Source organism: Heteronotia binoei, chromosome 8 (assembly GCF_032191835.1).
Source record: "Heteronotia binoei isolate CCM8104 ecotype False Entrance Well chromosome 8, APGP_CSIRO_Hbin_v1, whole genome shotgun sequence".
NCBI lineage: Eukaryota > Metazoa > Chordata > Lepidosauria > Squamata > Gekkonidae > Heteronotia > Heteronotia binoei.
In genome coordinates, this window is record NC_083230.1 from 27,001,003 (window position 1) to 27,072,777 (window position 71,775).

The 71,775-nt window shown below is 43.1% G+C and overlaps 2 protein-coding genes and 1 non-coding gene across 3 annotated transcripts; 1 reads left to right on the forward strand and 2 right to left on the reverse strand.

Annotated features, from left to right (window-relative positions):
* Positions 1 to 6,446: 6,446 nt before the first annotated feature.
* On the forward strand, positions 6,447 to 32,371 carry FAM3C (FAM3 metabolism regulating signaling molecule C). The gene is made up of 9 exons (XM_060244833.1): positions 6,447 to 6,515; positions 12,367 to 12,471; positions 12,980 to 13,009; positions 14,276 to 14,399; positions 23,690 to 23,748; positions 24,913 to 24,963; positions 26,098 to 26,182; positions 29,407 to 29,533; positions 31,808 to 32,371. The coding sequence occupies exons 1-9, from the start codon at positions 6,503 to 6,505 to the stop codon at positions 31,895 to 31,897; spliced, it is 684 nt and encodes a 227-aa protein (XP_060100816.1). The 5' UTR covers positions 6,447 to 6,502; the 3' UTR covers positions 31,898 to 32,371.
* Positions 22,326 to 22,392, reverse strand: TRNAT-UGU (transfer RNA threonine (anticodon UGU)). Its single transcript has one exon. It is a non-coding gene; the product is annotated as a tRNA-Thr (tRNA).
* Positions 32,372 to 45,808: 13,437 nt separating the features above from the next.
* On the reverse strand, positions 45,809 to 60,078 carry WNT16 (Wnt family member 16). The gene is made up of 4 exons (XM_060244834.1): positions 59,741 to 60,078; positions 52,449 to 52,723; positions 49,482 to 49,768; positions 45,809 to 46,498 (listed from the first exon to the last, which is right to left on the reverse strand). The coding sequence occupies exons 1-4, from the start codon at positions 59,839 to 59,841 to the stop codon at positions 46,034 to 46,036; spliced, it is 1,128 nt and encodes a 375-aa protein (XP_060100817.1). The 5' UTR covers positions 59,842 to 60,078; the 3' UTR covers positions 45,809 to 46,033.
* Positions 60,079 to 71,775: the final 11,697 nt, after the last annotated feature.

Here is a 71,775-nt window from a genome sequence, read left to right on the forward strand (position 1 = left end):
TCTGACAGTAACCACTAGACTACATCATGCTGACTCTCAATTTAATCTAGTAATAAAATGGGATAAAAAGAAAAAAGAAAAATACTTTCCTCTAGTAAAGTGTTTCCCATTAGCAGGGTCGCGACCCAGTACCAGGCCACGGAAACCTCCATACTGGGTCACAAAAAAAGCCAAAGCTAGCCTCGCCCCCAGCAAAGCCTGAGCTCTGCTCTGCTTCCTTCCTTCCCCATCTCTCTGTTGTGCAAAGAAAACCTAGGCTTGAAGACTGACACAGGCTGCAAAGCCTGAGCTCCGTTTGGCTTCCTTCCTTCCCCCATCTCTCTGTGGTGCAGAGAAAAGCTAGGCTTGATTATTGACACAGGCTACAAAGCCTGAGCTCTGTTTGGCTTCCTTCCTTCCCCCGTTTCTGTGTTGTGCAGAGAAAAACTAGCCTTGAAGAGTGACACAAGCAAGCTCTCCAAGATCCCAGGCAGTAGTAGCAGGGCCCACTAAATGTGTCAGCATATTTTGAGGTAGAGGAGCTGCCAGGGCCCAGTGTGGGTGGTACACAGTGCTGGCATTCCTGATCGCAATGGCAACAGCACTCCTAATAGACTGGCCAGTACTGTTGAGGAAGGGGTGTGTAGGTGGTGCAATTGAACATGGGCATTAGGAGTGCTTGCAAGCTGGAGAAGAACACACAAACAGATAGGTGCATGCAGGTGTGGGGGTGGAAAGAGAGGACCCTGGGAATGTATGAAAAGGTTGCAGACCATCCACTTTCCACCTCCATTTTGGCTCAGCATGAGTTTCAGAGAAATTTTTCTGAAAATAAAGTTACTTCAGAAGAAGAGGCAGGTTTGGGGGAGTGCCCTGCAAGTGACCTCACAGGAAAAGGTGGAGTTTTGGTTCAGTGTGCCCGGAAGTGACATTACTTGGCCCGTGACCTGGAAGTGACACCACAGGAAATGACATAATTCCTGTCTCCTAACTCCACCCCCAAAGTCTTCTGGCTCCACCCCCGAATTTTAGTGGGTCACGAAGGGGAAGTGTAAAAATAACCAGGCCACAAGAAAGAAAAGTTTGGGAAACCCTGCTCTAGTACATTCTTCTTGAGTGTCAAGATATTTGAGATTGAGACTTTGTATTTTAACATCCAGTTTCCCAGTTCATGTTACAGTATGAGTAATATAATAAGCTCAATTCTTGGTCAGTTATTAAAAGATAAAATGACTGCTGAATTCATCAGAATTCAAAAGATGTGCCAACTTCTCCTGGGTGTTTTGCAGTAAACTGCGCTACAGTTTTTGTATTTGCTGATTATGAATAAAATTCACCAATGTATTGCAGTGAAACATAATTTTCTAGATAAGAACTTAAAAACTGGATACTCTTTGCCTATTCCATGGCTGTTTCCCAAGTTAGATGACAGTGTTATGCAGGGTTCACTGATATTGGGAGAGAGGCCATAGTTCAGTAGTAGAGATTGTGCTTCGGGTGCAGGCAGGGAGAGCACATACTTTACATGCACAAACCTTGTGGTTCACTTGGTCTCTGCCACTCAAACAAATTGCGAGTAGCACTAGAAAATGTCATGAGACTGCTGCAAGCCAAAGTACTGGGCTGGATGAGACAGTAGTAGTCTTAACTTAGCGGGGTGGATCGTGCTGTTGAGCAAGTTTGGAGCCTTCCTCCAACGTAATGGTTTTTTTTGTTGAAGCCACTTAAGATCAAAGGGTGCAGGAAGATGTTATACTTAATGAAGGGGTAGTGTTTCCTCCGGTGTAAGGCAGATTCATATGCTCATTAGTTTCTACTTAACCCTTGTGAAACTTTTTTGGGGGGAGAAAGAAGTACCACTTTGTTATTTGAAGCAAAGTGTGCTGTCAGTTGTTTGGGGAGAGGTGGCAGGAATAACATTAAATAAAAATGGGAATCTCTGTCACAAAAGGGCCCAGAAGCAGGGTGGCTTGGTTTGCAATGGTAGCGCAGAGAACTGAAAGATGAGTTAGTTGAAGAGAAAAAGGTCTCCCTGGGAAGGGAGTTCCGTTAGTGCCATGACTATGAAGATTGTTTCTTGGGTCGTCATCATGATGAGTGCAGTCCACACATTTGACTCCTGTAGTGATTATGGTATATTTTGAGGGAAAAGGGGTCTCCTTCTCTTTCCCTTGCATACTGCAGTACTCAAGTGGAACCAATTTGTTAGCAATACAGTAAGAATTCAAATGCTCATGATTAGTCTTAGGATTGTTATTGTGAGCTGTTTTAAGCTTTGTTATTGTTCAGTTGCAGTTGAGTCCGACTCCTTGCGACCCCATGGACAAAGTTATGCCAGGGCCTCCTGTCTTCTACCATCCTCCAAAGGCTGCTCAAATTCATGTTAGTTACATCAGTAACACTGTCCAGCCATCTCATCTTTTGGCGTCTCCTTCTTCTTTTGCCTTCTGTCTTTCCCAGCATCAGGGTCTTCTTCAGTGAGCACTCTTTTCTCATTTGGTGGCCGAAGTATTTGAGCTTCAGCTTCAGCATCTGACCTTCCAGGGAACAGTCAGGGTTGATTTCCCTTAGGACTGACTGATTTGATCTTCTTGTAGTCCAAGGGACTCTCAAGAGTCTTCTCCAGCACCACAGCTCAAAAGCATCTATTCTTCTGCGCTTGGCCTTCCTTATGGTCCAGCTGTCACAGCCATACATTACTACTGGGAATAACATCGCTTTGACTATACGGACTTTTGTTGGCAGGGTGATGTCTCTACTTTTTATTATACTTCCCAGGTTCGCCATAGCTGTCCTCCCAAGGAGCAAACATCGTTTAATTTCACCATCTGCAGTGATCTTGAATCCCAGAAATGTGAAGTCTGTTACGACTTCCATGTCTTCCCCTTCTATTTGCCAAGGTGTGATGGGGCCAGATGCCATGATCTTAGTTTTTTTGATGTTGAGTTTCAAGCCTGTTTTTGTGCTCTCCTCTTTCACCCTCAACAAGAGGTTCTTTAGGTCCTCCTCTCTTTCTGCCATTAGTGTTGTCATCTGCATATCTGAGGTTGTTGATGTTTTTCCCGGCAATCTTAATTCCGGCTTCTGCTTCATCCAGGCCAGCATTCTGCATGATGTACTCTGCATATAAATTAAATAAGCAGGGTGACAATATACATCCTTGTCAAACCCCCTTTCCTATTCTAAACCATTCAGTTGCTCCATATCCCGTTCTGACATGTGAGGTGGTCTGGTACTCCCATCTCTTTAAGGACTTACCACAGTTTGTTGTGATCTACACAATCAAAGGCTTTAGCGTAGTCAATGAAGCAGAAATAGACGAAATGTAGATGTTCAGTCTTGCCATCTCTTGTTTGACCACATCCAGCTTACCTTGATTCATAGATCTTGCATTACATTACCTGATGGTAAACCCCACTGAACATAGTGACTCTTACTCCTGAGTAGACATGCATAAGATTGCTCTGTATATTGTCTAGGTCGTTTGGAAAAATTAAAAAGTAATACAAGTGATGGCCAAAGTTTACAATCCCAATTGTGAAGAACTAGATTATGCTCATTTGAGTCACTGGGCAGATATGATGTTGTAAAATGTATGCATTACAAGAGGTGGATGGAAGGAGGAATCCCATATCGCTCCCCATCACTGAGGCTGGCGAGGTTCCCAGCCCCATCACCTACCACAGAGCTTGCAGCCACCACCAATGTCCTTTGCTGCCTCACCTGGGACCAGAGCAGCAGGTGGCATCCTTCTTTGCTGAGGTTAGGCCTGCAGTGGCTGTCAGCGATGGTGACCAGCAACTGTGGCAACTCCAGTCATGGCAGAGAAGGATGCTGGCTGCTGCTTCAGACCCAGAGTGGTGGCAGTGTCCTTCTCTTCTGTGGCTGGAGCTGCAGCAGCTGCCAGCTTCCTTCTTTTCTGCACCCAGGCCCAGAGCTGTTTCCAGCGTCTGATGCATTGGGCCTGTCAGCAACAATGGGGAGTTCTAGGGGAATCCCTCACGGTGTTGATCCGTGCAAGCACAGACGATGCAAGTCTATTTTGGAGGAATTTAACCTGCTTTTAATTTTTTCTTTGGTTTCAGATTTTTCTGCAGACTTGAGGAGTCCCCCCGTTTTGAAGAAAGATCTGTTTAGCCTCTTTGTGGCCCCAGTCTGCAGATTTAAGTATCTGCAGATGGCAGCCATTCACGGCTAATAGTATATAGATCAGCACATTTGTGGAATTGCTTAAATGTTTAAATTACAGTTAATGTTAAGCAAATGAATAAAATGGAGAAATGTGAAATAAACTGCCTTATATATATGTCTTTAAATTATACTGAAAACAAGAATGAAATAATTGTTTAGATTTTTAAGTATCTGTTTAGGGACCCCTGGCAGTCCAGGGCTGTTGAATGCTTATGACAATGTCTTTTCTGTCACTGTGTAATCTAGAATTTCAGGTGTTCAAAATGAAGTTTGTGTGCTGTAGAGAGAAAAAAATACCACTTGTCAAGAAAACGTTTTTTCTCAATCTAGGCTGCAGGCAGCAGAGCCCGTTGAACCAGCTTTCTATCTTGGAAAACATCTGTATGCACCAGCCTCTTTCACATTTGAATTGCAGTCCCAGGGAGGAGGGCGTGCTCCTTTGCTATGCTCTAGCTTGGAATGGTGTAGAGCTGCTGTTTGCCTTTGGAGCACACTTGATTTCCTGTTAGTCCGTGTAAGTGGTTCTTCCTAGGGAGAAAAAAGGATTTTGGCAATGGTTTTTTAAAAAATCTTATGAAATCTTAGTTTTGTCAGAAGTACTGAATAAAAGGTGAAGGAGTGAGGTATTAAACAAGTTGAATCCTGTTAGTACTTTTAACCTTGCGTATTGGTGTTTAGGGAACATTCACCAGTCCTGTACAAAGTGTACATAAGATCAGCTCATTTGACAGAGGTTAGTGTGTCTTAATCAAGTAACTATCCCAAGGAGTTGTGTGAGAGAATACAGACATGATTTATTATTTTGTAACCCGGAGGGTGAGGGGATAAAACACAAATTCATACGATAATCCAAATAAAATTCACTTGATTTGATTGTTCAGGTCCTCTCTAAACCAATGCTAAAGTTCTCATTGACATACCTCCTGTCACATGGTGGAAATAACATTATAATCACCTCTCTGATATGGAACTAGTGCAAGTGATGAGGTGTCCCAGTGACATCTGTTGATGAGTCAGATAATGTTGAAATTGATAGACACATCCCTATCCTTGGTGCTTCATTGTTCTTTGCATGCATTAATATTAGTGTGTCACAAGTTTTCGGTGACTACAGAAGAAAGTTGGAGTCCTGTAGCACCTTTAAGACCATGAAGTTTTATTGAGAATGTAAGTTCATGCGAACTTCATCAGTGTTAATGCACACTTCGTCAGACGATGAAATGGGGTACAGTGAGCAGTGCTACATATAGATGGTGTGGTGGGTAGTGGTAAAGCATGCAAAATAGCACAGTTAGAATCCAATGGCAAAATAGTGAATTGGGTTCTAACTGTACTATTTTGCATGCTTAACCACTACCCACAAAGCTATATGTAGCACTGTCACTGTACCCCATTTCATCGTCTGATGAAGTGTGCGTGCACATGAAAGTTTACATTCTAAATAAAACTTGGTTGGTCTTAAAGGTGCTACTGGACTCCAACTTTGTTCTGTTCCTTCAGACCAACATGGCTGCTCACCCGGATCTATTTCAGTGATGTTTTATAAAATTAATATTTCAGTAAAATCATTTTCACATAGAGGTTTGAATTTGTTTGAATGTGACTCTTTTTTATTGCTTTTTAATTGTTAATCAGATACCGTATTTCAGTTCAAGAGCTTGGGATATAAAATTAACATGGGCAGCTTTTAAAATGCATTTATGAACTATAAATTAACAATTACCATTCTCAAACAAATCACACTCTATAAGGTAATTTTCTGGAAGGTTTTCAGATTTCTAATTTTTCTGGAAAACCCCCACCGCTGGCTTTGTTTCAGTCTTTTAGCTGATGTGCCTTCCATCTGTCAATCTCAAACAGATGACCCCATGGTTGTATTTTCTCAGCTTCTTTGTGTTTGGGGAAAATGACTTTATTCAGTTAAAATAAACATTGTATTCATTGGACAATGAATCTTGTCTGCCTTTAAAAAAAATAGTAATCACCTTTTCATATAACAAAAGACATGCCGTGTACAAGTAAAATGGAATTATGCCTGAGGGTGCTGTTATACTTGAGAAAATCAAACACAGACCTCACAGTCTGATTATTCTGTCCATGAACTGCCCTAAACTTTTCAGGCATTTTTAAATTTCAGCCTTGGTTGCATTTGTATCTTTCACTGGGATCTTTTGGTTGTATAACCACTGTTAACTTGGAGAGTCTTGACCTTTGTAATGGATTTGCCAACACAGACCTTGTTTCCTTATTCTCTTGTAACTCTGTGTTGCTTTTTCCCTCCCCCAGGTAGTTGGTTAAATGCAATCGTGTCAGTAACGAAGGAGGGGTAACCATGAGAATAGCAGGTAAGAGTAACAGGTGGCCCCTTTTTCATCATGTGGTGGAACATGGGACTTTTCTAGTAGATGATGTTGGTTTTGAAATGGCAGACTGTGCCGCACAAAGAGATTTCACCTTCTGCTCTTGTCCAAGGCATTCCACAGCCTTGTTTAGCTGGGGTTCTTAGGTATTTATTTGGGAGAAGTATATACCAATCAACTCCCATTTGATGTAGTGAGACTCTTTTCTGCTGTGATATTTTATGTCTTCCTTTTATACTATTAAGATTGTTTTCTGCTTGTGATTTTGTTGGCTTTTAGTTTTATTCAGACGGATGATTTTACCACTGCAGGCTTACTTTAATTACATTTTTTTACAGTTTTAATTTGTGGTTTATTGTTTTATTCTTTTTGTTAGCTGCCTTGTACATGAATCTGGCAAGGCTGCATACAAATATTTTAAATCAGTTAACAATAAATGCTCTTATTTTCATAACCTAAGCTTAAACTTTGTGTGGTTTGAGATGTAGCTCCCTTTTAACATCTTTGTGTAATCTAGGATCAGAAATAGATTGTTTTAAGATCTGGTAAGAAATGAGATAATTTAGCCATCATTTAATTTAGAGTTGTTTGTTTTTTCAAAGCATGAGAATTTTTCTGTTCCTGTTATGGAGCTGGCTTTTCTAAAGTTGGGATGGAGAGGGGAAGCTTTACTAGTACAAGGCATTTTAAAAGGCAAAATGACAGCCGGTTCTCTCCCCCCCCACCAAACAGATTAAATCTATATGTCCATTAAATATATCTTACGTACAGAACTTCTTATGTCCAGAAAGGGAAAGATCTCTGTATTCTCATTGGGATCTTATTACAAGTTACAAGCCTTTATTGGCATATATAAACATATACAATAAAAGGTCAGCCAAATTACAAATTAGAAAAGTATGTAATCCATACAGAGTAAGATTTAAAAAATACAAGATTAAAAAAACCAGTAATTGCATAATAAAACCTAATACATAGTATTTGGTGTAGTGGTTAAGTGTCCGGACTCTTATCTGGGAGGACCAGGTTTGATTCCCCACTCCTCCACTTAAAGCTGCTGGAGTGGCCTTGGGTTAGCCATGGCTCTCACAGAGTTGTCCTTGAAAGGGCAGCTGCTGTGAGAGCCCTCTCAGCCCCACCCACCTCACAGGGTGTCTGTGGTGGGGGGAGAAGATATAGGAGATTGTAAGCCACTCTGAGTCTCTGATTCAGAGAGAAGGGCGGGGGGTATAAATCTGCAGTCTTCTTCTTCTGCTTATCAGAATGTGTAGTCAGAACAGTATAAAGAAACTTTGCTACTATTTCAGTTATTTCAACATCTGGATTATCAAGCAAAAAGTGAACCTGAAACTCATCAGAGGTCTCTAAACGTTGAGCTGATATGGGATATAAAAGATCCCGATGAGACTCAGATAGGACACTGGAGAAGAACATAGGAGACAGTTTTGACACAGTTTTTCGTACAAGAACAGCAACTGTTAGAATAGGAGATCCCTTGGAATCTACCAGATAAAATAGCTGAGGGAAGAACATTGAATCTGGCCAGGGAAAAGGTGTATGCAAGTTTGGAGCTAGGAGTTGATAGAAATATACAGCTGGAGAGCTTGGATTCGGAACAGTCCCTAAATTTAAGGGAGAGCCGGTTCAGTTGGCAAGGCTGTAGAGAGTTTGTAACTCTGAACCCAATAGACTAGATTTTATTTTTTAAAAAGGACTCCAAAAGCAGAAATAAGGATTCTAAGGATAAATTCAAGAAATTTATTTTGCCTTCAATGTAAGATAACCAGCTAGAATGGACAGATTCAGATAGCTGATACATATAACTAAAAGGGTCAAAGTGAATTCATAGTCAAAATTTAATAGTGTGAATCCAAGCCTTAGTGACCAGCAAATTCTGACCACACTCTAAACATAAGGCGGCATATGGAACACACATAGGTATCCTCATGATCTTTCACAAAAAGGTAGAATGGGCATGTTCAGCTGAGTTGCATTGATCCTGAGAGGTACCCCATACAATAAATGAGCTCCAGTTTTAGCAATGAAGGCTTTAAGTGCAGCTGGCACATACTGGTTTCCTTGAACAGAGAAATAAAAGCGGGACATTGCTTCAGCATAACATTAGCTGTATTGATAGCCATTCTACGATGATAGGTCCAAGTAGCATTAGAATGAAAACAGACACCCAAATATTTTAAGTACTTAACCTTTAATAGTTCACTTACATGATTTCTGGGAGTTGGAAAAGACCAGTATCTTTGATTTTTCATAATTCAGTTCCAGTCTGTTGGTCAAACAATATTCATAGCAATGGTTCAATAAAGCGGTTTAATCCCAACATGGGAAGTGGGCAAAAGTACCATGTCATCTGCATATAACGGCAAAGGAATAAGAGACAGCCAAGTCTAGGACTATGGCTATCAACTAATAACAAAAAAGGGGCAAAATCATTTTTTTTTAAGGTTAAACAAATAGGAGGCTAAAATGCACCCCTGCTAAACCCCTTTCTTAATAGAGATCTTGGAGGTAAGTTTTCCAGATGGAGAACACCGAACCTGACAAGACATAGAGGTGTGAAGTCTTTTAATAAGAAATAATAACCTCTTATCTAGAAACATCCCCTCAAGCTTTACCCAGAGAAGTTCCCTTGAAACCGAGTCAAAAGCCCCTTAAAGGTTCAGAAAGGCAATATACAATTTAGACCTTTTCCTTCTCGTGTACTTAGTATTAGGGTCTTATTGTTGGTTGGTTGATTGATTCATTCATTCATTAAGCTTATATCCCTCCATCCCCGTCGAAGCAGGCTCACCTGTATGTTTATTATATTAGAAGGAGTATATTGGAAGCCCAGTAGATTAAATGAAAGCATTAAGAAAGTGAGCTGGATTGATTTTGCTATGTAGTAGCTACTCCGTTTTTCACTCTGATTGTTAAGATGTCATTTCATTGTGGACAAAAAAAGAAAAGCATGACTGAACTAATTAATGCATCTTAAAGACTATTATGTGGGACGGTGAAATGCAAAACATTTTACATTTTCATTTCTTTATATTCTAATTGTAAATGGTTTTATAAATAGAGAGTGATAAATATAATTGTAAAAATTGATTCCAGTATTTTTGTGTTTGTCTTGAATGTCAAGTAGAGAGTATGTCTAAGCATTAGTGATGAAAGCTATAGCATTTATTAGGCAAACAGTCAAGGCATTTACAGAGCCATCCTCTTCGAAGTGACTCTGTTTGCAATCATTTGGCTCAGACTGGAATAATTTATCATGGAATTGCTCTGTGAATGTTGGAAATGCAAAATAATATTATATCCAAATGGGCTTCCGTGTTGGTCTGAAGTAGTTGAACAAAGCAGGAGTCAAGTGGCACCTTTAAGACCAACCAAGTTTTATTTTGAATGTAAGCTTTCGTGTGCTCTCTAAGCACACTTCATCAGATGAGGGGATCAGGTATTGTGGGCTGAAATACAAGCAGTTTGTTGATTTGAGTATGTAGACAGATCACATGGTAAACCAGTGTGGCTTGACCACTTGGTCTGGATAGCCATAAAAGGTAATAAAGTCCTCTGCCAATTGGTGTTTCTGTAAATCTAGGTGAATCACAACAGGATGTGTATTTCCTAGTTGTAGTCCACCTAATTTACCTATTAACATCAGTCTATACATTATAAACATCATTCTAGACTGCCATTAGAAAACATACAAGAATACATAAAATGAAAATGGGTTAAGTATATGTAATGAGATAAATAGCCAACATCCCTTATTTGAGGATGTCAATATAAAACATTATTCTGATACACTATTATAAACACCTCCTGGGGAGGTGTTTGTTCCAAGTTTCATAATAATTTGTAATTCAGCAATTTCTCTCTCCATTCTGTTCTTGAAGTTCCTTTGCAGTAAAACAGCTACCTTGAGGTCACCCATTGAATGCTTTGGGACCTTCTGCTTTACTGCAAAGGAACTTCAAGAACAGAATGGAGAGAGAAATTGCTGAATTATAAATTATTATGAAACTTGGAACAAACACGTCCCCAGGACTGAACAGGGATATTGGTTTTTTATCTCATTACATATGCTAAACCCACTCTCAGTGAGTATAGCTATACATCCACAGTATTCCAATGTATTTCTCTTTTATAATAATATATCAGAATAATGTTTTATATTGACATACTCAAATAAGGGATATTGGCTGTTTATTTCATTACATATACTTAACCCATTTTCATTTTATGTATTCTTGTGTGTTTTCTAATGGCAGACTAGAATGATGTTTATAATGTATAGAATGATGTTGATAAGTAAATTAGGTGGATTACAACTAGGGAATACACGTCTTTTTGTGATTCACCTAGATTTACAGAAACACCAATTGGCAGAGGACTTTATTACCTTTTATGGCTATCCAAACCAAGTGGCCAAGCCACACTGGTTTACCATGTGATCAGTCTGCATACTTAATCAACAAACTGCTTGTATTTCAGCCCACAATACCTGATCCCCTCATCTGATGAAGTGTGCTTAGAGAGCACATGAAAGCAAAATAATATTGTTTGTACTAGTTTCAAGTATGTTACAGCTCATATTGGTAGAATGTACTTGGCATGTAAAGAAATGTGTCAGAGACTTGGTGAAGCTTGTTTTCTTGCATAGTGTGGCTGTGTGGGATAAGAAACACCCCTTCCCTGATTCAGTTTGGGCCCCCACTGCTGCTTAGAATTAAAACAAAACCAACCAAACAACTTCCTGGCATGAATTTCTAAGAGTCTTATCTTGTTTGGCTCAGGGCATCTATTTTTTTCTTAAATACTGCCACATCTATTGTGATGTGATGTGTTTGATGAATTGGGTGCCTTGCTTATAGAACCTCTCACCACAATACATATGTTAGACTTTAAGGAACCAGAGGATTCTTTAGGTAGTTTTGCTGCAGGTATTCCATATTCTATCCCTCTGTTTTGTGGCAATTAAGTTAGTGGTAACCTTTGACTGCCTATTGGATAAATAAGGAGGAAGAAGAAAGCAGACATTGCATTATCCATGCTCTTCATGTTGGTCAAGTAACAATAGTGTAGTTTTTATGACACAAGTCAGTATTTACAGAAACTATCTAGATTAGTAGGAGTGGGATATAAAAGTGTGCCGGACAGTAACCACTAGAAGAAAAAACAAGTAGACTTGAATTCAGAATAATTACCCTCATTTCCTACCATTTAAAACAAAAAATTAGGAGTCTCTCATTTATTCTGCTTGTGAAAATATCTGTGAGGCCTTGCAGGCATGAAATGAAGTAGGAGGAACAGATTCTGCAGCATGGAAAAGGTTTTCTATCAGGTGAAGACTGCTTGAAAGGCCATCAGTAGTTCTTGAATGCATAATTTCCTGCCATGTTGGTTTGAGAACAACCACCTCACAGTATAGCAAAATACTCCCTGGGGCCTTGAACAATTAACAAAATATATCAGAATGCCTGTGAAGTTAGCCCTCCTAGCTCTCAAGGATGTGGAGTTTATAGCCCAGTTGCTGCATGTTGCTCATGAAACCCTTCTGACCTATAAAACCATTACTGAAAATGTTTAAAAGAATACAGTTCTAGCCCTTATGGCACATTTACAAATACAAGAGAGGGGGGGAAATTGCGAAGAATAAACAACGCTGTAATATACTCTGTGCTTGTGACTTCTTAAAACCACACTTTAGTGCATCACAGAGTGTAATTAATATTTTTTTTTTTACCCTTTAAGTGAATAGTTTTAGAATACCAATGTTGCAAAGCAATTGCTCTGAGAAATGAGATATGCTTGTGTTCGGCTTTTGAACTAGGAGCTGCGAAACTGGTGGTAGCGGTCGCGGTGTTTCTGCTGACATTTTATGTCATATCTCAAGTCTTTGAAATAAAAATGGATGCCAACCTAGGAAGTCTGTTTGGTAAGTGACTGTCTTCAGTTGTGTTGTTCCTAATTGCAGCCAGGTTTATGATTTTTAGTTGATTTACATATGTTATATTTCGAATGTGGGATTACTTGTTTGCGGACCCCTGTTTTTGTATACACATTGTCAAAACAAGTGTGGTCAGTTCAGTTTATTGATAACCTTCAAAACAGTGCAGTTTTATTTCATTTGCAGCTAATCTTTGATTGTTTTGTATTTAATTTTAAATAAGTATTTAGTTATGTCCAATAAAACCTATACTGAAATATTTATAGGGCAGAAGTGAGTCATTTCTTAATGGACAGAAAATGTCTCATAATGCCATATCCGACACTAAGCCACAAAACTGTGGCTTCCATAGAAATCCCATTCTAAAGCTTCAGTGAAATCAATAGTTATGCATTTTATTTGAGGTATAGACTAATATGTTGCATAAGCCTATAAACTTGGTTTAGGGGGTGTCATGATTATTTTAAACTTTTTAAAAAAATGTTCTCTCTCTTAGCAAGATCACCACTGGACCCACCTATACACTGTAAGTATGGGATTGGTATTACTTATGTATTTAATTTTGTAAATTAAACATGGGCCACCCACTAAATCTCCCTGTGCTCCAAAGGGGGGGGGAACCTATTTTGGTCACTTAAAGGTGGCCTTTAGATGGGAACTGCAGTGGTGGCTTATTTTCAGAGCTCCCTCCCAGGGACACTCATTTGTCACAGAACACATGCTTTTAGGTGCCAAATGAAAATGTTTCTCTTTGGGGGGGGGGGTTCTTTTGTGTGGGGGAATTTGGTTGATATGTTTTTCTCCATTTTGTATGACTGTTTGCTGAGTGTTGATTAGCTCTGTGGCTCTGCTGAAGTTTACTTATTTATTAATTAATTAAAATATTTGTATGATATAAGAGATCTATCAGAAAGGGCATTCCATAAAGCTAGAGTCTCCACCTAAAACGAGGAGGCCCAAGCCCCAGCAAGCCGCACAACCACTTCTTGAGTTAGGTGTGAGATGAGATCTATTGGCCTGCGGCTTTCAATATGGGGCCTTGTCAATTGAGGAGCGCCAAGAGCTGCGTTGTTTGGAGAAGCAGCAGGAGCCATCCTGACAAAAGACAACTGCCAGAGCTATATATATTCTTGTGGAAGAAAAAGGGTAAGGGTGCACTAATCCATCTGCAAGCTACTATGGAGTGCAGAATGCTAATCTGTACTGGCTCCCAGTTTGCTTCAGCTACCAATTCAAGGTACATTATTGACCTTTTAACGCCCTGTATGGTGCTCAGGACCATTCTAGTCCCATATGAGCCTACCCAACCACTAGGGTAATTTTCAGACACCCTGTTTCGGATGCACTTCCAGCACAGATGCTAGAAGTGTGGCAATCTGAGAAAAGGGCCATCTTGGTTGTGGCACCAAGACAATGTTATACTCTCCCCAGAGAGATACATTTGTCCCCTTCTTCATTGTCTTCAGCCAGCAGGTGAAGACTTCTGTTTTGTCTGGTGTTCCTTCACTGATTCGCATTGACTTTCCATGGTGTTCATCTGTTTGTGTTTTAATTGTTTTTAATTGTCTATATTTATTTATATGAATTTTTAAACAATTTTTTTTATTGTTCACTGCTTTAGTGACACTAAGTTGGGTGAACAGATGGCTTTAAAACATTTTAAATAATTAGTAAATAAAAAAGGCCTGCATTCTTTCCTTTAACTTTTATTTTGTAAAATAAAGAGAACATTTAGGCTTTTTATATATATGCATATTTTAAAAATGAAACTTTATTTCTCCCCCGCCCAAAGCCACAAAACCACCAAGATATAAATGTGGAACTACAAAAGCTTGTCCAGAGAAACACTTTGCTTTCAAAATGGCAAGTGGAGCAGCCAACGTCGTCGGACCTAAAATTTGTGTAGAAGATAATGTGTATGTATGAACAGTTTCCATTCTATTAATAGTGATATGAACATAGTGAGAGAAAAATTGTGTCCTTTCTTATATCATCTAGGAAGGTGGTAAAATGAACCAGAAATTTACCTTGCACTGAATTCGACATAAAAATAAAAACCAACAATGGTTTTTTGTTGCTAGTTATGATAAATAAGGTTTCAAATAGTGCGTGGTGTTAAAAATAGAATGCATGGTTCTTCAGCATGTGTGACCTTTATTCTTTTTCCAAGTATTATCACACATTTATTGCCTTATGAATTACGCACTGTAGTTAACATTTCATCTTTTTCTAAAAGCCCAGTCTCAAGCTACGGGCTTATTTGTATGTTATAATGTAGTCTCAAGCTAAGGGCTTATTTGTATGTTGCAAATGCAATGTTGTGTTGGGAGTCCTCTGCTCATGTGATCAAAGATACATGGAACCCAAGGAAAAGGAGCAAACAGCTGTTTCTGCTTGGAAAAACAGTATGGAGGGGAACACTGAAGCCCCCCCACTTGCAGTGCTTAAAGCCATCCTGAGTGACATCGCTTTGTAAAGGCAAATGTCTGTTGTAATGTATAAATTAGCCCTGAAGCATTTCCCAGGCCTCCAACACCATGACTGGATTAAAATTGCTATTTTGTACATGCAAAATATGTGCTGTGGTGCTTTCCATTATCTGATCCAGCCCTAAGCAGTTATAAACTCAAAAGTGTCTGGCACCGAAGTGTAGGGGAAAAATCTGCAAGCTGTTATATAGTCCCTGGGGCTTAAGGTGATGTGGGTTTGGGGTTTTTGTTTTCCAGTGAATTACCTTCATTTTTGTGGCAGCACAAAAGTTTTGGTGTGTTTTTTCAATGTTATCATTTCCTCTTATCATGAGACTATATACCCTACGGTTACATTCAGTATTGTCTCCTAGCACCTTAGCTGAAAGACAATAGATAAGCCATTACTTAGAGAACATTATAAGCATGCCATACTGGCACATATAACTGCGCAGCAGATATCAAATAATGGATTAGATTCTATTGCTGAGTACTGTAATTAAAGTTATTTTGTAAGATTAGAAGCATTTGTAGTTAAAGGAGAGTAGTTTGCTCATTACAGCTTCCCCTTTTCAGGGTTAATAGCACAGGTACATTCCTACCTATACATGTAAAAAGCAAAGGGGGTGTCTATAAAATCAGTAAAATGGCACTTTAGGTTCTTTGATGGCTCCAGTCATAGTTCGAAAGTGACTCTCTTTTGGCCCACTGACTTAATATGTTGGTGTAAAAATAAATTAATTCAATTTAAGATTATATTAGTAAAGTAATGGCAATCCGAAGCAGAGTTTTGAAGTCCACTAAAGTCAATTCTGTGTCAGTTTTAAGGAGAGTATGTACGGTTTGCTTTGCAAATTTTTGAACACAGGTTTCAAAAAGATGTAAGGCTGGATTTGTTACAGAGACGAAAAATACCGCCTGCTGCTTGTGTGGGCTTCTGTGGTGTTGTGCAAGACGTGATTGTCTTGCAGATTTATATTCTCCTCCGTTCTCAAGGTGATGACATGCTGTTATAAAAAACACAATAAACCCAGTTAATAAATACAATAATGAAGATAGAAACCGGCACATTAAAATGTCATCAGTGGATATCAGCAGCAAAACAAAAGGAAAGGCAAAAAGAATCGAGGCAGACAAATTATAAATAATAGTAATAGTAATTCCAAACCCTACACTTGGTTATTCAAGGGTTTGGGAAAACAATAGCATGTAATGTACTTTTGAGGGCTGAGTCATACATAGTAGTCACTTGTTCACTTGCATGTGTGCAAGAGAGCAGTTTCTAATTGGGTATAAGGGTTTTTTTTATATATATTGTTATCATTCTTGTTGGACCCTTCGGTTTTTGTCCTTTGTTTCCCCTCCCATCACTCTCATTGCATGCAGTTAAACATTCTGTCAGGGGACCCTCATACAGCTCAAGGAGGTGGAATTGGGTAACATGAATGTTTTTATATTTCTCCTTAAGCAAGCAGAGCACATTAGTCACTCACAACTCACAGTTCCCTTTCTCTTGTGGAGTGGAGACCAAGTGACTTAGTATTACTGGAATGACCCTCAGAAAGGCCCCTTCTGATGATCTAGGAAGCAGTCAAGCTGCTTCTTCCCTGGAATATTTTGTAGATTTGTAATGTGTGGAATGTAGGGAATTTTGATAAGATTCTTAATTTTTTATACCCTAGATAGTCCTTGATGAGGTAAAGTTTCTCTGCTTGATCTTTCATTGCTGTTATCCATTTTCAGATTTTTAAGGGTGGGGGCAGTTCACACATTTTTAATGTTCCCTCATTTCGTTTAGGTGCCAGGCCAAAATATTCCTTTTTACCTAGGCTTTTAAATAAGGGGTTTTAGCTGTTAAATGTTTTATTATATGCTTCTGGCCTGAATATAATATTATCTTCCTTATTTTAGGCTAATCAGTGTGTATTTTATGGCATAATGCCTTAGTTGTTTTAATGACATCATGTCTTTGTACTTCCTTCTTTTTTTAAAAAAAAAAATAAGAACATAAGAGAAGCCATGTTGGATCAGGCCAATGGCCCATCTAGTCCAACACTCTGTGTCACACAGTGGCCAAATAAACCAGGTGCCATCAGGGGGTTGACCAGTGAGGCCAGGACACTAGAAGCCCTCCCACTGTTGCCCCCTCCAGCACCAATAATACAGAGTATCACTCCCCGAAACAGAAAGTTCCATCAATACTCTGTGACGAATAGCCACTGATGGACTGATCAGTGATGGACCTCTTCTTCATATGTTTATCCAATCCCCTCTTGAAGCTGTGTTTCATCACCTTTTCTCTTTCCCCTGCCTTCCTTAGAAAGACCCAACTGTTATCCCTGCCTCCACAACGAGGGTAGCACCAGGGCACAAACCAGGATTAAACCATGATGCCATCAAATATTTTATCATGAACTATTCATGGAACCAATATTTAGCACAAATACATCCAGTTCACAAATTACCATATTTTTGGACCATAAGACGCACTTCCCCCCCCCCCAAAAAGTGGGGGGGAAGGTGTGTGCGTCTTATGGAGCAAAGGGACAATAGGACGTACTTTTCTCCGGGGGGGGGCACGATCCGCTGCCTCAGCCTCCGATCCCGGTGCTTCCCCCGCGCCTGCCTGCCTCGCTCCAGCTCTGCTTCCAGCAAGTGCTGGAATCGCTCCACGCTGCCCCCACTGCAAACCCAGCGCTTCGCGAGCACCGGCTGCGGAGGGGGCGGCGTGCTTCCTCCGTGCCTGTCTGCCTGGCTCCAGCTCTTACACTTACAGCAAGCGCCAGGATCGCTCCCTCCGCCCTCCGATCCCGGCGCTTGCTTTAAGCATCAGAGCTGGAGCCAGGCAGACAGGCACGGAGGAAGCACACCGCCCCCTCCACAGCCGGCGCTCGCGAAGCGCTGGGTTTGCAGTGGGGGCAGCGTGGAGCGATTCCAGCACTTGCTGGAAGCAGAGCTGGAGCGAAAAGATATACATAAATATTTACAAAATGTGAGGGGGTGTACTCACTTCCGTGACATACTGTATATATTGAAACAAGGTAACAACAGTGTGTCTCATCACCGGTCCCACCACAACTTTTACCCATTTTATCAAACCCCTGCATTAGATGTTTGTTTCTTTATTCCCCAGGACCTCCAAGGATCCTTTACTTGAGGACTCCACATATTAACTATTATACCCCTTCTTTTCTTGTGAGCCTCTGCCATTTTCCTTGTCCTTGCTGCAGCTTACAGCTTGAGGGAGGGGACCAAATAACGTAAAAAATCCATGCTGTGCCCCTACTGCATGCTCAAAATAGTAGTTTTTCTTCAACAGTTACTTCTGTTGAAAATTATAGAAACCAAAACTTCGTCACCTTGATCTATCAGAATGACCTTTGCATTTACTTGCCAGGTAAACAGTGAGTTCAGAGGTTTCAGGTTCTTGCATGCTTTGCAGTTCACAAGATTAGATTACATCAGCATAGCTTTCAAAGGCAGAGCTGTGCTTCAGCAGCTCAGGTGTGTACAATGGGTATTGATATCAAAAATATTCTTTACTTTTATACTAGTTTGTCAAATTGGATGCAATACTCAGCAAATAGAATGCCCGCCGGGTTGATGCGGGCATCTTTAGAAATCCTGCCAGACCTAAAAAAGCAAGAGAGGGAAACATTGGGGTCTAAGTTCAAGAGAGCCAAGAGGTCCCGGTCGTCCTTACCAATTCTAGCATTAAAATCTCCAAGCAAAATAATATCTGTCATAGGGAAAAGGTGCTCAAGTTGTTCGAGATATGTGGTCATACGATCCCAAAGGGAGCGTAGCGAAGCTTTGTCAGGAGAGGGGGGAAGGTAGACATTAACAACAGTAAACACAAAGCTATGACAGCTAAGACGAAAAGCCTGGGCAAGGGGGTTGCAAGCAGGTAGTTCCAGCACTTTAAATTTAGATTGCTGAGAGACTAGTAAAGACAAGCCTGCTTGGAGACGACCACGTGAATTACTTTTAAACCCAGGTAAGGAGTATGCTAGAAAACCCTCAAGGCAAATCAAAGAGTCTGTCCAGGTTTCCTGGAGAAAGATGATCTCGAATTGTTTGAGGTAGGAACAAAAATCAGAGTCCTCTTTCTTGTTTCCCCAGCCAGCTATATTCCAGGATAACAGTTTCACTGGTGAGGGCTGGGGCATTGTTAGACATCAGTCAGTTTCAATCAGCTGATCAAGCGAGTTGTTCAAATCGAAGTTGATGCAGCCATAGTTGAAACTGGAGCCAGGAGGTGCTTCAGGAGCAGGGTGCATAAGATTGACCACACTGGGCTGGCCATCCCAGAGTCCAGGAGAGGGTGAATCTCTGCTTCCACCTCGATCAGGCGCTTAGAAGGTCCGGCTGAACTTTGGGTAGACTTGGAACATTTAGGCATAGTAGTAGAGTCTTGCAGGAGGGGAGGAGTCAAACACAACTCATTCTTATTTTGGTAGGACAATAAGCAGGATTTCAGTTCTAATCTGGCTGTAATTAGTTGTTGCTCAGCAGTAGACAGGTTTTTGTAAGCAACCAGGAGGTCACCCTCCAAGTCAGGCTGGCCCACGGGGTTCTCACCCAGGAGGCGAGGAGACTCAACAGGTTCCGTCCAATTAACTGATCCTCACCAAAGATGAGCATTCATGCTGGCCAGATTTAATGCACTACCATCGGCCATCCTCTCCGGAAGATACCACAGAATCCCCCGCAATCTTAGACGATGCCCTTGTAGCCAAGGAGTCATCGAAACAGTCTCTCATGTTCTTCTGGACTGCCCTTTCTATAGCAGTCCACGAGCAAGATACCTAGATGCTCTGCTCTTTGACCATCAAGGCCTCTCTGTCAATGCCAAGGTTCGCTTTTTACTCCACGGGAAACACAATTTTGTCATTACTCATTGCTTGCTTTTTACAGGTTGCGATCCAAATCAGAGAGGCTTTTACTCATGCATAGCCCACAGCTATTTTATGTCATTTAACTTTTGCTGGTTTTTTTTCTTTTTCTTAAGGTTTTATTATATTCTATAGTGTTATTGTTGGTTTTAAAGTATACTGTACCCTTATATCAATGCCGATAAAGGTCTATGGTATGGAGTTCCCTTTACTTTATATGTGAAAATCAGGTTTAGTATTATGGGTTTCAGGATCTTGTGTGACAACATCCTCAAATACAAAATCTACTCCCCTTTTTTTGTTAGTGTTCATTTTATGTCATTTTGATTGCATCCTGGGACATGATAAAGTATTGTTTTAACAATTAAAGAGAAATTTTTGTTCATTTAATTGAATATGGGGGGGGGAGTTAGAAAAGAAGCAATTGCTTATTAACTCTGGCCCTGTAATTACAATAACTGGTGCTAATGCTATTTCTAGACCAAGTTCAGATGAAAATTTCAGTGCATCAGTAATATGTTCATCTTAAAGACTTGGTCTCACGTCTCCCAGGATGTAATGTTACTCCACTCATGATAAGGAGGGTCTTCCTCTATTACCATTGCTCAAAATTTGGACAAGATTCCCAAACTGGTGTGCTGCTGTCCTCTAGTGGCCAGCGAGCTGCATTACCTTAGCAGTAACCTTCAAACATAACAAAATAATATTTCTCCTTCAAAATTGCCCTTTTGCAACCACTCTGATAGTGTCATGAGGCAGACACTGTTGACGAAAGCTGCAATATGCTAATGAACTTGTTGAGAAAGCTGTCATGTCCTTGAAGCAATCTTTCTAGAATGCAAAATCTACTACCCTTTTTGTTACTGTTCATTTTATGTTGATTTTGACTTCATCCTGGAAATATGATAGATTACTGTTTTAACAATTAAAGTAAAATTCTTCTTAAATTCATTGAACGGAGTGGGGGGCACTTACAAAAGAAGCAGCCCTTTTGTTTCCCAAAGCCAGCCTCAAGAGGCATCACTCAGTAGCAAGCCGAGAAGCCAGGCAGGTGGGCAAGGACTTGTACAGACTCTCTCAAGTTAAACAAGGCTTTATTTCTACAAGGCAAAAACTCAGTATTGCAAAGTACAGGATCTAATCGCATTAAGGAAAATAAACAAAATGGCACGTGCTAACTAAAGCACTTATCATCCAGGATTCATTTGATTTGGGTAGATATAGGATTCCCCCCCCCCCCCCACACACACACACACTACGGGTGCATCTGCAGCTCTCTTTAGCATCATTCTCCCCATCATCCTTCATTGCAAAACACCAACTCTCAAGAGTTCCCAGCAAGGAGTCCTCCCTAGAGCTTGAACAAAGAAGGAGCCCCAAGCTCCATTTCTCAGATCCCACCTCATGTGTGTTGGGGTTTTCAACCAGTCTGGGTGCTGCTAAGCCCTGGAGATCCAACCCACCAGATCTGTACCGTCCAATCAAGCGGTGTTAACACATCATGGGGTTGGCATGTTATCCCTCTCAAGTTTCCTGAGTTTCTGTTCTGTTTCATATTCAAATTAGTCATTGCTTGATTTCTGCTCCAAGTTATTCTAGCATGTGTTTAAAGACGAGCTTTAGACTTTAAAAGACACGCCACCAGTTGGAGACGTGAGCGACAGACTACATTTATCCCTTTATCGTCCAAAGGAAAATTGGCATGGAGGACATGCGCAGCATTCAGTTGTGAAGCTGGCTTGTTCATCTCCCACCCCCCACTGCCCCATGAGCATCCATTCAGATTTTGCAAAGAGCAGCTGTCAGCCATAGAAACAGATCACTCTTGCTACTTTCTGTAATGCCTGGGGGGGGATCAATAGTGTCATTCTGATTATTTATTTATCCTATTCCCCATGAAGTAAGGCTCTAGGCAATTTACAACCAGTAAAAACCAGTTAAAAACAAAAACCCAAATGGACAGCTACTTTATTTCAGATGGCATCAAATACTTCCTTGCTACCCTGCTCTGGATTGCGCCGTGAACTTGCAGGCAGGCGAGGAGTGGGCTGAAGCAAAGATGGAGAGGAAAAGAAGAAAGGAGGAGGGTTTCTGTTTGTGTATCGAGGAGATTTTGTTAAGAGTTAAAATGCCCTTTTTGAGTAAGGCTGTCTTAAAGTTGTAGCCCAAATAGTCCAGCTTGCACCAAGCTCCTCAGAGCTTGGAAGCTAAGCAGGCCAGAATTTGTATTTGGATGGGAGACCTGCAAGGAAGACAAGCGATGCGACAAGGAAGGAGGAAGGCATTAGGCAATGGCAGCCCCTGTTCATCTCTTGTGCTGTGGACGAGGTTGCCATGTGCCGGTTGAACATATGAATCTGCCTTATACTGAATCGGACCCTGAGTCCATCAAAGTCAGTATTTCTACTCAGACTGGCAGCAGCTCTCCAGGGTCTCAAGCTGAGGTTTTTCGCACCTATTTGCCTGGACCCTTTTGAGTTGGAGATGCCAGGGATTGAACCTGGGACCTTCTGCTTACAAAGCAGATGCTCTACCACTGAGCCACCGTCCCTCACGATTGTGACTCAGTGGGCATTCTTCTCTTAGAACAGCTATTTGGGGAAAAGACATTTTGAAAATTAAAGTCTCTTTCAAAGCCCAACTATTGAGAGTATTTAGGAACTTGTTAAACAGCAGAAGATTCAGGAGCAGTCTTCAAGTGCAATCCTGAGAAAAGCTGTACCCTTCTAAGTCTTTTGAAATCAAGGGACTTAGAAGGGTGCTATTCTTATTTATTTATTTATATTTGTATCTCGCCCTCCCTGCGAACAGGCTCAGGGCGGCTAACAGCATATTAACATCACAAAGTGCAACAATCTATTATAAACAATATTAATATAAAACATTAAGCAGTTGTTAAAACCATAATATATAAGATTAACTTCTTTGGTGCTATATCTGCTGATATGTAATGTATAAGATAAATAGATAGATGGACGGCATCCCATAGTTCTTCATGGTTTCTCATGGTTTCTAGATATGCTGAGGGCCTAGGTCGATGTCTCACAAAAGTGCAATGATCGTAATATAAATATACCCGGCTTCTGCTTAGAATTGTACTGTGAGGCTGTTACAACCAAAACAAGTAAGCATCTTGTGGTACCTTGTAAACTGATTTAATTGGTGGGGGTGGAGTCTGCATAAAATTTCAGCAACCACAGCCCGCTTTGCCAGATACATGAGGTGATAGGGTTTGCGTAACGTATCTACAAAGAAAGGAGAGGCAGAGAAGAAGAAAATGTTGCAAAATAAAGCCCTTAAGGCAACAATCAGGAGTTAGGAATGTGACATTACTATGCAAAGAACATATGCAAACGAGATGTAATCGAACAAGTGGTAATATCCAGAAGAGATGTTTTTAGGCAGGCGTGTTGCTGAGCTGAAATCTGTTGACAAACTGCAGTATCTTTAATGACAGTGAATAAGCTTTTCTGTTGCTCCAGGAATAAGGCCTAGACTTGTTTAATTAACCTGATGGATGCTTGTGGGAGACCTAAAACTCTGTACCATGAGAACAACTGCAGCATGTGCATTGCTGCTTGGCATTCCTTGTAGAGAACATACTGGGTGGGATGGGCGCTCAGTTTTGCATTTGGCCACCAAGTCAGAGTCCACATCTGAGTGATGGAAACTAAGTGGAAATGGAACAGGGGTGTTGTTGAGGAGAGTTAGTGTCTTCAGTAACTGCTGCATGTACTTAGCAAAATAAGGAGAGCTAAGAGAGATGCAAGAGAATTTTGTGGGTCAGGAGACTCTCATCGGTTTAAAAAACTTGCTGTAATTCTTTGCGTTGTCTTATTTCAGGTTGATGAGTGGAGTTAAAAACAATGTTGGGAGAGGCATCAACATAGCTTTGGTAAACGGTACGTGATTTTGAATTCTAGAAGTAATGACATTGTAAGTACATATTAACATTCTCTAGACATGCGGAAATCAAAATTGAATGTTGATGAGGAGTTATGGGAAAAGATGAGCTCATGTTTGGATTAACTGTACCTAGTACAAAGGAGGCCCGTCTGAAATCCACCAGGGACAGGGCCTTTTCGGTAACGGCTCCTTACTGGTGGAACCAGCTGCCGGAAGAGGTGAGGGCCCTGTGGGACCTTGGCCAGTTCCGCAGGGCCTGTAAGACAGCCCTCTTCCGGCTGGCCTATAACTAACTGGCATTGGAAACTTTATAGAAGGTTGTAGTGTAGTATTCTGACAGATCAATGTTTTATTTGCTTTATTATTTTACTGTTTTAATTGTTGTAAATCGATGTATTTTTTAAAACCAAAATGTTAGATCTTATGCTGTGAGCCGCCCTGAGCCGCTTCGGTGGGAAGGGTGGGATATAAATTGAAATAAACTGAAATTGTACCTAGTACACTTGTTGAATAAAATAAAATTAAAAGACCAACATTTTCCAGGGATATAAGCTTTCATGAGTCAAAGCTCACTTCATCAGATACCAATAGATCTCTTAGCCCTTATATCCAGGTCAGAAGGTTTGAGGGACTACATATCTTAAATTTGTAGAGTTGTAAATTGCAGTCCCCCCCCCCCCCGAAAAAAATCACCATGTTGTCCTTGTTTATCAAACTGAATATTTCACCTATATTCAATTTGATGAACAAGGATAGCATGGTCATTTTGTGTGCCTCTGGTTACAGAAAATTCCCTTTATATACCGTACACAGTTGCATAATCTTTGGGTAAGATTGTGGGAATAGCAGTGATGCCTCTATATAATCAAATACCAGTCACATTCTAAAGAGCTTGCATTTATATGCCTCATATTGTGTGGTCGATTGCAGAAGACACGGAACAGCAGGAAAGATCCATTGTCTGTTTGTCGTTTTGAATCCAACCCAGTCATGGGCCTTTACCTGGTGTTTAGAGGAAGTGAGCACAGCCCTAGGAAAAAACCTGAAGTGTGTGATAATGTTGCTGAAGAGGAAAGCATACCCTGTTCACCATGTGTGGTGTAATTTTTAAGCGCATTATTGAGCTAAACTACTTCAGTCATGGATTTCCTCTTTTCTAGGCAAAACAGGTGAAGGAATGGACACAAAGTTTTTTGACATGTGGGGAGGAGGTAAGTGCACAAGTACATAAGAACATAAGAGAAACAATGTTGGATCAGGCCAGTGTCCCATCCAGTCCAACACTCTGTGTCACACAGTGGCTAAAAAAACCCAAGTGCCATCAGGAGGTCCACCAGTGGAGCCGGGACACTAGAAGCCCTCCCACTGTGCCTCCCCACCAAGCACTAAGAATACAGAGCTTCACTGCCCCAGACAGAGAGTTCCAATGATAAGCTGTTGCAAATATCCACTGATGGACCTCTGCTCCATATGCTTATCCAGTCCCTTCTTGAAGCTGTCTATGCTTGTAGCTGCCACCTCCTGTGGCAGTGAATTCCATGTGTCCCTTTGGATGAAGAAGTACTTCCTTTTATCAGTTCTAACTCGACTGCTCAGTACATTATTCCTATTTAAAAGTCATCAGTATACAATAAGAACTGACCTGTTCTTGTTCTGTTTTCATTATTTGGGCGGTACATAATGTCCATCAGTGATTGACACGTTTGATCTGAACTGAATACTTGGAATTCACCAGTTATCCCATCTTGTCATTTGCCTTTTGAATTCAAAACTTTGAATGAGAAATTAAGATTTGCATTTTGAGTAGGAAAACTTGGCTATTGAATTTGAATGCTTTAGAGTGTGTTTGGCATCTCTTTGTTTGCAGGCTGAAAGCTCATCAACATTTCAGCGTTATCCATAAATTTCTCTGTTGTCACATAAAAACACTTCAACAACACAGAGAGACAAGGAATGCTGATTGTATATTGAGCATATATTTAATTTACAGTGGGCAGTATTAAGGCCCAATAGTGCATTAAATGAGTTTGAAACCTCATCCTCCAGTATCCTCTACAAAGGGCAGGAGTTTCATAGGCTTGAAACTTCTTGAGAGACTGGATGATGTGGACATTTCCTTAAAGTACAAATGTAGGCTAGGGGTCAGATCCACTCTAATATTTGGAATTTTGAGAAGTTTTGGAAATGAAATCATTTTAGGTCAGATCCTTTACACATTGTATAAAGTACTTTTAGAATGTTTCTTGTTGTGATAGCCAAAAAAGCCATGCACAAAGCCATACTGTAGTATGTTAGAAAGAGAAGGATTGTTGTGCTATAATAACACATGCTTCCATATTGTTTAGATGTAGCCCCACTTATTGAATTCATAAAGACTATTCCAGATGGAACTATTGTCTTAATGGCAACCTATGATGACGGCGCCACTAAGTAAGTCTGTAGAAAACACTAGTCTTTTTGCTCCATAAAGCTTTCATAATCCTTGTTTGCATAAAAAAATGTTTCTGGGTGCTTCAGGAGATCAGAGGAGAATCCGCAATGGAAGATCCTATGTAGGGCCATGTTTTCCAAAATGGAAGGAGCAAATAAGTACAAGCCTTCCTAAGTCTAGTTCTCCAGCTCTTCTTCAGGCAGGGCTATAATATATCCCCTTGATCTGGTGCTACAGTAGCCCTGAACAAAGGTTATAGCGAATGCATACATCCGGTACATACATTCTGCCTCTACATGTAAACATCTGTTTGTAAAAAAGAGCCAATGCACATTTATTTGACAAATGAAATTGAGAACCGGTACCTGAATAAATGTGCAGTTTCAATGACATGTTGAGCTGTGCATACATTGAATGTAATGTGAGAATTATTCAATACACATATGAAGAAAATTCAGATTATACTGCACATAATTTGCATATGCATTCACTGTTGCATACCAAGAATGCTGTTCTGAAGGCAGCAAGATTCTTTCTTTGAAGAACACTGTTTTATACCTGGAACTGATATACTTTGGACTTTTGTGATTGGCAAGGAAGAGCCACCCTTCAAGAAAGGAAAAACATGCTTGCTAACTCAGAGAAGAGCCAGTGGCTGATTTCATTTCAGTTAGCAATAAAGACTATAAGATCTTATTCAAGAAAGGTGTAGGTTGAACATTTGGAATCTGAGAGTTGTTTGCTGTCTCCCTTAGTATTGTCCCAATTTAGGGATAAAAGGGAAGGGGTTTAAAGGGGAAGACATGCAGGCCTGTAGCCAGAAAAATTTATGGTGGCGGGGAGTAAGTCCAGTGGTGATCAGCCAATCATTATTTATTTACTTTATTATTTATTTACTAGTTTTCTACTTGAGGCTCAAGGTGGATTACATGGTATAGAACAATGGCATTGAATAGCATGAGAGTTCTAATAAGTAATACAATAACAGGATTAAGATTACATAAATTAGAAAAGTGCAAAAAAAAAGGTATCAGACATGCTATGCAAATCAGTGCAAAAAAATGGAATTACAAAAAATGAAAATAATGGTACAAGAGCATGATAGAACATCCAATAGATCAATAATATATGGTGTATGCTGTGGAATAGACTACAGTCCTGTTCTGTATTAGCTGTATGAAAAGCCCTCCCAAACAGCTGTTTGCAGACAAAGATTTGTGGGAGCCTTTCTTCCAGTTACTGAAAGCTGAAAATGTAAATACAACCTTCTCTCTATAAATCACTAGGTCAAGGCTTCTAATATTGCCACCCAACAGATGGGAAAAATCAGTACCTGCCCATACAGATGCATTTTCTGTTCTGGAATGACCTTTTTGAGGAAGTCAGGAAAGCTCCCACACTTTTGGTCTGTAAACTGTGTAAAAACAGAAAGCGGGCATTTTTATAAAGCTACTGGGCTATATCATAATGGAATAGTTCAGGAAGGAGCTTTTATAACAGGAACAAGATGATGGACTATAGTATACTATGTATTATCTGTTTACTTTATGTATTATCATACTCCTATGGCATTGCTTTCTACCTTTGTAATACAATTTTCTGCATTGTTTGACATATCATGTGTAATGATTTCTCTCTGTTTCAAAGTGCTGTAATCCTAGTCTTATTGTATTGTTTATTGGATGTCCCATCTTATTGATTGCATTAACTTTCCCTGTGTAATTCATTTTGAGATTCCACAGAAAAGGCAGATTATAAAGTAAATATTAGGGTATGTAGAATCTTTCGGGCTCAAGTGCCGTGTTCTACTGGAGAAAGTTTTTCTTCCAGACTTTCTCCAGTAGAACACGGCACTTGAGCCCGAAAGATTCTACAAACCCTAATGTTGATGCCAGCCGTGAAAACCTGAAATCTATAAAGTAAATAAACAAAATGTATGGAATTAGGCTGTGAGTAAGATTCTTTTCTAAGTGGACAAACATAGGGTCAAGCAATAGTGGCATAATCCCTGAGCTTCTCATAAGTAAGGGAGCCTTTCCCAGCAGCTTTCCATCTTCAGAGCAAACACCAGACCTCTCTACTGTGAGTACGATTCCTGTGGGTAACATGTGTTAGCAAAAGAAGACTGTGGCTAAATCTCTTATTATTTTTCTCCTGACAAAAATAATTTTCTCAGCAATAAGAGGTCTAAGGGACTACTGTAGAACACTTTCCTGTGTGCTCTGTCTTTGCTTTCTTCTGAGTGTTCCACAACATCCTTTTTACCCCTTCATTTTTTAATTTCTCTTTCTCTCTCTCTCTCTGCTTTACTCCAAGATTATTTTACTCCCCCCTCTCCAGCAGACTTTTAAAATCAGGGCTTTTCAGGCATTCTAACTATTGCATAGAGAATTCACCCTTGGAAGAGTTATGACAGGCTGCACACATTCTTATCTCAACTCCTTTTTTTTGTACATAGAGAATTTACATTCAAAAGACTTGTGACAGATTTCACACCAACCCTAGTTCTGATTGGAGGGGCATGACAAATGACTGATGTGGCACTGCCCCCTTTTTCACCACTGTTACTGGGGGGGAGGGGAGGGTTGAACTAAACTAAACAAATGAACAAAGCAGTAGACAAGTGCACCTTTAAGACCAACTAAGTTTTATTCAGAATGTAAGCTTTCATATGCTTTAAGCAGACTTCATCAGATCAAACTCCCACTAAACAAACTTTTCTAGTTTCACAAAGGGTCAATATTAGCGTCATAATTTAGCACTTATTAATAGATATGTTTGTATTTTTTTTCTGTTATAATGTTGAATAGCAGCTGCGTCACATATGCTCTGGTTTAGTGAGACTTTGAGCTTGTTTATCTAGGTTAGTTGTTTCTTCAGACAAGTTAAGTGAACTCTAGGGGAGCTCTGTTTCCCCTAGTTTATCTGAATGTATACTGAATAACCATTACTTCAAAAAGAGCTCTGAGCTTTGGCCAGCACTGGAGGAGACAAAAAGCGGAGCAGGAAACAAAGAGACAAGGATAACAGGGTGAATATGATAAAAATCAGTTCCTTCTTTTTGTTTCTTCAAGTTCATGTGTTCTTCTAAAGAACTGACATGAGACATACTGATTTTGCAGCCTATACTGTTTACCCAAATAGGATGGGAACTTGAAAGGTATTTGAAAAAGAATGTGTATTTGAATATTCTGTACAGTAAACTGACTGAATTTTGTTCAAGGCTTAATGAAGAGGCACGGAAACTAATCGCTGAATTGGGAAGCACATCCATCACGAGCCTTGGCTTTAGAGACAATTGGGTCTTCTGTGGTGGGAAAGGAATCAAGACAAAAAGTCCATTTGAACAGGTTTGTTTTCAGGATAATGCTTAAGGCAAGGTTCATACCTGAGTTAATAGCACCCTACACCTGGCCCCATAACCCAGGAGAGCATAAGCATTTTGATTTCCCTTGCTCAGCGTAGAAAAGAAATTGATTTGGGGACAGGTAATGGAACACTCCCATTGCCTGCTCTATTTTCATTTGCTGAGTTGGAGCCATATTGTTTAACAAGTTCAGAAAATTAAGCCCTAATTATTTTCCTTCTTTTAAAGTGTACTGCCATGCTGCACCAATATAAATAGATTACTTTACAGTACTGCTGTAAAAATCTGTGCTGACTGAAATTGTATCTTAATTTCTTTTTCATGTGGAGTACACGCATAAAGCAAGTAACTTGAGTTTTTTAATACCATCCCTCAAACCAACTTCCCAAAGATTCCACCATCATACCTCCGTCACATCAGTCCGTTAGAGTGTGAATGGTCGGTTCTTAAAAGTTTTTAAATATAAATACATGACTTTGTGTTGATACATGGGGAAAAAAGGCAAAATTTGTAAGTTTTTAAAATAAAATAAATGTGCTTTTCAGACAGCCTTGATATCTGCACTAATGACTCAATGCCAAACTGTAATGACTCAATGCCAAAATGGTAATACAGGAGCTATGATATTTTAGAAATGTATTAGTTCCTTCTGAATTTTTTGAAAAGCTGTGTAGAAGAACCGAACGTACTTCTTTGTACTATACAACCTTTTTGTATTTAGTCCCCCACCTCCTTAGAACTGATTCATAGGGCTGGCTCTCATGCTTTTGGGTATGGGAAAGTGACCCCCAGTGGTGATTCTTTAGCACAATTTTCGTGTGGCTAACCTGAATCATTGGAATAGGCTCTCACGTGTTAATCAGTATATCTCATTCTTAAATATGGGCCGCATCTGTATACATTTGAATCCAGAGCCTGGGGCCATGAACAGATCAGACATATTTCTACAAAGGTGAGAAAAGCCCCAAGTTTGCAGAAAAATCTGAAATCTTAAAAAAAAAAATCTTCTAAATAAAAAAGTAGTGCTGTTAAGAAGCAAGCACCTCATTAACTATCTTCTCAGTTGTGTTTGGACTGTGCTGCCTGAATGGGTGAGAGAAGAAGAATTGGGTTTATACCCTGCCCTTCGCTAATTGAAGGAGTCTTGGAGTGGCTTATCCACTCCTTCCCTTCCTCTTCCACACCTAACACCTAGTGAGGTAGGTAGGGCTGAGAGATCTATGAGTCACCCAAGGTCCCCTAGCTGGCTTTATGTGGAGGAGTGGAGAATCAAACCCAGTTCTATTTTATTTATTTATTTATTATGTTCGACTTATATCCCGCCCTCTCCGCAAGCGGACTCCATACTGGAGTCTGCTGCTCTTAACCCCAACACCAAGCTGGATTTCATAAGCATTCAAGCAAAACTTTACTGTTTCTTTGAGCTTTTAGTGGAAATTTGTCTGATACGACAGAACTGTTTTTGTATATTCTTTGTGTATGTTTAGTATGTGAAGCATGTGTTTTTTTAAATAAGGTGTTCTAAGAGATGCACTTTGTTGATACTATTGATACTTATTAAACAACTTTTGAACGCTGGAAAAGTGACACTATCATAAATGTATTTCATTTTGGTTTTAGTCCACTAGTCCACCTTTCTTTCCACTGGGGAACCAAAGTGACAATTTCTCTCCTTTCCTCCATTTCACCCTTACATTGCATGTCAGAGAGGAGATTCGAACCTGGGTCTCTGAGATCCTACTTTGACATTCTGCCACTTCTACACTGAACTGGCTCTCCATGAATAAACAATGCAATGAAAACAGTGAGGGAATTCACCATTATAGTGGCTTAATCTCTTAAAGTGAGTTCAAGCCCCTGAACTTTAGGACAGAAATGCCACAATTTATTTCCTGGTATAAACTTTAGGAAGCCTACCCAGGGACTATGGCTTAAGGATTTGCCTGACCGGGTGGACGTCTTGTTGAATTTGTGCAGGTGTCAGTTACTTTTGTTTCCTCTTGTTTTGGAAAAGAACACTTTGGTACATTTCCTATGCATTGATGTGAACACTAGAACCAGGGGTGTTTTAAGGGGCCGTGGAAGCCACCCCTGTGGTGACTCTTTGGAACTATTCTCATGTGACAGGCATGTGCGCTCCCCAACTGAAACAGAAATGCTGCTACATTATTTTATAAACTTATAGACTTCTCATCAAGGATGACTGTTTTTGCATTGGGGCAAACAGCTTCATTTTAACTGTAAAATTTGTTTACAGCATATTAAAAACAACAAAGATACAAACAAGTATGAAGGATGGCCAGAGGTCGTGGAGATGGAAGGGTGCATCCCACAGAAGCAAGACTGACGGAATTGTAAAAACGACACGTGCAGAACAGAACGTTGGGAGGAAAACGCACTCTCTTCTGCTGTTGGGTTTTGGAGAGAGTACTGTCCATGGGCAGGATCCTTCCAGGATGGTACCTTGCACAAGCGCTGTAGAAATGAACAGGACTTGCACAAGAAAATGGTGAAGGACTCCCGTTCATCGAAAGGGGACTTCTGCAGGAAAAGGTCCCAGCGGATTGTGCCCTGTGTAAATATTTTCCAAGCATGTTTCCACCTTAGAGTGTGCATGAGCATTGAGTTTTGAATATCTGGCTTATTTATTGTTAAAAGAGAACTTTGGGTTTTTGTAAATAGGCCCCAAACAAATTAAACAATTGTTTCTAATGCCATTCCGCTAAAAGCACAATGATGAGATTACTTTATGGTATGTATCTTTTAGAACTTCTGGTGTAGGTAGTCAATGTATCTAATAAATAACTGAACTGATACTGAACTATGCTGTACTTTGCTCAAACAGGGACATTGCTATGATTGGATATCTTCAGTGGGATACGCAGAATTTTTTTTAACAGAAAGTGTGTATTTTATTCTCTCACTCTTGGAGAGCAAGCATTCCCCTGTAGAAGCGATTCAAACAGCCTTCTGCAATTTCCCTTCAGACCTACAAATGAGTGAAGATTGAGTGTTGGATACAGAAATGTAGGTTTGCTGTAAGAAGCACAATTAAATAATTTATATTAAAAACTTTGTACCCGTGGCTGTTGCTAGACCATCTCTTTTGTCTGGTTAGCAATGCAGACTTATAGTTGGGCAGCATCATATGGTTATTTATTGTGTATGTCAGCTACATTTGTTTAAAGCTCTGTGATTTGCCAACCGTTGACGTTGGTTTAGATATTATTGGAGGGAGAGCAGAAGCCAGTTTTGGTGGTGGCTGTGTTATCCAGGAAGGAAATAATAGCATGTTAACGAATAAGCCAATTAAGCAAGCATGCACCATTCAGTTTCAACAGCTTCACTACTACCTGTTGTACTGCTATAAAGTGAAGAATAGAGTTTAATATTGGAGGGAAATCACATGCTGTATAACATTCACTCTTACATAATGGGGAACATGTTGCTAAAACAATGTGTTTTAACAATAGCCTTTTAGGGGGCATATTTGTACACCATATTTGATGTCTATAGGGTCCACATTCACCTGTACTCAGTAGTCATTTCAAACATGTCCTACAAATGGCTTTTGTGAGCATGGTCTGCTTTAGCCCCACTAGGGTGTACCTAGGGAAGATTCCATGTGCAAATGAGGCCTTCCCACATTATCAGAACCAACAGCATGTTTCATGTTACCCACATTGTCACGTGGAGATGCAGGAAGTGACGTTTCTTCCACTCCCCATCTTCAGAAAGCAGACAGCGGTTCCTGAAAATTCTTGTAAAATTGTGACAGCTCCAATGCTGAATGCTGCTGAAGTTGAAGGGAAATCCAGGGTCTTTATTCTCCACCACCACCCGCGCCCCCTGGTACTAAACCATATATTTGTTGTTTCCAGGGCTTTTTTTGAGCAGGAATGCACAGAAACACAGTTCCGGCTAGCTGGGTGTCAGGGGGTGTATGGCCTAATATGCAAATTAGTTCATGTTGGGCTTTTTCTACAAAAAAACCAAGTGAAACTATGATGATGTCAGGGTTGTGGCCTAATATTCAAATGAGTTCCTGCTAGGCTTTTTCTACCAAAAAAGCCCCGGTGGTTTAGCACTGAAGTGTTGAACTGGAAACCTACACATACATCTGAAACCTACACATACATCTGAAACCTACACATACATCTGCCGATAGATCCAAGCAGGCGGCTGTGTTGGTCTGAAGCAACAGAACAAAGTAGGTCTAGTAGCATCTTTAAAACCAACAGTTTTCTTCAGAATGTAAGCTTTCGTGTGTGTGCGTTCTTCATCAGACAGTCAGTGCTCACTGTACCCCTTTCCATTGTCTGATGAAGACGGTATGCATACAAAAGCTTACATTCTGTGTGAAACTTCGTTGGTCTTAAAAGGTGCTTCTAGACTTCTAATTTGTTCTAATGCATCTGCACAGATGCTCTTAAAGGGGCATGTTCATGCTCATAAGAATCAGTAGTGAATGATTTTTTGTGGAAATGTAATGATGTATTGGTTTTAAATACCGGATATTTTGTAACTTTTTTTTTAATAGAGCAAAGAGTGAGATGGTTTGGTATGTCTGCTGTAGGGAATCAAGTTATAATTCTGCCCACAGCATCCAGACAGCATTGCATTGGGTGGCATGGATAGCCAATCTTTCCTCCTCCCTCCCCCAAGCTTGTATTAGTAATGGGAATTGACAATTGCTTTTGGATGAATTAGAAAATTGTTTGCACTAAAGATGCTAAAGCAATACTGGGAAGATGTAAAATAAAAAAAAAAAAATCTACAACCCTATGGCAAGAGTTGCTGACTGGAATCTGAGCTGCTTTACTATGTTAACTCCTTCGTGTTATCCCCCCTCCCCCAGCTATTGTAGAACAGCAATAAATACATATTATACAGTCCATCAGTTGTTTGTAAAATATACCATGCAGATTCTTCATTCTTGCTGAGAAGAAATCAAATCACATTGCCATGTATATATTTTTCATCAAATAAAGGGTTTTTTTAAAAAATCTCAAAATGTTTTACTTTATGAATTGTGAAGTTCTCACAATAGTCAGGGAGCCATGACTGGCTTCAGTTACCTGGATCAACAGCAACTGTGATTATACTAAGCAAGTTTTCCAAGGAGAGTTGCCTCAAAGCACAGCAAAATTAAATTTGAGGGACCATGTGATTTTAAGTAATCTTTACCCACGTAGCAGATGATATGACATTCTTTTAAATTGTTCTGCTATTCATAACAAGGGTCTGAACAATTTGTTAGAAGAAGGATTTATTTGAACAGTCTTATCAGCATGCTTCATTCCTTACAAACACTTTGTTTTTAGTTCACAAATGAAAAGTAGGTGTTGTTTTCGGAGGTAACCTAGTTGCTGCTTTAGACAGAGGGCCAAACATTGAAAGTGGATCCACATATATTTACATGTCTATCTAGATAGTCATGTGACAGACACAGGTGGGAGGAATCTTTTTTTTTAATTGAAAATGGGGAGTAGGCCTGAGAGGAGTTAAACCCTGCTGACAGAGAACTGCTTAAACCTGTGGACCATAAGGTGTGAAGGGAGCAGGGTTACGGGCAGTGTTCCCTCTAAGCTGAGTTAGCATGAGCTAGTTCACACATTTTTGTCTTAGCTCAGGAAGGAGGACCCCAGAGCACAATAATTTATGCAATAGTTCACAACTTTAATGCCAGTAGCTCACCAAGTAGAATTTTTGCTCACGAGACTCTGCAGCTTACTTTATGAATTGTGCTGGAGGGAACATTGGTTACGGGTATACCTTGTTACGGGAAATACTGGGGGTCTCCTCTTTTATGGGGGAAATTAGCAAGGAGGAGACTTAAGTAGAAGAAGAAGAAGAAGAATTGCAGATTTATATCCCGCCCTTCTCCCTGAATCAGAGACTCAGAGCGGCTTACAATCTCCTATGTCTTCTCCCCTCACAACAGACACCCTGTGAGGTGGGTGGGGCTGGAGAGGGCTCTCACAGCAGCTGCCCTTTCAAGGACAACCTCTGCCAGAGCTATAGCTGACCCAAGGCCATTCCAGCAGGTGCAAGTGGAGGAGTGGGGAATCAAACCCGGTTCTCCCAGATAAGAGTCCGCGCACTTAACCACTACACCAAACTGGCTCTCCAATTAGAGCCAATTAGAGCAGAGATCTTTTCCACCAATGATAGAGGTTCGATTTCAGAAAGAAGACTCCAGAATAAATGCATTTTAAAATGTTTACTATAAAAATACACAAGAAATACAAAACACAATCAAGAGCTAGGAAGAATAGAGAGGATCAATAGGGATTCTTAGAGATTGTTGAGGGCAATATTACCTGTTCCAGATGTGCAGACATCCTGGTAGCAAGAAAAATAGGAGAAAAACACACCCAAAATGACCTTAATGGGCACAAACTGTATACAGCGCCTAGAATGCACAAGGTAGTGGACTGTGGACTTTATTTATATAAGGTTTTGGAAGGGTGGAGACCCTCCTAGAGCTATGATGGCTCTTTAATGGGCAATAATGTGTCTTTCCTGGGTGCCTGAATAGATTCCCAGTTCAAGACAATAAGCGAAGATGACTCTTAACGTTTGCCAGGATGGGTTTTTGTTTGTAATCAATTTAGTCTAGAAGATACTGAGTCAACATAGAACACAAAGGATTTGTGCAACATGGCAGACATTAGCATAGGAGTAAACAAAAGAAGTGAAGTGGTGGCAGGAAGGCAGGGAGATGGGCTGTTAGCAGGTAGCTTGGGATTAAGAGATGAGTAATATGTTACCTGTGAATCCTTTTGTTTATGCACTCCTTTGGGAGGGGGCCAGACCAGGAAGACACCTATTTGTAATCAGAACAAGCCCAGATGTATTTCTTTGCGCTTTTGCAGAGAGTGGCTTCACTTGGCCTCTTTCTGACCAGCATCCATTTTGATGCCATGCTGGGGATCCCACTGCTCTTTGTCAGATCAGATTGTGAGCTGGAGTCCAGAAAGGATTTAAGAAGCCGAGCGCTAGCTAAAGATGAGTTATTCTTTTTATGGGACGATTTTCCCATAGTCTGATAAGAAATAGGATATAAAAACCTGCGTCGATGAGGGAGGGTGAGGAGATCGGGTCGGGAGCTAAAGCCTCATGCGTCTGTCGCCATTCACGCCGACGCCACGCCCCCCACTGCTCTTTGTATGGTTCTCCCATGGAAGCAGGCAGAGCCTCCTGGCCACAAGCTGATCTGTTTTCTGAAAAAGCCCTCTTGCTTCACCTGTGATTGGCAGATTATATACATGGTGAATGAACAGACCATGGGTGAGGTCAGACGTTCATAAAATCCCGCTACGAGCCTGAGTGGAGTCTGGAAGCATGTCGGATTTTAAGCGGTTGTCCAAACGTCAGCATCTGCGAATGGTGGTTAGCTCCTTCGAGTCCCGCGTTGAGACGACTGGGGCGCGGACTAATTTGATACTGCTTTAAATCAGGAACAAAATCCTCCTGACGGTTCCTGAGCGGAGTTTCTCTCTTTGAACGCTCCATCGTTGGCGACTCGTCGGAAGCGCACCACCGCTTCCCTCCCAAAGCCCCTGCAAGTGATATCACTGCACCAGTGAATGAGCGAGCGAATGTTGGCTCGATAAATCGTTTACCCGCCCTTATGTCTGGAAACAAAAATCACTTTTGAAAGATGTGAACTGATTTGAATTCCTGGGTTCTTTTCTGCACGCGTAGTGCTCGTACTGGGAAAGTAATACCAACGGACTAGCAAAACTTTAGTGATCTGACCCATTTAAAAGCGACGCGCTGCAGATAGCGGGCATCACTGTGCCTGCGCTAATGCAGATTGACGTCTCATGAAACGAAGTCCAGTAGAGCAATCTGATCGACCAGCGACGGGACCCACATGGGATAGAACGGGAGCCTGGCTGTTGTCTGATCGGAAAATTGGTTGTGCGGATTATAATACAGGCGCGTTATAGATGGATTTAATGGCGAGTGTGACCGCACCCCATGGCATCTTAGTTTGGCCCCTCATCTACATGTGACTTGGAAATGTGCCTCTTCTCACACACAGTATATTCCTATTATTCTTGGATGAAGAAGAACTCTACATCCTCATGGCAGTCTGTTTTTATTCGTCAAAAAACAATTGATCTTTTTACTGATGTGGCATTTGGAGATTACGGATTGGACAGAATGAACATGAAATGGATGGATTCTGTCCTGGGCTCCGCAAAAGCTGTTCTGTAAATGAAGGGGGCAGAAGACCTTTGGGAATAGAGTAGGATACAATGTGTTAGGGCCTATGGCTGGAGAAATTTATAAAAGTCATCCTTTCTCCATAGAAGGGCAGCATTCCCACCCCAGGACTGTTCCCAGAACCTTTCAGGGGAAGGAGGAGAGATCTGTTCTTGTGAACTTATTTTGGTTTATTGGATCCACTTCCAAAACTGCGTATGTTCTCTTTATATTGTGGAGAGACACCAAGAAGATTAAAAGTAGCCAAAACAGTAGCAAAGAAACATTAAATCACACTTAATGGACTGCAGGCAAGATATCAGCTCATTCTAGGCCAGCAAAGTCAAAAAGCTACCATATTCCTCTACTGTGAAGTAGCTACAGAATACCAGTTTTCCATATGCAAAGAACACTAATTCTCTATTCCTCTTAGTAAATTATTCTGATTTTGTATTTCAACTTTGATTGTAGACATTTATGCAAATACAACAATAAATAATTTTTATTAACAAAAGACATGAATAAATATGGAAATTTAATACATTTAAATAGGAGAAACCACAATGCAGCTCCCTTTAGCATTGTTTTATGGCAATCTTAGTAAATTGCAGATGGCCCAAGCTGGTAATTAAGACTCTGCTGAAATAAAAATGTTTGGTTGGTTTGCTTTGGTGCAAATCTAAAGAAAACACAAGGCTCCTATACAGTGGGACGTTGTCAAGTGGTCATCTAGTGGAAGTTTTAAAGGGACAGCTGTAGACTCAGTTGACATATATTCTTAGCAGAGATGACTCTACTCTCTGTTGTGTGCAAACAAAGCTGAATATGGGCTCCCATCCATGGATTTGGGGGGACCAAGAACCCCATCTTGTCTTTTCATAGAACATCCCCCAAGCTTCTTTGATTCATATGTCTTTCAAATATGTAGTAAAAGATGAGTTCAACAGACACTCATCAAGACTGGTGACAATGCAATCTGGTGATCATTTTACTGTGTTTTAGAAATATAAACTTACCTAGACATTTGCAAGACTGGTGAATTATCAAGCTGCTTGGAGGTAAGGAACCCTACAGCACACTGCAAAACAATCCCATGATGAATTTTCCCATATTCAGCCCATGTTCCCTTTAAGCGGAAGCTTTTTAGCTCATGGAAAAAGCCTTTCAGGCTAGGCAACTAGTAAATCTGAGAATAGTTAGAGGGGGGAGTTGTATCCTATATTATTACACATGTAAGTGCTATTTATTTTATTTTGTTTTATTAGATTTATATCCCCCCCCTCCCCTGATGGACTTAGGGCGGCTAACAACAACAAATTAAACCACATAAAACATTAAAAACAAATTATACAATAAAATCAATCATACAGTTTACAGTCATTAAAACCAAGATGTGTGTTTCTAATTACTCTGATGTTCTTGATTCAGTTATAATGATTCAGTGGGATTATCGGTGCCGCGGTCCCTTCAGCCGCTAAAAGCGAGTTTAAATAATTCGGTTTTACAGGTCCTGTGGAACTGTGGCAGGTCCTGCAAGGCTCTTATGTTTTCAGGGAGGGTCCACAAAGCAAGGGCTATTACTGAAAACACTCTGGCTCTGGTGATGGACAGTCGAGCCTCTTTCAGTCTCGGGATCTTAAGAAGATTTTGAGATCCTGAACGTAGTGCTCTCTGGGGTACGTATGGGAAAAGGCGGTCCCGAAGGTAGGCAGGTCCCAGGCCATATAGGGCTTTAAATGTTATTACCAGCACCTTGAAGTGAATCCAGAACGCCACAGGCAACTAGTGCAGTGTTTCCAGCACAGGTTGAATGTGTACACATACAGGTAGCTCTATTAACAACCTGGCTGTTGTGTTTTGCACCAGTTGCAGCCTCTGAATTTGAGTCAAGGGCTGCCCTATGTAGAAGGTGTTACAGTAGTCGATTCTTGAGGTGACCATCGCATGGATCACTGTTGCCAAGTTGTTGCACTTTAGGTATGGGGCCAACTGCCTTACCCGTCTAAGATGATAAAATGCGGATTTGGCAGTGGCTGCTACCTGGGCCTCCATTACCAGCAATGGCTCCAGGAGCACCCCTAAGCTCTTGACCTTCCAAGCTGGCACCAACAGTATCCCATCAAAGGCCAGCAGAGGGATCTCTCTACCCAGGCTGCCACAATTTAGACACAGGACCTCTGTCTTCACTGGATTCAGCTTCAGTCTGCTCTGCCTGAGCCATTTCACTATGGCTTGTAAAGCCAGATCCAGATCTCCCAGGGTGCAGCTGGACTGGCCCCCCGTCAATAGATAGAGCCGCGTGCCATCCACATATTGGTGGCAACTCAGCTCATATCTCTGGACTACCTGGGCAAGGGGGTGCATGTGGAATTGGCTGTCCAGCTTTCCCATTGGCTGTGGTATGCACTGCATCAGTGGTTGGCCTGTGAACTGCCAGTCAATTCCTGTTCTGTCCCATTCGCTGGCTACACTCCCTTCCCCAGCCCACTGCTCTGCCTGGGACAAAAAGCCTGCCAGTATTCCTGTCATATCTCAAGATAATTCTCCTGGTGCGGCTCCTCCTACTACATGGCTCCCTGTGTGCTGCAACAAGTGGCGCTCCTCCGAGACCCTGGCTTGCATGCACTTGATGGCTTCCACTGCCACTCCTCCTAGAGGCCTGCCTGCTCTGGTACAATCTTCTCCCACCCGCCCTTTTCTCCCCTTCATGCCTACACCATTTGTCTAACTCTCTTGCTGGGGGGAAAGTGTAAAAGACTGGGGAAGGCAAGGGCAAACCACCCTGTAAAAAAGTCTGCCGTGAAAACGTTGTGAAAGCAACGTCATCCCAGAGTCGGAAATGACTGGTGCTTGCACAGGGGACCTTTCCTGTCCTTCTCTCCCTCCCTCCCTCGCTATATCCTTCCCAGTTCAATAGCCACTGATCTCAGAGTCTGCCTCTCTTGCCTCAGGCCACCAGCATGCCCTCCCAAGCAGCCCAGGAGCCTTCCAGGACATTGCCTCTCTCCCAAGGCCTGCTGAAATGCCCAGGAGAAGGTGCTGATGCAGGAGCCCTCTTCCAGCATCCCAAAGCTGCCAACAACGCCACGGATGCCAAGCCACGCCCGCAATCTTCCTGTGGCCTCCAAAGTCCCAACAGGGCATGGTCTCCCACAGCCTCACAAGGCCGCCAAAACACCCCAGAGGCCACCCCTCTCCTCGGGCATCCCAAATGGCATGGGAGCTTTCCAGGACATTGCCTCTCTCCCATGCTTTCCAGACAGCTCCAAGAGGCCCTGGAAGCCACTGCTGGCCCCAGTGCTCTCCCTCCCTGAACACAGACCTATGAAAGGGCATGTGAGATGCTGCTGCCCATTTCCTGTGGCATTTCAGAGATGATGCCAACATAGGGGCCCTCTCCTGGCCAACAAAAATTCCCAGCAGCCACCTCCACGATGCCCTCTAACAGGTCCCAGGAGATATCACCAATGCTGCCACTCTACCATGATCACAAAATCCATCCAAAAGGGCCTGGAAGCCACCAGCAACCGCAACGCTCTGCTGCACCCTACTGATCCTTCAAAAGAATGTTGCCAGTCCCACCACTCTCCTACGCCTTCCAGAGTCTTATGACAGGGGGGCGACAGCAGGCCCTGGGCCGCATAAAGACCTAGGGAGCTGCTGCTCCTGCTTTCCTGCATCCTCCAATGCCTCACCAAGGGCCCTAATTGAGGCCACGGCAGGGACCTGGCAGTGACGGCAGCTACCAGGTAACCAAGGGTGGAGCAGGAATGAATGGTGGGCAGTGGATGGGAGGAAAGGCCTTGCCATCCCTCCTCAGCTCACCACAGTACTCACACATAGCCTCCTTCTAGTGCCTGTTGTATTTCTGGACACAATGGGTTTTCCTCTTAGTAAAATATAATAAAATTGAGAGCTTCCATAGTAACAGTCGCTCTGTTGCCTGTTCTAGCAGCTGCCCAGTACATTAGTAATAGACCTTGTTTGCCTTCAAGGTCTGCACCATTCACTTTCATGCAGTGTCCATGTATGCATCCATTTATGTGTGCTGGGATATTTCATCCATGGAAGTGAGTGAGCCAGCACCTGCAGGCAACCTGAGCTGCCAGAGCTTCTGTACTCAAAGCAAACATCCATTGGCAGGTCCTGATGCTGGCTGAAAAAAATCTTCTCTGCAACTCCTGTCAGCTATTAAAAAGATGGGCTAAAAGCTGCCCTCCCATTAAGAAAAGTTACATGCAGACATGGAAAAGTATTATCCTCAATACATTTGCTTATAATTAAGACTATAAAAGATCAATGTCATCTTATTAGGGCATTTAACAGGTGCACCTTTCAAACAATGAAGGTGAGATACATAACTTAAATATTTATAAAACAGAAGTTTTTGGTCACCAACAACCCTACAATTTGTATGCTTAAAACATAGCCGCTTTTCTTCAAAGCTTCAGAAGCTTTTATTAAAAAATAATAAGGAATTCCAGGTTTTTTAGATGCAAAATATTAACAAAAAAAATTAAAAATAATTATTTAAGGCTGTGATTTACTGCAGGCATGTTTAGGAGTAAATCCTAGAACACAGTGGGATTTATTTCTGAGTAAACATGCAAAAGGTTGGGGCTGCAAAAGTGATAGCTTCTTCATATACAACTTCTTCATTATAACCTGCAGACATGATCAATATGTATCTACAGCAAAATTTTATCTTACTTTAAACACACACGAACTTAGTCACATGCTATATCTAGAGTTTCAAAAACTTGTGATTATCAGTACCCTTGTAAATGCACAACTAGTAGTGTGTACAAAACCAGGCTCTTTTGAATGCAACTAATGCATGCAGACTATTTGATTATTTAAAGGTGTAACTTGGTCTCTCTCCTCCACTCTAACTCAGAGTGCTAAAATATTTCAAAGCTGCTTGACAGAAATTTCAACAATTATGAAGGTGATTCAGTCAAAAGCTCACATTGCATCTTATCACAAGATATGAACAAGGTGAAGACCATGTTCTTGGTAAAGATAGCAGGATGCCTACTTTTTATGACTACGTTAAAATGAAGTCCTCTCAAGTTTTCTCAAATGAATACTCCTCAGTAGTAAGGGACAGCAGCAGCTTCCCCGTTTTGAGTGGCAGAGTCTTGTATAGCTCTGACCACCTAACTTCCAGATTGCCCCAGAGCACTAGTCACAAAAGATGCTGATGGGTTGTTAGGATCTTGTAGCACCCTTGGAGCTAATTGACACATTACATGGGACAGTTCTCAATCATCATAAATATTTCAGGTATAAAACTGAATAGGCTTTGACTCTGTTTTCCAGTGCAAGGTATTCCAACCTAAAGAAAGATGCCAGTCTTCATCCTCAGGCAGTAACAGAAAACAAGTTTTCTGTCAAATACATGAATTTGGGGTATTACTGGTGTTTTTCCACTGTGCAGCTCTGAAAATTTTTCCAGCTCTTGTCTTGCTCCTGTTCAGTCAGCCTCTCATTACAAGGTAGTAGAAGAAAGGTGCTTGTTGTCTCTAGTGTAAAATACTTTCTGATCAAGTAGATTGAACTTTGAGTTGTGACCTAAAAAACACAAGCTACCCTCTGGCACCTGATGTTGTAGTCCATTTTTTGTTTACTTCTCATAAAGGTGTGTCTCATTGTATAGCTTTGAGGATGCAACAGGATGGAGGCCTCTGTAGGACAGGAACTGATGAGGGAGGACAAGAGGGCTAAGGGGATTCAAAATATTTATATTACATTCGGGTGGAATTCCCAATGTAAGACATTTTTTTAAAGGAAGAGTATTTTTAAAATTAGGCTTCATTTTATACAGGAACACTAAAGCAAAGCCCTTTCTTCATTTTTACCTTAAAATGGTAACATATAAATGGATGCTTTATTGTTCCTTAATTTGCAAGGCTAACTTTCACCTATATTAAATGTATTAATATATCCGCCAAATAACAAAGCTAACTTACGAAGCTTTACTTTGAGCTGGCAGATAAATAAAATAATTTCCAAAGTGGAACAGCAAAGCCGTCAATAATAGCTGGTGCAATGCAAAAAAACCCACCTTCCCGAAAGGGCTGCATGCTGTTCCACTTTGGAAATTGTTATATTTATTCACAAATGCATGGTATGAATTCCGGGTTCTTGAAAAAGAAAGAAATATTTTCAAAATGATCATCGGGCTTGGACTTAATTGATCCTGCACCCGTCTGCTTTGGAGGAGAGTCCGTTTGGAGTAACTTATTAGTGAAATTAATGGACTTTGATATACTCCAACAAGGACACTTGATTTATTACTGCTGGAAATTGACCCGGAACAAATATTGTTATTTTACTGTTTTGATTATATGTTTGTAATTTGTACACTGCATTAAGAACCTTTCACTTACATTGTTCATTATTGTGTCCGTGGTTTTTTTGTCTTATTTTGGCTTTCTCAATCAAATACCACAACGTTTGACCCCAATAAGGTAGAAGAATTCCCATATTCAGTAGTAAAAAAAAAAGTGGGGAAATATCCATTTTTGTCCATCACTCTTGGTTCCACTTTTCAGGCAACGGTTTTAAGTAGATAGCTCTACATACATGATTTGAGAATCACAATACCTACATCCATCTTGGTAAGATTGTGTGTGTCACAAGGACAGCATTGGCTCCAAATGAAGGCTAATTTCAAGCACTCCTATGCACTTGAATGATTAACACTGTAATTGGCTTTTTCACAATCAGGTATGAGTCTAAAGAGAGTGTATTGATTTAAAAAGAAAAGTATGGGTTTGAAAAAAGTAGGGTCAGTATGGTATATCATGTTTAGAGCACTGGGGTAGCATTGAAGGGACCGTTGCTCAAATCCCTACTTTGCCATGTCATTTTCTGGGTGACTTTGGGCCAATTACTATCTTTCAACCAACCTTCCTCATTTGGCTGTTGTAAAGATAAGCTGAACGTGTTGGTGTTCTAAAACAAAAGGTACTAGATAGGACACTGGAAAACACCAAATGAAAATCTTCATCCTTCAAGAGGAATAAGGAGCAGGTTTCAGGTAATTTCCATTAAGCAACATACCACCTTCTCAGTCCTATAGGTATGATAAATCTCTCCCTTTTTCCTTAATGATGTTTTCGAAAATAGTTGAGTAGAAATAAGTGAAAAACTACATCTATATTGCAACACCAAGTTTCAACCCTCCAATCAAACCTTTCTTCCACGATGGGATCCTGCTTAGACGTAAGCATCTCAGACTTGACTTCAAGTTCTGGCTGCTAAGAACTGGTTATATCAGTAGGCAGGGCTTTTTGTAGCAGGGACTCCTTTGCATATTAAGCCACACACCCCTGATGTAGTTTACCATTTTAAATGCTGGCTTAGGCTGTGAATAAGCTTTGAAACCCCTGATATAGTCAATCCTCCTGGAGCTTACGGGGCTCTTATTACAGGGCTTACTGTAAGCGCCAGCAGGATTGGCTACATCAGGGGTGTGGCCTAATATGCAAAGGAGTTCCTGCTACAAAAAAGCCCTCTAATAGTGCTTTGTTTCTCCATTTCTTCCAGAGATCCCCAAGAACCAAGGCTGTAGCCCAAAATCCTCCTAGATGGGACTGCAACAGTTTCAGGTGGGGCCAAACTTCTCCAGCCAATTTGAAGATGATGATGAAACATCATGCTTGGGGCATCAAAATGGCTTAGCTAAAGAGGATTTCATCACCAGGCTGAAGAAGTTGGGCCTCCCTGCTTAAAGCTACCACTTATCCCCTTAAGCATCCTGTCAAGCTCAGTCATGATAGTTGAAGGTGGTGGCAATGGTGTTAAACCGGAGAACAAGCTCCTGTTCTTAAAATAACCATATCACAACATTAGGTGGAGCAAGCAGCCTCACACTGGCAGCAGTGGCATTATTTAGCCTCTGGATGTTAGTCATTCCTTCCTTGACCCCTGGCTGCATATATTGTACATAAAGTCATCACTTTGGTCCACTGTAGCATGAATGATTAAATATCCACACCATCCAAAGACTAAGTCACTCATCTATGGCATCCACTTACATAAATAATTTAGCGGAGGCAGGTCTCTACTGGTTTTCTTTCTCTTACTTTTGCCCAAGAATGCTACTTATTCCAGGTTGCTCTTTCAGTAAAATCCCAAATTTCTGGACCATGAACAGTCTTAGGAGAATGTGCTCTATCTTGAGCCTTAGCACAACCCGAAGAGCGCTACTTAGTAGGGCTACTCACCACCATCTTTGCTCTCAGAGGCAGATGGTTTTTCATTTGCAAGTATGGACATCGGTCATAGTCTCGCATTTCCTGCAGCGCACATAGCAACACCAAACAAATTTGCAGTCACATCTCTCCACGTGTCTGACTACATGAGTATTATATCCGCGGCCACAGCAGAGGAGGTTGCAGCCATCTGGTCCTTCAGAAGTTCGGTTACACTCCCTTCCATGGGTCCCAGGGACACCCAGTTTGCGATCTTCAACACAGTAGTTGGGGGACCTGTGAATATACAGCAGGTCTTCTTTATGGACTGGTATCTTGCGCTGGCTTTTTAATTTCCTGCGTAGCTTTTTTTTCAGTCTGTCTGAAATCTGGATGCTGTTTTCATACTTCTCTTTTAAAAAGCTGCCTATCTTGTCAAAGGTGGACATGGTTTTCCAGCATGTTTTCAGAGCACAGGACCCGGAGACTCCATGGCAACGGCAGTCAACTATCATCAGTTTTGCTACAGCCTGAAGCAAAAAGAGAAAGTAACCAAATGGCGAACAACCCACAACCTTATACCAAATATATGTTAACTATATACACAGCTTTGCCAACATGATCGTTGCTAGAGATTATCTTTGCCTTCTAAAAATTTGTCAGGACATTCCGTTATCTACCGAAAACAAAAGAAAACGAACTCAAATGATGTGCAATTCACTGACAGAGGATAGAGTGATGGCCACAGATACAGATGGCTTTAAAGGGGGATTAGACAAATTCAAGAAGAACAGGTTTATCAACAGCTACTAGCCATGGTGACTAAAGGGAACTGGTAGAAAAAAGAGGGGTGGGTGGGAACTTAACCTATGATGTGCTTTTAAATCTCTTTGTAATAAATACATGTATTTTTATGTACAATTCATTCATATTTCAATTTCGCTTTTGGCCCTGCTTTTGCTTTCTAACTTACCTTTCAGGTACTTGACTACAGGGAACTTCCACAATCAGAGGCAGTATACCGCTGAATACCAGTGCCAGCAGGCAATGTCAGGGGAAGGCCTCGACCCTCTATTCCTCCAAAATAACTGGATGCTGGTGTAGATGGACCATTGGTCTGATCCAGAAGAGCTCTTCTTATGGTATTAACATTGTCATCCCAATCCAGCAAATATTATTAGGAAGCAGAAACCAGTTTCCAATTCTGTGTCTTTTCTCACTGCGTTATATTTTGTTTACATTAGTGCAATTACTGTGGTTTATTAAAATTCTTGGCAGGGACCATGTCACTTTGATGCCTGACATGCTTTTGGCTCTATACACATACTAAACAGTACTTCTTGTAGTTGCCACTGGCCATACTAGAAATCTGGATCCGGCTTATTAGAGATGTTCTATGTAATCAGTTTTATGATATGAGATTTTAAATAGACTCATAACACTGGCAGAAACCAGAAAGTGGACCAAGATCTCCAATTCTAAATAACAGGGGTCCTCAAACTACGGCCCGCGGGCCAGATGCGGCCCGCTGAGGACGTTTATGCAGCCCGCCGGGTTATGGCAAAATTAGACCGGAAGTGACGTTCGACCTAAACTCGCGTTAGCAACGCACACTTCCGACACTGGGCTGAGGTGGCAGAGACAGAGTGTGAGGTGATACCGAGGTGAGGTGAGTTCCCAGGCCGGGGTGTGTGGTGTGGGGAAGGGAGAGAGATGCAGAAGACGGAGAACTGACGGCCCGCGGCCTTGCACAGTAACGGCAGTCCGGCCCTCCAACAGTCTGAGGGACAGTGAAATGGCCCCCTATTTAAAAAGTTTGAGGACCCCTGCTAAATAACATAACTAATATGAACAGCCCCCCTGGATATGAGTAGACAGTATCAGTTCCAGTGCTTTGTAGGCAAAGAGAAGGAAACATACAATGCAATGCAAACATCCATGTCAGTAAAGTGTTTGAAGCAAATGATAGGCAGAGAAACCATTCAGGTTTCAACACAAAGGGTTAGGGCTATTCAATTTACTTGTGTCTAGTTCAGAGTTCTTCAACGTTTTTAGTCTGGGGCCCACTTTTAACTCACAGGTGGTAGGCTTGGACACAGTGAGCTGCAAGTTCCTCATATTAACATAGCAAGAAGATGAAATCTAGAGTTACAATCTCACCACTGTCAAGGGCAGGATTGTGGGGACAGAAAGAACAAGACAAACACCAGATGGTGTATCACAGTGAGGGACAAGTCTTGGGTCTGAGTCATGAGAGAATCCACTCCACTGTTGAATGATCTGGCCATGTTGTCTTGCTGCTTCTTTGCGTATGTGCAAAGAGGCAGAAAAGGCATGACACCCTAGATTTCTAGACTCACATATCCTAGTACCAGTCCTTCCAAATACCAGGGGGAAAAAAGAGAGAGGTTCTACAGGAGCTTGCAATCCATCAGGTGGGCCTTCACAACCCACCTGAGAATCTATGCAGATGTTAAAAGGCCACTGATCTGGTGTGCTTCATGTAAAAAAGCCAAAATTTGTGTGCACATAGTGAATTACAATGAAGTAGAATGTGATGACGAGGGCCTCAACTTGGGCCAGAGCTTTTTCAGCCCTGGTGCCTACCTGGTGAAATGAGCTTTACTGGGAGATCTGGGCCCTGCTCGAGTTCTGCAAAACAGAGCTCTTCCACCAGGCCTTCAGTTGAGGCAGCGGATGTCACCTACTATTAGGCCTCCCCCCTCCCTTCCAGCGACTTGGGATCCGATGGACTTTTGGGCCGACAAGTCACTACTCTGTAGAGGCGAGTTTCTCTTAGTTTAGCTTGCATTTTTTAGCTGTTTTAAACTTAATTTTAATTTTTTTAACCTGTTTTATTTGTTTGACTCTGATGGAACCTGCTCTGAGCCTGCTTTGCAGGAAGGCCAGGATACACGTTGAATACACAAACAAACAAAATTATCTATGTGTGACCTTTAAGAGCTTATTTGTGGTAATGGAAAGGCCTAATGAGTAACAAAAGACTTAGGGCGATTTCCCACACAGCTTACCGAGGAGCGAAGTCCCTCCTCGCCGCGCAGCGTCTGCTCGGATTTCCCACCAACTGCTTCGCGGATTCAGGAAGTGCCGGAACTTTTGCATCGCTAGTGTAAACTAGGGTTTTAGCGATTTCCATTTGAGACGCAAAAGGTGCGGCACTTCCTGAATCCGCAGAGCAGTTGGTGGGAAATCCGAGCAGACGCGGCGCGGTGAGGAGGGACTTCGCTCCTCGGTAAGCTGTGTGGGAAATCGCCCTTAGTGTGTAGGCCAAAGCTACTGGGGATTTTAATGCATGATCATACGGGGAGAGGCAGAGGGACTGTGCCCCCTCCCAATCCAAAGGACATTAGTAGAGAAAGAAGGAAGCATTGGTGCCTCTAAGCCTTATTTGCTGGCCCTCCTGGGCAAGTGAAAGTCAATACTGGACCAGAGAGACTACAAGTCTGATCCAACAGGGCTTTAGTAAGAACGAGGTAAAAATCTAATCCTTACCAGTCTTCCAGCTTCATTGTTATGCAAATTCATGGCAATCAATCCATTTCCATCTTTTCCAGTGCTATTTCTTACAGAGCCATCTAAGAACTTTCTGCTCAACCACATTCCATACTGGATGTCATCAGAGCAGCCACCCCACTGCCAGCCTTCACTGGGCGAGCCACCATTCTGCAGGTTGGTATCACAGGAGCATTCGGTCACATTTCCTGCACTGCATGAATGCGTCATGGAATGCACTAGCCCAGCTGCAGTCACTGCATGAATAAATGCTGTTTCTTTGGTACCTACAAAAGAATGTAAGAGATCAACAGCACATACCTACAGCCAGATTTAAAAATTAACAAGGCTGATTCATAGCTGTCAACATGGAACATAAAACCATTTAGCCATGCTCCAATAAAAGTTCGTTCCACTTTAGTCCAATAGAAATCAAGGGGACAACTTAATTGCAATTCTCAAGTTCCACTGGTTTCAAGGGGACTCAAGGGAACCATTTTTCTCTGGTGGAGGCCAACATACTGAGATTACTTAAATAAGGAGATGCAGCACTCTTAATGTTACTTCTTTATTCATCTGTAAAAGTGTCTTCCCATTAGAATTACATCATGGAAAAAGCGGATGGATTAGGTTCTGAAACAGCATTTCCCATCTTTTTGGGCAACTATAAGAAAATGCTTTTAATAGCATCAGATTGAACCCTTTTGTCCATTCTGGCAGAGTCAACAGTTCTCTGGAACTCAGTCAGAGTCCTTTCCCAGGATGTCTTTATGAAGCACTTCATCTGGGAATGCCAAAGACTGAACCTGGGACTTCATCAAAGTAAGCTCTGCATTCGTCCATAAAACTGCAGCTTTCCCCTCCCAATTAAGAGACCTCTTTCTTTTTCATATCTGGAGCCTTTTCATCCCTTCAGATTTCATCTCACCAAGTCCCAGACAGGCAAGCAACATTACTTTGGGAGGGACGGTGGCTCAGTGGTAGAGCATCTGCTTGGGAAGCAGAAGGTCCCAGGTTCAATCCCCGGCATCTCCAACTAAAAGAGTCCAGGCAAATTGGTGTGAAAAACCTCAGCTTGGGACCCTGGAGAGCCGCTGCCAGTCTGAGAAGACAATACTGACTTCGAAGGACCAAGGGTCTGATTCAGTATAAGGCAGCTTCATATGGTCATATGTACTTTTATGGCTGTGGTTAGTGCAAAATTGCATGGCTGTGATGAGTGCAAAATTCCAGTCAGATTCATGCACACATGGCACATAGCCATGGAAAAAAATTAGGCTATGATTTCTGGTATAACTCTGTCAAAGGAAGTACAAAGTGAGAAACACCAGTAAAAAAAACGGAATGAAGCCTGCAGAAATGGGTATCTTTGTTGCGATGCTACAGACACATGGTCACCCAGTTACTTGCAGGGCTGGCATGCCCCAACAGGCTAGGGGCATTACCTGGCCTCAGGGGCAGCAGGGGCCCCCTCCCTTTGAGTGCCCTGCCACCCCCATGCCCCTTCCCTGCCACCATCATGCTCACCCTTGCTGCCCACCGCTCCACCTCCCTGCGGGTGGTGGGGAAGAGGCACCAGAGGCGGGGCAGCACAGCAGTGGGCAAGCTCGGGGGTACTCAGAGCCAGCCTCTGAGCACCTCCAAGCGCATGTGTTGCCCCCCATTCACAAAGCCTTCCCAGGTCTGTGCTTCCACTTAAGCACAGACCCAGGAAGGCTGAAACGGTGCAGTGCATGGCTGCGCACCACATGCTGCTGCCATGCTCACCCTCACAGGGGCGGGGAACAGCTGGGGGCCTAGGGTGTCAGAAACCCTGGCACCGGCCCTGGTTACCTGTTCCATCAATGTTCAAAGTAGTAATTCCAGACTGTGCAAGGCAAAAAGTTGTTTGCTGAATCCCTTTGGATTATGGCTGAATATGGCCGAAGACCGGCCTACCTGAGGGACTGTCTTTCCCCATATGAGCCCCAGAGAGCACTGAGGTCAGCAGGGAAAAACAAGCTGACCATCCCTGGGCCAAAAGAGGCTAAACTCCAGAACACTCGTGCACGGGCCTTTTCCATCGCGGCCCCATGCCTATGGAATCAGCTCCCGAAGGAGGTGCAGGCCCTGCGGAGCCTTGACCAGTTCCGCAGGGCCTGCAAGACCACCCTTTTTAAGCTGGCTTTTACGGACTGCTGATTTATGATTGTTAAATAAAGGGACCCGCCAACATGATTTTGCTTACTGATTTGCTTTTACATGAATTGAACTGAATTACTTTTAAATAATGTTAATTTTAAAGTCTGTATACCTATTGTATTGTATAGCTATGTATGTTGTTAGCCACCCTGAGCCTGCTCCGGCGGGGAGGGCGGGATATAAATTTTATTATTATTATTTGAAATAGATGGTCTTAAATGTCCTTAACTATGACTGTTGTTGTCATAACTGCCAAGAACCTGCACAGCATAGACTCCTTCTAGCCACAGCGGGAGATAATTAGCCTCAAACTATACCCTGCAGAGACCACACTGTGAGTCAAAGCTGACACTCTTCAACTCTTTTCTATTTTGTATCCATTGCAAGGGAAGATATCCACCATATCCGTGGGTGAAAAAGCAGCTTTTCACACCGAAAAGGAAAAAGTGTCTAAGAACCTTTCTCTACCTATATTTCCTCTTTCATAAGCTTATTTTGTTTTTCTAAAAAAACAAAACTTGCAGTAAAAAGTAACCAAGGATTCCAAGTAACGTGTAAGTCTGAGCCTTTGCTCCGCATAGAACTCTGTCTCCCCAGCTGGACAATGTTTTGCTTCTATGTTTAAGAAACCTTTTTCAAGAGAGATATCATAAGGGGAGACCTGCAACTATTGTACACTACCTATCAGAATTCCTGTCTGAATTCCAGCAAGCTGTAAGTTACTGTTGAAATTCTACCTAGAGAAATTGTGGGACTCGTGAATGTCTTTTCGACCAGAGGACATACCGCTGCTCAGTTCATAACCAAAGACAGAGGAGGAAGGAGCCACAGAGAGGGATGAAGGGCTCAACACCAAAGAGGAGGTATCTGGTGAGAGTAAGCAGTTCCACCGTTCATGTCTGAACTGTCTTTGGCATTCCTGGATTCCTAGGCGTGCTCCTTTGTGGATGCTGGGTAGGAGATAGGGCTTTTTCTTACACAAGTCCTTCTGGAGGGCATTGAACGGCAGGTTAGCACAACCCAATTTCTCTGGGACACCGAAGGAGGCAATGCCCAACCACCTGCAAAAACAGTTCTGAGGTAAGTGCCAGACATTTTGTCTCTTTCACACAACCAACTCTGCAAAAGACAGCAATAATAAATGGTAAACAGATCATGATACAAAACAAGGAAAAAGGGAAAACAAACACAAGAACCTCACAGTGAAGTTCAAGCGATAGCCTCAAACATACTGTAGAAACAGGCCAATAAATACCACACATTCCAAGTGTTTTCACAAGCCATACAAAATACAGTTTTCAATCTCTGTTGCTTCACAGTATAGGAGACCATCATGCCCACAATGGGTGTGAAAGAAGTACCTCAAAGAAGAGAAATCAGCCAGCACCAAAGGACATGAGAGCAGTGCAACTCTTGCTTGATGTGTGGCAGAGCAGCTCTGATCCTGGTAGTCCATTTGGATTAGCAGCTGTTGTGTCTTGCATTTCGGTCCCCGTATGTACAACACAGTATGTGTGTGCGCACAGAGGCGACCAGTGGGAAACCGCAGGTCGGCGGACGTAAGGACTAAATGCAATTCGCCTATGAAGATCTGTGGCGGGAAGTTTAACCGGCCAGGATTGGACCGGGCCAGGTAAGGAGGTTGTCCGGGAAATGTATATAATAGGGGACCCGGACCCTCCATGTTGTCTTTGTGATGTACTAACCAATAAAGCATGTTGCCTTTGGAACATCTCGGAACTCAGTACATTACATTGGTGATGAGGATAGGATACTAGCCAGGTCCACGGGCAGCTAGTTCCCCCGGTGGAAAACCGCCGACCAGGCTGGAGACGAAGAAGGCATGCAGCCCAGAGGGGCAGAAGCGCCACTGCTGCCAGAGCGACCGCTGCTGCCATGGAACCCCAAGCGGGATGACGGGCCACATCGCAGAGTTCGACCCTGTCAAACCGGAAAGGTGGGAGACCTACGCTGAGCGGGTCGACTGCTACCTACGGGCAAACATGATTATGTATGACAGCCGGAAGTGAGACATGTTTCTAAGTGTCTGCGGGGATGCCACATTCAAGATAGCCAAAGGTCTCTCTGCACCCACAAAAGTCACCACGAAAATTTACAAGGAGTTAGTCAAACTCCTGACCGGGCATTTCTTGCCCCAGCCATCCATCATCGCCCGCCAGTTGCTATTTCACAAGAGGGATCAGGGGCTGGGAGAGACGGCTGCCATCTACCCGGCTGCTCTCCACCAAATCGCAGGGAACTGCAGCTTCGACAAGCTGGAGGAAACCCTGTGGGATCCATTTGTCTGGGGCCTCTGAGACAAAAGGCTACAGCAAAAGCTTTTTGCAAAGGATGAGCTGACCCTTCAATGAAGCCACCTCATTTGAGAGAGCCACCAAGACTCACTCGAGCCCTCAGGCGGAAGCCATCCACCATGAGGAGATGGTGTCGGGCGACCATGAGGAGGAAGAGGCACACCAGCTCTGCCGCCAGCCAGGAAACGGGCCGAAATCTTCCTCCCGGACGCAAGCTACAGAGAGGCCTGCCAGCACAAAGAGTGCCAGCTACAGAGACCCACACAAGCGACGGGACTGCCTCTATCGCAACGCTGATTGTAGGAACTGCGGAAAAGTGGGCCACATTGTGGCCACACATGTGCAGGGCCAAAACCAACCGCAGGCGCCAGTTCACGCACCACAACTCGACTGACGCTCACATGACCACAACGACCAGCAACCAAGTAATGAATTTGCCCCTGGACACCCCTGATAAGGTCAAGGTGTCGGTCCAAATCGAGGGTGCTCCCTGCATAATGGAGCTGGACTCAGGATCCTCCATCTCCATAATCTCAGAGGAGTCCCTAAGAAAACTCTGCCCCCATGGCCGGCCCCCGTTGCAGCCAGCTGATTTCATACTGCAGGACTTCCAGAAAAACCCTGTGCGGATTTTGGGATGGGCCACTGTGAGGGTAGAGTTCAATAGCTTTAAAGGGGCACTGGACATACTCATGGTTAAGCGCCAGCTCACCACATTACTGGGTCTGGCCTGGTTCAGACCTCTGGGCGTACAAATAGTCGGGGTGCAGCAGATACAAACGCACAATTCTGAAAATGTGTGCTGGGAATTCCCAGAGGTGTTCGATGGGACCCTGAGGTGCTACAAGGGGCCTCCCATCACCTTACAGCTTGACCCCCATGTGAGACCAATAAGGCTGAAGGCCAGGCGAGTTCCGTTTGCGTTAAAACCAAAAATTGAAGCGGAACTGGACCGCCTCGTGACCCAGGGAGTACTAGAGCCGGTCTCCTACGATGCATGGGAGACCCCCATAGTCACTCCGGTGAAGCCAAATGGGGACATGCGCATATGTGCTGACTATAAATACACAATAAATAAAGCGCTCCAGGACAACCTGTACCCCGTCCCAGTGGTCAGCCACATCCTTGGCCAGCTCTAAGGTTTTGGGGAAGCTGGACCTGGCCCAAGCATACCAGCAGCTCCCAGTGGATGCGGAGACTGCCAAGGTCCAGACAACAGTGACGCACAGGGGAGCTTTCAAGGTGCGGTGGTTACAATTTGGGGTTAACGTGGCTCTGGGAATCTTTCAGAGCATAATGGATTCTCTCCTCAAAGGGATTTCCAGAGTACAACCTTTTTTCGATGACGTTTTGATCGCTGCCCCAGACACAGAGGAGTTCAGCTGCTGTCTGCGAGAGGTACTCTGCCGCTTCCAGACTGCGGGACTTAAGATGAAGCGGGAGCAGTGCTCATTCAGAGTGCTGAGGGTGGAGTTCTTGGGGTTTGTAGTGGACGCCGCAGGAATCCACCTGAAGGCCGACAAGACCAGGGCTATAGTCCACGCCCCAGCCACCAAGTGCAAGGCGGAGTTACAAAGTTTTTGGGGACTTTTGAACTTTTATCATTCATTCTTGCTCCACAAAGCCGCCCTCGCAGAACCCCTACATAGGCTCCTCCACAAACACGCCCCGTGGGTCTAGGGGGGAAAGCAGGCCGCCGCGTTTCAAGCAGTCAAGGACATCCTGGCTTCTAATGCAGTCCTCCACCATTTTGATGAATCCCTTCCAGTGATTCTAGGCTGCGATGCTTCCCCGTATAGGGTGGGCGCTGTCCTGGGTCACCAACTTCCAGAGAGGAGGGAAGTCCCCGTGGCCTATTACTCTCGGACCCTGACCCCTGCGGAACATAACTATGCGTAAACAAAGAGGCGCTGGCAATCGTGGCGGGTGTGTCAAATTCAACAACTACCTGTACAGCACGCGTTTCATGATTGCCATGGACCACAAGCCGCTGCTGGGCCCATAGGCAAACTGGACGCTGATTTCAGGCCATTTGCATCACGCTAGGCTGAACTGTCCATACACAAGGGGTGCATTCTCTGGGGTAGTAGGGTGGTGGTTCTCCCCCTCCCCTTCAGAAGCAAGTACTCGAAGCCTTGCACAAGATGCACCCAGGGATAGTGCATATGAAGGCCCTGGAACGTAGTTATGTATGGTGGCCGGGGACGGACGAAGAGATAGAGGGGTGGGTTAGAGGGTGACTACCCTGCCAAGAGTCCTGGCCAGATCCGCCCAGCATCCTCGTCCACCGCTGGGAGTCCAATTGCATGCCGTGGACCCAGCTACACCTAGACTTCGCGGGGCCATACCAGGGCCAAATATTCTTTATCCTGGTGGACGCCTACACAAGTGGTTGGAGGTGATTCCCGTTGCTTCAACCTCCACCGTGGCCGTGGTCAGGGCCCTACGGAGGGTCTTTTGCACCCATGGGATCCCCGAGACTGTAGTCACAGATAATGATACTGCTTTTACTTCCCGGGATTTCCAGGAGTTCCTGAATAGGTACCTCATCCAACACATACGGTCCACTCCCTTTCATCCAGCCACCAATGGCCAAGCAGAGCGCATGGTGTGCACCACCAAGGAGGCCCTGGGTCGCATAGTGCAGAGGGATTGGGACCACCACCTGGCTGCCTTCCTTTTTGGAAAATGAATCACCCCCAACCCAGTCACCGGCCTAAGCCCTGCAGAGCTGCTCATGGGTAGGAGGTTAACCACTAGGCTAGATAGGTTGCCCCGGACCTCCGCAGCTCCCCCAAGACTAGAGAGGCCACATGGGGGTTCTTCCCAGGGGACCCGGTCTACGTGAAGAACTTTGTGAGCGGGCCAGAGTGGTTATCAGCCCGGGTGCTGTGGGTCACGGGGTCCTGCACATACGAGGTCTCATCAGAAGGGGGCCAGCTCTTCCGGAGACACATAGATTAGCTATGCCATTGCACTGTGCCGGAAGAACCGGCAGAGCTGGAGGGAGCAGGGAGATAGCGGTAGCGCCACCCGAAGCCACCCAGCCTGCGCTGGTCTCACTGGCAGAGGAGCCCCACAGCGGCTGGAGCGACCACTCTCCAGCGGGGATGCAAGGGGAGCTCCTGGAGCAGCTGCAGGCTCCGGACAACGCTTCTCTGCCGTCACCCCACAACGAGGAACCAGTGGCCCCTGCAGCAACAGCAGCCGCTCCGGTTCCCCAGAACGAACCTAGGAGGTCAGGCAGGGAACGAAGGCCACCGGCTTATTTGAAAGACTATGTTTCTTGAACTGGGGGGGAGAAGTGTTGTGTCTTGCATTTCAGTCCCCGTATGTACAACACAGCGTGTGTGTGCACGGAGGCGACCAGTGGGAAACTGCAGGTCACCGGATGTAAGGACTAAGCGCAATCCGCCTATGAAGATCTATGGCGGGAAGTTTAACTGGCCAGGTAAGGGGGTTGTCCGGGAGATGTATATAATAGGGGACCCAGACCCACCATGTTGTCTTTGTGATGTACTAACCAATAAAGCATGTTGCCTTTGGAATGTCTCAGAACTCAGTACAGCAGCAGTCAGCAAGGAGTCTGGCACAGTTCCCATGCAGGCTGCCGATGTACAATTAATTGAGCATAGCACTTCCAAATCCCTTTCACCAGGAAACACCCGCAGGTAGCAGAAGGCACTTTTAAAAGATCAATTGTGCATTCAGATCCACACAGCCCTTTTTTTTTTTAATACTGGAAATTCAAACATCATTCTTAAAATCACTTATGAAAATGCAGACAGCATTATATTACTGCAAAAGAACCACCTTGGAGAGATAAAACTAGCCAGACCTACGTTACCATTGGCAAAGTAGTAACATTTGTTGCCTGTGGAATGACTACTTAAAATATTTTATTAATTAAAAGCAGATATAATAAAATGATGGCATTTTTACAAATTGAAGTGTAATATTTTAGGAGGTGATCATCTGGGCATGATATTAGGTGCCTGTGGGATCTTCCTTGTAGAATTACCCTTGGAAATGTTAGAGGAATAATGACCACTGTGCCATTTAAAAACATACCAGGTACCAAATATTAGAGCAGAATTAGCCTTCCATGCCATTGCAAACAATACTTATATTCCTTTTAGGATTCTTCTGTGATGTCACAGATTTATCCTAACTTTTACAGTTCTTATTTTGTGCAGATGTCACCTTTCAGAGCATAATGGATTCTCTCCACAAAGGGATTCCCAGAGTACAACCTTTTAGATTAACTGTTGTTTAGTTTAACTGAAGTAGTTATTCTGGAATAACATTTGGAATCCAATAGTGTCTAACAGCTTCTCATCAGACCCTTCAAGTCTGTCTGTCTGCATTAGCGCCACAGAAAGCAGAACAGAGCAACCTTTAAATTGACTGTACATCCTAGCCAGTATCGTTAGTTCTTTTTGCACAGCATTAACAGCATATATGAAACCCCGTCCTGATACATATATGATTTTTTTATGAAAATACCATATACCAAGTCAAACCAGTGGTCTATCAAGGCCAGTATTATCTGCTTTGACAGCCACTATGCAAATCCTCAACTGGCATATAGTACACAAGAACAACCCCTAGAGGAGGATTGTGGAGGTTCAGAGACATTCTAGAAGTTTTTTGGCAAGGCTTAAACTGCCTTTGAAGATTACGCTGCATTTACGGTGAACTCTTGAGCATTACTAATGAAGCCAACAGGCATTTTGTAATACAAATGAGCATTATGGCCAATGCAGGATTTTACTTTGGGGCGATTCCAAACCATCAAAGAAAGACTTGCTTAAATCTCCCATTTGAAAATGTTATTTTTCACTTCCAAGACAGCCTAAAGATTTACAACTAGAGAGCTCCAAATTTGCAACTGATCTCCAGATTATAAATATCACTTCCTCTAGAGAAAATGGCTGCTTTGGAGAGTAGGTTCTTTGGCATTACATCCTGCCATGGTCTCGCCCCTCCCCAAACACCACCCTCTAGGGTTGCCAAGTCCAATTTAAGAAATATCTGGGGACTTTGGGGGCGGAGCCAGGAGACTTTGGGGGTGGAGCCAGGAGACATTAAGGGTGGAGCCAAGAACAAGGCTGTGACAAGCATAATTGAACTCCAAAGAGAGTTCTGGCCATCACATTTAAAGGGACAGCACACCTTTTAAATGTCTTCTTTCCATAGGAAATAATGAAGGATAGGGGCACCTTCTTTTGGGGCTCATAGAATTGGACCCCCTGGTCCAATCATTTTGAAACTTGGGGGATATTTTGGGGAGAGGCACTAGATGCTGTGCTGAGAATCTGCTGCCTCTGCCTCAAAAAACAGCCCCCCCCCCCAGATCCCCGCGGTTCAATTCTTCATGATCTTCTATGGGAATAAATCTCCATAGGGAATAACAGAGTTCTCAGCAGACATTCCCCCCCCCCCCCCCCACTTTCTGACGACCCTAAAGCGGGGGGGGGGGGGAAGGCCTCCAAACCGGGGGATCCCCTGCCCCCACCTGGGGATTGGCGACCCTACCACCCTCCCCTGGTTTCACCCCCCAAATCTCCCAAGAATTTCCCAACCCTGAGCGGGCAACTCCCTATGCGCCCCTGAACCCGAGCACGCAATAAAGCTCCACCTCAAACAGCCTCTCCATTCGTTTCACAAACGCGGGAGAGTGAAAAAGGAGAACAGCACGTGAGAACGCGCAAGCTGAGCTAAAAGGGTGGGAAGCCGTTGCTCGCCTCCCTTTCTACTCACCTCCAGTTCCCGCCGTGGGAGCCACAGGGGCAGAGCTCCAGCAGCAGCGCGGCCGACAGCATGCACAGGCGAGGCAGTCCAAAGGGCGCCCCTTTCTCCATAACCGGGGCATTGAGGACCCTTGCGAGAGAGCCTCCTGCCCGGCTTGGCCTTCCGGCGCCCGCCCGCGACTCTCCCCAGCTGAGGCTTGGATAGTGAATAAGGCTCGAATGAGAGGGCACCTGCGACCGCCTTGGGATTGCTTCCGAAGCCGCCGCCCGCGCTGCTTTGGGCGCGCAATTGTCACCTGCGGCGCCAGCCAGCCCGAAGCCTGGGAAGAGACGGGCGCGCGGCGCTAAAGCGACACAAGGGCCCGCTGGGGCTTCTCGCTTCTTCAAACTGCAGCGTCTCCAGCCACCTTTCCAGTCCCTTCATTGGCCGAGAGCTGCTCATAAATATTAAACTTTCCTTCTGAGCGGCGGAATCTCCTGCGGGTGGGGCGGGATTCCGAAGATTCTCAAGGGCCCGCCTTCCAGCGGGGGTCCCGCACATGTGTTGAGTTGGAAACTCGCGCTGCTTTAATCTAAAGAGGCTGCTGTTGTTGGGAGAGGTTTGTCCTGTTCCCGGGAAGCCAAACATTCGGTTTGCTTTAGTAGGGTTGTGTTTGTGTAAAACGCAAAAGACACATTTTATGGGGTCGAAAGCAGGCTAGGTGTGACAGTGCTTTATGAAAACCGTTTCCCTGGTTCAGCCTCTGTTTGCACGGTTTCCATTTTATTATGAATTCTCTCCTCATGCCGCCAGAGATTAAAGGAAGCGGGGGCGGAGGGAACAGTGGAACGTGCTAATGAGCTCACTGAAGTTTCACTTCTTGGAGAAAGACTCAATATTATACTCTGGTTTCTAGTGAGATTTATTTTTTATTTTATTTTTTGCCGATGTGGGGGAAGAAGTGGATTTTAAGCAAACGTTTTGGGTAGATAATACACTTAGAAGCTCTCATTAATCTAAATCTAAAATCAACAGGCTCTTTGAAAATTGAGGCAAAAGGGATGTTTGGGAATTGATTGCTTACCTTCATTTCAGTTGCTGAGTGGGAACCGCTCAGTCGCTTTTGAATGCTGTCTCAGATATGGTTTTAGAACCATATCTCTGGAATATATCTGGACAAGTGTATGAGAGATATTTTTTATCAGAAAGCCCGCTTTTAAGTGAGATTTTTAACTTAATCTAACATTCTAAATTGCTAAATTAATTACAGGAGATATAACGTTCCTGGGGAAGCAGGGCGGTTGCTAGGGGTTCTGCCCCTCGAGGCAGACCCCTGGGCCATGCTCCCCCCCCTCCCCGCAAGCTTCCTTTATGGAACTCATTGTGCGCACGCGTGACACAGTGACGTCACCAGAAGTGATGTCATCATGCAGGGCAGCAGGGGACAAGAGTGCTGCCACGCCACCACTTTCCTGCTCCATTAAACTCTTTGGAGTGCACTGTGCAGCGCTCCTCCAAGCCTGCCTTCAAGGTAGGCTTGGAGGAGTGCTCTGTGTAGGTAAGGGGGCATCCCCAGGCAGTGTAGCGCCCCAAGCTGCCGCCTACCCCACTGACTCCCATACGCCAGCTCTGTGGGGAAGGCAGTGGAAAACCACCCTGTAAAAAGTCTGCCATGAAAACGTCATGAAAGCAATGTCACCCCAGAGTCGGAAACGACTGGTGCTTGCACAGGGGATTACCTTAACCTTTTTCTTTCTTTCAAAAAACAATGTATTGTTTTTTCTATCAAAGTATATACCATGCATATCACAATCACAGTGCTTACATAGAGCAAATAATAGAACCAAAAGTACAAGACAAAGAGTCTAATAAGTCATGTAACAACTAATGAAATATACCTGTAACTAATATTAAAACTGAATGAAGAACTAGTTTAAATCCTTTTGACATTACCACAAAGACAAGTCATTAATTACATTAGGATTTGCTTCTTGAGAGGTTAGATATGCTAGAATAACAGAGAAATTAGGAGAGAGAGGACGTTCAAGCTGATCAATATTGTGTTATCTTGGCCGTGATATAGGTAGACCACAGTTTTTTATTCCAGAGGTTAATATCTGGATGTTTATCTGATTTCTACCTCATGGTCACAGCTGTCCTAGCAGCTGACCGAAGAAAGGAGATAGTTTCCTTTTCATGTGGTAAACATTCAGAAGAAATCCCTTCAGTTAACAATAAGTGTTTAGGTGTGTATTCTATAGCTATGTTAGTAATGTGGATTCTTGTTAAGAGCCAGTTTGGTGTAAGAGAGCCAGTTTGGTGTAATGGATGGTTAAGTATGCAGACTGTTATCTGGGAGAACTGGGTTTGATTCCCCACTCCTCCACTTGCACCTGCTGGAATGGCCTTAGGTCAGCCATAGCTTTAGTAGGAGTTGTCCTTGAAAGGGCGGCTGCTGTAAGAGCTCTCTCAGCCCCACCCACCTCACAGGGTGTCTGTTGTATATGTGGGGAAGGTAAAGGAGATTGTGACCGCTCTGAGACTTAGCATATAGGGCAGGATATAAGTCCAATATCTTCTTTTTCTTAATATTTCTTCCCAAAAACCTTGTAAACTGGGGCAGAAGGCCCAACAATGTAGATAGTCCCCTTGCAAGCCACATTTTTTTCCAGCATTTATGTGTCACTGAAGGGATCATATGAGCCAGTTTTTGTGGACGGTACCATAATGATAATAATTGGAAGGATTGCAACCTTATTTCAGTCACATTAGTTTTAAAAGGAAGTGAAGACCATATTTCATCCCATTGTTCCTCAGAGATTTCTTGTCCACAAAATTTGTCCCATGTTGGTTGATAAGTAAGTACATTCTTTCTGTCACAGGGTTGAGTGCTAAGTAAATGGAAGAAATCAGATACTTTGAAGATATTTGAGCTTTTTAAAAAGTCCAAACTCATGGGTTTATACATATGAATACAGTCATATTCATCCATTCGTTCATTTTATTCGATTTATATCCCACCATCCCTGCGACAGCAGGCTCAGGGCGGCTTACATGTTCATGGATACATGGAAATAAAATTGCATTAAGGTATATAAACATAAAAGTCAAGCCATTGCAAGTGCTATAAAGATCTTTGAATTTTTCTATTCTGTTGTTCCAGATGGGTGTTCTATAAAAAGATCGATCTTAGGTTCGTGCTAGAGGTGGTCCAGTTGTTTTGGAGTCTGTTGTAGCCTGTGATCTTAATTTACAAAAACCTGGTGGAAGAGCACAATCTTACAGGCCCTGCGGAACTCTGCAAGTTCTTGCAGGGCCCTAACCTCCCCAGAGAGCTTGTTCCACCAGCATGGGGCTACAACAGAAAACACCCTGGCTCTAGTCGTCATGAGCCTGGCTTATTTAAGGCCAGGGATTAAGAGCAGATGTTGAGACCCTGACTGAAGTGCTCTCTGGGAAACATGTGGGGAAAGGCGGTCCCTAAGGTATGCAGGTCCCTGACCATATAGGGTTTTAAAGGTAAGAACCAGTACCTTGAAACGAACCTGGTATGCAATGGGCAATCAGTGCTGTGCTTTCAGCACAGGTTGAACATGCTCCCGCAAGGGGAGGCCTATTAACAGCCTGGCTGCAGCATTCTGAACTAGTTGAAGCTTCGGGGTTTGAGACAAGGGCAGCCCCATGTAGAGGGCATTACAGTAATCCAATCTTGAGGTGACCGTGGCATGGATCTCTGTCGCCAAGTTTCCATTGGGCCTCCATTGTTAAAGAGGAGTCCAGGAATACCCCTAAGCTTTTAACCTTAGGCGTCAATGTAAGTGGTGCTCCATCAAAGGTTGGTAGTGAGACCTCTGCTCCCGGATCACCACAACTTAGATACAGGACCTCTGTCGTTGTCAGATTCAATTTCAATCTACTCAGCCTGAGCCACCCTGCCACAGCTTGTAGTGCCATGATCAGATCTTCCAGGGAGGAGTCGAACCGGCCACCCATCAGCAGATAGAGCTGGGTGTCATCTGCGTACTGATGACATCCCAGCCCAAACCTCTAGGCAATCTGGGCAAGGAGATGCATGTAGATGTTGAACAACATTGGGGAGAGAACCACCCTTGTGGCACACCACACATAAGTGGGTGCTGTTGGGATAGCTCCTCCGCTATCAGCACCTTTTGTCCCCGACCCTGGAGAAAGGAGGAGAGCCACTGTAGGGCCAACCCCTGTATCCCAGTGTTGGCGAAGCTTGCTGGGGGTGTAAAGTGTAGATGACTGAAAGCCTCCAAAGAAGGAGAGCCCACCACTTCCTGTGGAGGCCTGTTCCTCTGTGGAACTACTCTGTCAGGAAGTGCTTTTTAATGTTTAGCCAAGAATTCTTTAGATATAGTTTCAACCCATTGGTTCTGGTCCAACCTTCTGGGGCAACAGAAAATAACTTCACCATCCTCTATATGACAGCTTTCAAGCCCTTCAAGATATCATATCACCTCACCAGGCTAAACATACTGAGCTCCTTCAACCTTTCCAACTTGTGGTTGCTTCAGATGGCAGCATATAATTTCACCTGGTCCAGCATTCTGGGTCCTGCAGTGACCAAGCAGGTCTTTGGAAATATCACAAGCAGGGCATAGGAAAGATAGTCACAAAGCCTATAATGCCGTTGTACAAAAAGGGTCTGTCCTTTGGGGCAAATTTGGGGTGGTTATTCATTAACAGTTGATCTTCCATGGCACATCTTTAAAAAGGGTTCCAGAGGAGATCCAGGAAATTACAGACCAGTCAGTCTGACTTCAATACCAGGAAAGTTGGTGGAAACCATTATTACAAAGAGAATTAATAGGCACATTGATGAACAAAAATTATTGAGGAAGACTCAGCATGGGTTCTGTAAGGGAAGATTTTGTCTCAATAATCTGTTAGAGTTGAGGGGGTGAACAAACATGTGGACAAAGGGGAATCAATAGATGTTGTTTACCTTGACTTCCAGAAAGCTTTTGATAAAGTTCCTCATCAAAGGCTCCTAAGTAAGCTCAAGAGTCATGGGGTAAAAGGACAAGTCCTCTTGTGGATCAAAAACTGGCTAATTAATAGGAAACAGAGAGTAAGTATAAATGGGTCCAATGCTTTTTAACTTGTTCGTTAATGATTTGGAGTTGTGAGTAAGCAGTGAAGTGGCTAAGTTTGCAGATGATACTAAATAGTTCAGGGTGGTGAGAACTGGAGAGGATTGTGAGGCACTCCAAAGGGATCTGTCGAGGCTGGGTGAGTGGGTGTCAATGTGGCAAATGAGGTTCAGTGTGGCCAAGTGCAAGGTAATGCACATTGGGGCCAAAAATTTTAAGTATAAATACAAGTTGATGGGGAGTGAACTGGCGGAGACTGACCAAGAGAGAGATTTTGAGGTCGTGGTAGATATCTCACTGAAAATGCCGAGACAGGGTGCGTCTGCAATAAAAAGGCCAACATTATGCTGGGAATTATTAGGAAGGGAAATGAAAATTAATCAGCCAGTATCATAATGCCCCTGTATAAATCGATGGTGCGGCCTCATTTGGAGTACTGTGTACAATTCTGGTCACCACACCTCAAAAAAGATATTATAGCACTGGAAAAAGTCCAGAAAAGGGCAACTGGAATGATTAAAGGATTGGCACCGTTTCCCTGTGAAGAAGGGTTAAAATGCTTGGGGCTCTTTAGCTTGGAGAAATGTCGACTGAGGGGTGACATGTTAGAGGTTTACAAGAAGGTAGAGAAAGAAGTACTTTTCTCCCTTTTTCACAGTACAAGAACTCGTGGGCACTCAATGAAATTGCTGAGCAGTCAGGTTAGAATGGATAAAAGGAGGTACTTCTTCACCCAAAGGGTGATTAACATGTGGAATTCACTGCCACAGAAGGTGGTGGCAGTGGCTACAAGCATAGACAGCTTCAAGAGGGATTGTATAAACATATGAAGTAGAGGTCCATCAGTGACTATTAGCCACAGTTGGAACTCTGTCTGGGGCAGTGATGCTCTTTATTCTTGGTGCTTGGGAGGGGCAGCAGTGGAAGGACTTCTAGTGTCCTGGCCCCTCTGATGGACCTCCTGAAAGCACCTGGGTTTGTGACACAGACTGTTGGACTGGATGGACTATTGGCCTGATCCAACAGAACTTCTCTTATGTTGTTATGTTCTTACGTCTAATTGTTGAATATCTTTCTTTCTCCAGCATTTTTATTCATACTGCAAGTTAGCTTATAATGTCTAGATGCTAAAATGGCAAAGTATCCATATCCACCCGTCTCCTCTCCTTCCAAGCGTCATACAAGTATACCACATTTCCTCTTGTCCAGTTAGGCTATGCAGACAGCTCCTGTCTGAAATGCAAGTATTAGGGAGGGGGAACCAGAAGTTTCTTCCTCTGCCAAGCTGTTGTTTGTTTTTTACTATACATCTTTTTTTTTTCTTTTCCTTCATACGGAGGTGGACAGGAATGTAGGTAACCATCTTCAACCACAGGTATAGATTTCCTTATCGCTCCTCTCCCCTTTCTCAAGCAGTTCTCTAGGGAATTTCAGGGGTGCTTTATGCAGGAATAGTCTTTCAAATCGGGTATCCCTCCTCTGTAGGAAAAATCATGAATGTTCACAGCCATGTTGTGATGTTTATTTAAACACATTCCAGAGATTTTCCATTGGCTGAAATGTCCCCTTGCAGGTACATTGAACATTCATGTGCCCACTGGATACTCATGGCAATGTATATACTTCTGTCTTCAAGTGATAACCATTTGCTCACTGGCAATGTCTACACTTTTATCCTTGAGCGATACCCATGTAACGTCATTTTTAGGCACACAGTGTCCCTTACAAGCACATCATAGCACATCAAGCTGGTCCAGGGTAGTGAGTATTGTCTACTCAGACTGGCAGCAGCTGTCCAGCATCCTTGGTAGAGGTCTTTTCCCATTACCTCATACCTGATCCTTTTACTTGGAGATACTAGGGATTGAGCCTAGGACCATCTGCATGCCAAGCAGATACTTTACCTTTGTGCCACAGCCCCTCTTGCCAGGAAAGTTCTAGAGAAAGGAATTATTTCGGCTTTGCTTTCCCCTACAAAATGGGTTCAAACTGACTCACAAATTGCAAAAGTATAATTTAAATAAACCCAAACCCCACCAAAACAGGACAATACAAGGTAGAGCCCAGCTCATTCTACGGCCTCTTGGCCCTTGCCCTACAACTCATGCTTGTAAACAGAAGAAGCAGAACCTCAGCATAGATCTCATGCTGCTGGCCAAGGAATGACCAAGAAATTTCCCCCTTTAACTCCTTCCTTTTGATTGTGTCAGTTCATAGGATTCATGCCAGCAATTTAGTAGGTGAAGCTATGAAGCAAATGCTTCATGCAGTTCTCAAACCACTTTGCTAAAATTGCTAGAATCCTACACAAATTACAAAAATCCCCAATCTCAATGGTTAGTCTAAAGAGAGCAGTGTGTGTGTAATTCATGGATGACAGGTACAAGTGTTCCCCTCAACTTTCCTTTGTACCTCTGAACTTCAGGTGATACACAATATAGTTTACTTTTTGCAGTGCTTATCTCCTGCTCTCAGTTACAAGTTTAATTGTTGCCGTAGGAATCAGTGTTGCTTTGATGAGTATGATGATGAAAGAGCATTGTAAATCTTACAGTAGTAACATGGAAATTGTGTCTGTTTTTCAGGGAAGACCTAATATTCCCTTTTCTGCATCATGGAGAAGATCTTGTCAAATTGGCTAAAAGCCAATGTAGTCTTTTCACCAGTATACAATCAGCCGATGTACCTTACAGTGTACAAAGGAAGCCTGTAAAAGGAGCTACTGAGCAGCTACAAAGCTGTTTGACATGCCGTTAAATTAGAGCTTTGAGAGAGAAAAAAAATCAAAGCGATGTGTTGAGGGACCGGGCTCACATGTCAGTGAGCAATTTGGTCGTGGTAAGTTAGAATGCCAATCACATATGTGTTAAAGTTCAGACTGTACCTAGTTCTTCACTGTTATGTCAAGAGAGTCCAGAGAAGGGCCAGGACACACCAGAGTTTAGTCCCAGACCCCAAATCTCCACCTCTCTAAGGCTGATTCCACACAAGGGGTCCCCCCCCCCATGGTCATGTTGCCACAGTAATTGTTGCTCAATTTGCACTTGCAATCTGTTTTTTTTACCCCTGTTAACCATGGTTTCACTTTCACACCGGATGAAGATTGCAAGGCTTCTCCCCATCCTACTATTGTAATTCTGAAATAATCTCTGCCTGCTTTAAAAAATGAGTGCATGTGTAGCTCTGCTTATGAATAACACAATACTATCCCTTTTAAAAAACGCATTTGCACAGTGCTTTTCCAGAATAATACTACACTTGAATCCTTTCGTAATGCCACTTACTGGAAGGTACTGAGTGTACTGTTGTGGTCATCTACATAGGAAAAGATTAATTAGCCCCTCTACTGCTTGGGGAAAGAGCACTTCAGGAACATTCAAATACTGTTCAATACAGACACATGAAAATTTCTGATTGAGACGGTGATTTGAACAGGAATGGAGGACAATGTTGTGTGGAAACAAGACCGCTGCCTCTTCTGAAGCAGGCGGTGGCATGTGGAGTATAAGATTTTGGTACAAGCATAAGAGGCTTGCTATACAGTGTTCCCTCCAAGCTGAGTTAGTGTGAGCTAGCTCACAGATTTTTGGCCTCTGGCTCGCACATTTTGTCTTAGCTAAAAAAAAAAGGCGGGGGGCTCAGAGCAAACTAATTTATATAGCGGCTCACAACTTCAATGTCAGGAACTCACAAAGCAGAACTTTGTTCGCAAGACTCCACAGCTCAGAGGGAGTACTGCAATGGTACATTGAATCCATGGTCTTTCGGGTACACCACCCTGTTTACCACAGTAGAAGGTTGCATATTTTCACCCGGGTAACATAATTTGTACATTATGCTGTTTGCTAATCAGATGGAGTAAGTGCATTCCCATTCTGACAAAGCTGATCCCTTCCCTATGCTTGAAACCACCAATGAGGTTCACTGTATTTATATATGGTCTATAATTTTGCTCATGAGTTGAGGTGTAAATTGTTGGCCATTCAGAAGAGAGATAATTGTTTCCTGATCACCAAGACAGGATTGCTGATTAAGGTGGTGGTTAAAAGGTGGGGCTGGGGTCCAGGAAATCCAGGCACAATGCCCCATTCAGCCAGGAAGGCTTGTTGGGGGATTTTGGGGCAGCCTCCCCCCCCCCCCCAGCCTTGCCTACTTCACAGGATTGTTGCAATGTCAGAGGAGAGGGGAACTTTTAAGTAGCTCTGGGTCCCACTGGGGAGAAAGGTGGGACATAAATGAACAGTTTCAAGGTTATTCACCTAGGGCTAATACAAGCCGAGACATTTTTGGGTCAAAGGGGTCAACTATGATTCAGATTCACCCTGCCAATGTTTCTGGTGGATTTGGGGTCTGTGAATTTTGAATTCTCAATGAGGAGGAGCATCTGCTTGACATACAAATGATACCAGGTTAAATCCTTTGGCACTTACAGGGGAAAGGACAACCTATGATGTACAGAAAGTTCCAGGTTAAATCCTTTGGCACTTACAGGGGAAAGGACAACCTATGATGTACAGAAAGTTCCAGGTTAAATCCTTTGGCACTTACAGGGGAAAGGACAACCTATGATGTACAGAAAGTTCCAGGTTAAATCTTTTGGCACCTCTGGGTGAAAAGACGAACTAACAGATGATTTGCTCGATCTTTACCTGAATACCCAGAGAGCTACTCCCAGTTTGGGTGGACGGTACTGTCCTTGATTGGCCAAGGGTCAGATGCAACTTAAGGCAACTTCAGCTGGGTGTGTCCCAAATTTGTTGAAGGATTTACATGGCTTTGTTGAAATATAAAGCTAACCCATTTTCTTTTGCTCTGACACGGGTAGGCCAGCAGAAAGCGGCATTGAGGCCAGGCCAGGGCAGTGCCCAAGCGAGCGTCACCAGCCAGTTCATCCTCGGAGGATGAGGGTGGCATCTTTCATCCAGAATGTGGTGGCCAAGATTGAAGCACTGGAGAGCATGGAGGCTAAGAAGCAAAAGCATGGTGATGATGGTACAATAGGGGCATCTGCACAGTCCAGCACATGGACAGGAATTGCAAGCCCTGCATGCTAGGTGGCCAGGATGGCTGCTGGTGGGGTTACTTCGGTACCCACTCCTTGGCATTGCAGTAGCTTTGACAGCCACAGGGCGAGGGTCTAGTCCATCTGAGGCCAAATTGGTCGGAGTGGCCACCAGGGTGGCCTGGATGGCTAGCAAGGGGTAACCTCAGTACCCACTTGGCATTGGAGCAGCTTTGACATCTGCAGGGTGGGACTCTAATCTCCCTGGGGTCTGGCAGGGGGCCTTGGGAAGCCCCAGTGGATGGTGCTGGAGGACATCAATGCAGCACAAGGACATAGGTGCATAATGGTCAGCAGAGCTGGCTTGGGCACCCGGCTATGCATCAGCAACTGGACTTCTGTTGATTGGCTGGATGCGAGTTGAGAGTGGCAGAGCCAGCCATTATCTCTCCTTTATGATCGTCTGAGCACGTCCCCAGGCCATAGTTGTGCATTCAGGTGGCAATGATCCAAGCACTAGGTTGGTAGTCCCCACCGGGGATCAAGTCTGTGATGCTGCATCTTTTTTCAGGTGCAATGGGCTTACTGGGTCAGTCATTTGCTTAGCTCAGGGGTGGCCAACGGTAGCTCTCCAGATGTTTTTGCCTACAACTCCCATCAGCCCCAGCCATTGGCCATGCTGGCTGGGGCTGATGGGAGTTGTAGGCAAAAAACATCTGGAGAGCTACCGTTGGCCACCCCTGGCTTAGCTGATCTGCAGAGCGGTCTGTGACCGCAGGATTCATGGTTGATGGGAGGGAAATTAAGCCAAGGCTAACCCTCTCTGTGGTGGGAAAAGCATGAGTTGAAGGGATTTTGAGTTGGCAAGTACTCTGAGATATCAGCAATAGGGGGGGTCCTCAAACTGGGTACCTATGGGCTTTGCAGTCAGGGTGTCTCAGTTGGGGGCCTCCTCAGGGTTGGAGGAGCATATTATGAGCCTTAAGACTTGGCAGTCGTGGGCCAGAATGTACACTCCCTCCCCTCTATGAACTATTGTGTGGGCTGTGATGAGTAAAATCCGGAGGAATCCCGGACCTGACTGAGCTGGTGTGGGTTTGCCCTGTTAGAATGCTTGCTCTGCAAGCACAAGACAACCCGTGCTTTAATGTGTTGCAGATCAGCTTATGTTTAAATAAAATTCCCAGTTTAACCCATAATTTGTGTTGTGTTTCATTCGAGGGGGTGGGTGGGCAAACACAGCTAGAATTGTTGAAACAGAGAAAAAACATCACAGTGGAATTTACATCTATCTGGGAGAAAGTAAGTTTTGGGGTTAAAAGGGTAGTGCAAACAAGTGACTGAAATGGTCATTTGCATTATAGTTGATTGTACAATGTGTTCCATTAGTCCGAATAGTCAGATTTTAAGTTGCATTATTAATGAGCTGATGATACTGATTTGCATCTATAGTCTGTGGGACTGAGATAAACCACAAGTACTAACAGAAAACAGCTGGTTGCAAAATTACTTACTATGTGACTAATGCTCTTCTGTAACTATATTTTCCTTCACCATCAACATTTTCCTGTGCCTTCATCTGAACATTTTTATATGAAATAAAGTAAAATGTTGACATGCAAGGAAAATGCAGTTTGGTATCTGCTGGCTATGGGAAAATTAATGTTACTGTTGAAAACTGATAGCTTAAATTTCCATTTATACACTTCTCTGGAATTAGCTGTTCATGCTGAAAGAGAAGGGAAACAATCGTAATGTCTTTCAGTGACAACAACTTAAAAGTTTTGAGGGTGTTTAAGATGGGTTTCTTTTGTGGATGAAAAGAACACATGAAGCTGCCTCATAGTAAATTGGTATAAAAAGAGGGAGCTGCACCATTGCAGAGTCAAACCAAGGGAAAATATGATGGTGCAGTGGGATATTTTATTAAAAAGGTATATTCCATG

What these genes read in the sequence shown, in the direction of transcription:
- FAM3C (XM_060244833.1), top strand. An exon ending in ACTGGACCCACCTATACACT is followed by an intron (nt 13,010 to 14,275) that starts GTAAGTATGGGA and finishes CCCCGCCCAAAG; the next exon opens with CCACAAAACCACCAAGATAT. An exon ending in ATTTGTGTAGAAGATAATGT is followed by an intron (nt 14,400 to 23,689) that starts GTATGTATGAAC and finishes GTCTTATTTCAG; the next exon opens with GTTGATGAGTGGAGTTAAAA.
- WNT16 (XM_060244834.1), bottom strand. Translation starts at nt 59,841, where the DNA reads ATGGAGAAAGGGGCGCCCTTTGGACTGCCTCGCCTGTGCATGCTGTCG. An exon ending in TGGTTATGAACTGAGCAGCG is followed by an intron (nt 49,769 to 52,448) that starts GTATGTCCTCTG and finishes ATTCTTTTGTAG; the next exon opens with GTACCAAAGAAACAGCATTT. An exon ending in ACAATGAAGCTGGAAGACTG is followed by an intron (nt 46,499 to 49,481) that starts GTAAGGATTAGA and finishes TTTTTGCTTCAG; the next exon opens with GCTGTAGCAAAACTGATGAT.